Below are 50,638 nucleotides of genomic sequence, written 5' to 3'. Positions count from 1 at the left end.
AGCCATTGAAAGTTATCTGTGCAGGGGAAGACCTTTTCTCTCAGGTGGGAATAGGTCTTTCCCCATCAGAAAGAGAGGTCCTATGGAATTTGGGAGTTCAAATTTCTCAGCTTCACTTATTTCCCCCATCCCAAATCTCAGGGTCCCATTCCTTCCCCCATAGGTGAGCTAATCTTATCATTAGAGACTGGTGGTGCTCAGTCACTCAGTCATGTCTGACTCTTTGTGGCCCCATGGACTGTAGCCCACCAAACTCCTCTGTCCATGGATACTCCTCTGTCCATGGATTCTTGTCCAGGCAAGAATACTGGAGTAGGTTGCCATTTCCTACTCCAGGGGATCTTCCTGATCTGGGGGGTCAAACCTGGGTCTCCTGTATTGGCAGGTAGATTCTTTACACTGAGCCACCTGGGGAAACCCCCAGAGACTGGTAGGCCAGGCATTTAATTGGCCCTGCTCTTCTATGACCCAGCCAGTACAGCACTGGGTTCTTAGCCATATTGGCCCTGCAACAATAAAAAATGAAGAATTCTTCTAAGTGGTATAAAGACTTTTGAAAGAACTTGACACTAAAACCTTCCCTGAGCTTCTGATAGTTTTCTAAGACTACTGACCACTGACTCTGACTAACCTTGACCTTTCCCCAGGAACACTCCTGTCATGTCAATGAACTATTCTAACCTGCACTCTATGCATCACTCAGCATAACATTGTCTAAGTAATGTATAAGTTGTGTATTTCCTGTGCATGTCTGAGTGTACTATATTTTTAACTATATCGGAAGCTTTCTGAGGTCAAGATTTAGTAAATTCATATTTACTGAACTTCTGAAGGCATTGTGGCTCATTCAGGTATTTCATGCCAGACAAATGGCAGTGGCTGTGCCTTGGGGCCCCTTGAGAACATGGGGTGGGGGCTAGGGGAGGCAGGTCTGAGGCTGAATCTCACCATGGAACAGCCAGACCATGAAGGACTTCCGTGGGCTCCTGTGGTCAACCTGAATTTTCCTCCTGAAACTTCTTCCAGGTACTCAGTGTCCACAGACCCTGGAGCTGTCTGCCAGCTCTGCTAATCATTCACTACCTCTGACTTCCTTCTTGGCTACTCATGGGCCCTGTCTGGTTTGGGGTGGGCGATTCCTATCTTCAAAGTCTTGATCAGGATGTTCGTGTTTTAATGAACATCATGCAGCTTGGTGCCTGGCCAAGGTGGGGGCCTGAGAAACCTGGACGGGACCTGAAGTGGGGCTCCTTGTCCTCATACGTGCCACTTTCAACCTCACATTGCTGCTGGGTCAGTGTAACTGGTTCTCTCTCATCCTCTGGCCACTGACTCACAGTTTCCAGAAATGGCTAAGAGGTGGAGATAAATATGGTGGTCAGGAGATGAGTGGTATCTGCTTGTCCCTCAATGTCCACTATGTCACTTAGACCTACAGCTCTGATGTGCTGGAGATCTCATTATGAGTGATCTAAAAAAGGTTTTTTTTGACATCTGCCGTCCCAACTAGGTAGAATGGGACTACTCAGAAAAGTACACTGGCTCTTTGCTAATAAATACTTGGTGGAGCAATGGCCTTTGCTGCACAGAAGGCCACTTCTGCTCCGAGCAGCTCAACTCCCTAGAGCAAAGGCAAGAACCAAAGAGGATACCGGAGATTTCTCCCCTCTTGTTTGCTCATCACAGTGTCACGTGCATGTCACTGTACCCCCTCTGCCCTGAGAGTTCAGCTCTTCGAAGTTGTCTGAGTGTTTTGATCATGAGCTAAGAAGGAAAAATTGTGGGGTGACAAAATCACTCCCTTCTAGGCTACAACTGCATGTTTCCCTCCCTCTTTCTCTCTCTTTCCCTCCCTTTTCTCTTCCATTTCCATCCCTACACTTCCCTTCCCTGCATCCTTCCTCCCTTCCTTAAATAACACAGAGGACAAAGGTCTTTCCTTTTTCTAAAGAGAAACTAAAGCTCTGGTATTTAGGAGGAAAATAAGACTGGATTCCTGATTTACTTCCAGTCATTTCTGCCCCCACCCACCAATTCACCATACTGCCTTCTTAAAAGCTAGTATTCTATAGTAAAATATAAATTAACAGTGGCTATCATTAGGCTTGGAATTACTTATTTTTTCTCTCATCTTTGCTTATTGATTTTTTTACAATTTTCCTATAAAGACTACATATAAGTTTTGCATTAGTTCAGGTAAACTAGCTGCTATAACAAACAATGTGAAAATTTTCCATTTCTTAATCAAAAAAAGGTTTATTCCTGACCACATATAGTCTAAAATGAGTATTCCTGAACAATGTACAGGCTTGCTAAAAGGAGTATCCCAGGAAACCTGTTCCTTTTATCATGTGGCTCCTCCAACCTCAACACCATAAGACTTTCAAATAAGCTGTGATATTCTGTATAAATCCAGAGGAAAGGAAAATAGCATGGAAGAGTATGTGAAAAAGGATTTTATGGATGTGACCAGAAAGTAATATATGTCATTTCCATTCAAACTCCATTGGCCCAACTGCAAGGCTGCATCCACCTTTAAGACAGGTGGAAAATGTAGTTTATCAGCAAAGAAAACGGAAATGAATGTGACGAATTGTTAGCCAATGTATGCCACACTTGCATAAGAAAAAGAAAACAGTTTGAAGTTAAAACGGAATAAGGCAGGCAAGCACTTCGTAAAGCAATCTTAAACTCTACCGCAGCATTTTCACACTCACTATCCCCTTACAAGACGACTCTTACCTTGAACACAATTCTATGTGATTTCACACTCAAATCACACTCAAAGTGGGATTTGTGTGTGAAATTTCTTAACTCTCCCTCAGTTAAGAAATGACCTTCATCCTCAAGAGCATGGACAGATTGGATTCTCTGATATTAAAGAGATGCAGGAAAGGGAGAAGCTGAAAGATAAGACTGAAGGCTCTCAGGCAGTGCTGTGACCTGGGTGTAAAATCTCCTCTCCACTAGGAGTGCTATCGGATATGAGTGCTGCCTCTCTGCGCACAGCATTGCTTACACAGTAAGGAGAGAGAATCGATTATGCAGAAGACTGTTTGATGTCACCATCATTCACATTGAATGATGGACTTCTCCTCTCAGAGCACCTACCCCTCCGAGAGAAACTCCTATTCCACGTACCTCTTACAACAAACCTAAAACCTTTGGTGTGCCCAGGGCATGCCTCACATTCCCTGTACCTTGATCTTCACTATCCCCCTTATAAGAAGACTCTTACCTCGAACACAATTCTATAAATGCAGATGAATTCACCTAGTGCTTAGAACTCTTTCTACCTATATATGTATAAGACACACAGCAGATGAGAATAAGGTTGATGAGCTAATTCATATTAAATATAAGTTGTTCAATGAATCTACTTGTCTCAACACATTTGCATGTTAATAAGAAATAACTCATATCCAAAATTAATCTCAAAGGTAGTTTTTCTATTCATCTATTGTCCAGTGGAGATTTAGGGGCAAGTGAAGGGCTTTTTTGGTGGTCCCGTAAATCTGTCTTTTATAGAAAAATGAAGAGGCTGGACAGATACTCAATATGTATAATGTGAGCACACTCCCAAATGTTTATAAAGTTTTATGCTTTCAATATGATCAGAGAATAAGTAAGGGATCTTAAATGATGTGCAAATGTTTTAGTATAACCCAGGGCTTTTCTGGATAGTCTCTGTGTTCATGTACCTGTCCACTGCTCCTCTAAGTACTGGACAGTAGCAGAAGAAAGCAAGCCATGAGAGAGAAAGACAAGCACAACCAGAAACATCTCAAAGACCCAAACAGACCTCATGAGAGCATATATTCTCACAGGTGCATACTGGGAAATATTCAGCTTCCTCCTTTGGCAGAAGTCAATTAGTTCTCAGTGTACTAGAGTGGAATGGAACAGTGAGAACCAGCTCACTAAAAGTATAGACTCCTGTCAAGAACTTTCCATTCTGTCAGGGAGCAGTGACCAGAAGGAGATGATAAAAGTAGGTAGAAGTTAGTTAGCTATATATATATATATCCCAAAACTTGAAGATCACTCAAGCAAGAGGGCAGAAGGAGAGGGCATCAGAGGATGAGTTGGCTGGATGGCATCACTGATGCAATGGACATGACCTTGGGCAAACTTCAGGGGATGATGAGGGACAGGGAGGCCTGGTGTGCTGCAGTCCATGGGGTTGCAAAGAGTTGGACACAACCGGGTGACTGAACAACAAGAGCAAGAGAGAGGAGAGTAGACAGCCTGAGTTTTGCTCTTCTCTCCTTTGTTACAGATACATTGTGCTTTGTCCTATGTCTCTGGTGAGGCAGTTTTGCCTCAACGACTAAAAGGAATTATCATATAATGTAGGTAGAAATATGAATTGGTCCACATTTTCTTAAAGTCACTTTGACAGACATTTGGTGTGCCAGAATTTAAAATGCATTGATCTTTCAAGCAAACAATTCCACTTCCTGCTACCTGCAGTGGACATTTGTCATGTGAACCTAACAACATCTTTGAAATAGCCTCCTAACATTTTGATTATTTCCATTTTTTCAGGACTGCCTTCCTGATAGATATCTGCTTTTAACCCCTCACCTCCTTTGTAGTCAGCTAGGGTCCAGGTTTTAGAAAAGCCAGTGGAACCAGAGATCAAATTGCCAACATCCATTGGATCATCAAAAAAGCAAGAGAGTTCCAGAAAAAACATCTATTTCTGCTTTATTGACTATGCCAAAGCCTTTGACTGTGTGTATTACAATAAACTGTGGAAAATTCTGAAAGAGATGGGAATACCAGACCACCTAACCTGCCTCTTGAGAAATCTGTATGCAGGTCAAGAAGCAACAGTTAGAACTGGACATGGCACAACAGACTGGTTCCAAATAGGAAAAAGAGTATGTCAAGGCTGTATATTGTCACCCTGCTTATTTAACTTATATGCAGACTACATCATGAGAAATTCTGGGCTGGATGAAGCACAAGCTGAAATCCAGATTGACGGGAGAAATATCAATAACCTCAGATATGCAGATGACACCACTGTTATGGCAGAAAGTGAAGAACTAAAGAGCCTCTTAATGAAAGTGAAAGAGGAGAGTGAAAAAGATGACTTAAAACTCAACTTAAAACTCAAAATTCAGAAAACTAAGATCACGGCATCTGGTCCCATTGCTTCATGGCAAATAGATGGGGAAACAGTGGCAGACTTTACTTTTTTGAGCTCCAAAATCACTGCAGATGATGACTGCATCCATGGAATTAAAAGACACTTACTCGTTGGAAGGAAAGTTATGACCAACCTACACAGCATATTAAAAAGCAAAGACATTGCCAAGAAAAGTCCATCTAGTCAAGGCTATGGTTTTCCAGTAGTCATGTATGGATGTGAGAGTTGGACTCTCACATATAAAGAAAGCTGAGCACCAAAGAATTGATGCTTTTGAACTGTGGTGTTGGAGAAGACTCTTGAGAGTCCCTTGGACTGCAAGGAGATCCAACCAGTCAATCCTAAAGGAGATCAGTCCTGAGTGTTCATTGGAAGGACTGATGTTGAAGCTGAAACTCCAGTGCTTTGGCCACCTGATGCAAAGAGTTGACTCCTTTGAAAAGACCCTGATGCTGGGAAAGATTGAGGCGGGAGGGGAAGGGGATGACAATGGATGAGATGGTTGGATGGCATCACCGACTCAATGGACATGAGTTTGAGTAAACTATGGGAGTTGGTGATAGACAGGGAGGCCTGGCGTGCTGCAGTCCATGGGGTTACAAAGAGTCAGACACGACTGAGTGACTGAACCGACCTGAACTGAGGGTCCAGGTATATGACCAATTAGACACACCCACTTAATACTTCAACTCAGAATTGAGCAATGTAAGGAAACTGAATCCATATGAGGTCTCTGTTCGGTAACAAGAGTACTGGCAAAGATGGAAACCTCTGTCCATCACCAAACTGATTTGCCTGTAGTTCTGAGGTCAGTGCCAGAAGCAACAACTTAAGCCCATCTAACAGTGAAATTCTGGGCATTAGTCCTTCAAACTTAACCTGGAGTCTTTTTCCAGCCTTCCTAATGATTCTATAATGAATTCCTTTCCTTTAAACTAGCCAGAATGGATTCTGTTGTCTGTAGCTAAGAACTCTGATACAGTGTATATTCTAGAAATACTCACACATCTACACAAAAAGCATGTACAAGAACAGGTACTGAAGCACTGTGTCCATAGATAACTTTAAATAATAAATGTTGACCAATAGAGGGATGGGTAAATAAATTATGGGGTACAATGTAGAAGTTAAAAGGAATAGGGGAGACCTGTGTCCTGACATGAAAAGATCTCCAAGATGAAGTGAAAAAAGTTAAATGCAAGAAATACAGGGCATATGATGCAGGTTTTGGAGACAGATGTATTCTTGTTAACTTCAGAAAGTCTTAAAAGTTCTTACAGCTGTCAAGAATGGTTAGGACCATAGGGTAGTCAAGAGAAAAAACATATTGATAGGTGTGACTTGCTTAACATATATACACTACAGCTGATTTTATCTCCATTTGAATAATGAACCAATTGGATTTTAACCTATAATTAGTGTGACTATATAATTTATCACTCAACCTTGGACGCTTGAGGAGAAAAAATACAAAACTAATTTTTCCACTGAAACAACAGGTAAAAATCAAACTACTCCAGACAAATCAGAATCTATGGTTAGTCTGCTGCTGCTGCTAAGTCGCTTCAGTCATGTCCGACTCTGTGTGAACCCAGAGACGACAGCCCACCAGGCTCCCCCGTCCCTGGGATTCTCCAGGCAAGAACACTGGAGTGGGCTGCCGTTTCCTTCTCCAATGCATGAAAGTGAAAAAAGAGGTGTGCCATATACTTTTAATTTGCCCCTTCAAATTCATTTTTCTCCTCTATCCTGCTTCCTCTCCCAGGAGACTGGCTTTGTATATTACACATCACTGAGCTCACTTATCCTCTGGCTTTTGGCCAATGACTAGCCCCAGTAGGAGGATGGAAATAAGAGTGAGATTGGGGTATTATTCTCCTAGCTTCTACCTCTGGGGTCACTTCAGGGTGGCCGTACCCCTCCACCACAACACAATCAGTATTAGTTTCCTAAGCTGCCATAACAAGTGACCACACACTTGGTGGCTTAAAACAACATGAATTTATGCTCTCACAGTTATGGTTGCCAGAAGTCCAACATCAAGGTGCAGTCAGCACTGCTCCTGTCTGGAGGCTCTCAGAGAACATCTGTCCCATGCTTCTGTCCTAACTTCTGATGGCTGCTGGAAATCCTTGGTGTTCCTTAGCTTATAGATACATCACTCCACTGTCTGCCTCCACCTTCACGTTGCTCCTCTGTGTGCCTCTGTGTTTCAAACCTCCCTCTGCCTTTCTCTTATAAGCTCATCTGTCATTGGTTTAGAACACACTCTAAATCTAGGATAATCTTACCTCAAGATCTTTAATTATGTCTGCAAACAGCCCTTTGCCAAATAAGGTCACGTTCACAGGTTCTGGGGTTAACACTTGAAAATATCTTCTTGGAGGCCATCATTCAACCCATGATGCTGTCCTTGCACACACCGAGGAACTTCTCTCATTTCATGTCCCTTGGGCCCGAGAGGTTGTAATAGCTCCAGTGGTTACTCAGCTATCCTTTTTGGGCTTCCCTGGTGGCTCAGATGGTAAAGAATCTGCCTGCAATGCCAGAGACAGGAATTTGATCCCTGGGTTGGGAAGATCCCCTGGAGAAGGGAATGGCTACCCACTCCAGTATTCTTGCCTGGGGAATTCCATGGACAGAGGAAACCAGTGAGCTACAGTCCGTGGGGTCGCAAAGAGTCAGACATGACTGATCCGACTTTCACTTCACTTCACATACCCTATCCACATCTATAAGAGAAGTACCTTTATTGAATCTTCCTTTGGGATTTTCCTGGTGATCCACTAGTTAAGAGGCTGTGCCTCCACTGCAGTGGGTGCAGGTTCCATCCCTACTCAGGGAGCTAAGATCCCTCAGGCCACACAATTCAGAAAAAATAAAAATTAAAGCCTTCCTTGAACTATCCCTGCTTGGGTTGCCATCTATTTCCTGCTGGCACTCTATCTGAAACACCAGTGAAGTAATTGCACTGGAGGCCAAAAGCCTTAAACAGAATTTACTCCCAGATATTTGAAACAATGAAAAGAGAAACATTTTTACAAATGAATTTCACAAAAGTAAACATACAATGCAGGAGATTAATTTTGTAATCTTGCAGGTAACACATTAAGCGGGTCATCCAAATTCAATCAAGACCAAAGGATTAATTAATTCAATGAAAAAATCCTCAACGAGTTGCTATTTTCCAGGTACTAAAAGGCTCAGATGGTAAAGTACCTGCCTGCAATGCAGGAGACTCAAGTTCAGTCGCTGGGTCGGGAAAATTCCCTGGTTGGACACGATTGAGTGACTAACACTACTACTACTATGAAGGTATTAGCAATATAATAATATAATAATGAGAATGACACAAAGATATGCAATTATATTGCAACTTATAATAATGAACAAAAAGGAGGATTGGATGGTGTGGTAAGCAGAATTCTAGATGGCTCCCAAGATTCCTGCCCCAGGTATACATGTTCTGTATAATCTCCTCCCCTTGAGTGTGAGTGGGACTACAGAATATAACGGAATATCACTTCCATGATACTAATCAGTTGAATTGTAAGTTACTGAAAAGGAAGTGTCCTGAATAGGTCTGACTTAGTCAGGTGAGGTCATTACAAGGTGAATCATCAAGGAGATACACTCCTGTTGGCCTGGACAAAAGCAAGCTGTGAACTTCCAATGAGGGTCACATGGCAAGGAAGTGTGGGCAAACCTTTAGTCACTTACAGCCAGCAAGATAGAACAGCAAGGAGCTGAATTCTGCCAACAGCCAGTGAGCTTGCAAGAGGATCCTGAGCCAGCTAACACCTTAATTTCAGCTTGATGAGATTTTGAGCAAAGGACTCAACTAACCCATATTAGATTCCTGACCCATGGAAAATGTGAGATAATAAATTCATGTTGGTTAAACTCCTAATTATATGCTAATTTGTGGCACAGCAATAAAAAAACTAATTACTGGTAGCATTAGTTTCAGGTAAAGTGGGTTTTTGCTTGTTTGTTTTAAAAATATTTATTTATTTGCCTGTGCTGGGTTGGCACTGGGGATCTTCGATCTTCATCGTAGTATGCAACAAACAAACTCTTAATTGTGGGACCTAGTTTCCTGCATACATGCATGTTAAGCCACTTCAATCATGTCTGACTCTTGGCGACTCTAAGCCCACAAGGCTCCTCTGTCCATGGGATTCTCCAGGTATGACTACTGGAGTGGGTTGCTATGCCCTCCTCCAGGGGATCTTCCTGACCCAGGGATTGAACCTAGGTCTCTTACATCTCTTGCATTGGCAGGGGGATCCTTTACCACTAGCACCACTGGGGAAGCCCCTAGTTCCCTGACCATGAATCCAGGCCCCCTGCATTGGCAGCACAGAGTCTCAGTCATTGGGCCACCAGGGAAGTCCTTGGGGTGAAGGTTTATCCAACACTGGTCAATGATGAGAAACACTGTACTTCATTAAGATGTGTGGCCCTATTATTGGAAGATTGTGTCCAAAATGAAGCAAAGGTCATAATGAGAATGAGAAGCTTTGGGACCATCAAGTTCTTGTGCTCTCTATCCGTAGTTCCAAGGCAACTTTGAGAATTCACCTTCCTGGCCTCAGAAACTGTGGCATGGACAGGGTACATGAGAATTCTAGACTTCGGGATACTGAAGGCCAGGAGGGAGTTGGGTGGGAGCAACCAACTTCACCCTTCAGGTAGTCTGCACATCAAAGTTGATGGCCAAGAGATACATTTATATCAACTCCCAGTGGGCCTGTTGGAGGCTTGGTAGACAATGTAGATTAATTGATTTAAAACAGATAAACCCTTAAATCACATCAGCTTACCACTACAGAAGGTTATTTCTCCCACACTCATAAAATTAAATGCCAGCATTTCTAGTTAGTAGATCAACTTCCCAGATGGCATTAGAGGTAAAGAACCCATCTGCCAATGCAGGAGATAAGAGACCTGGGTTTGAGTCCTGGGTTGGAAAGATCCCCTGGAAGGAAATACAACCCACTTCAGTATTCCTGCCTGGAGAACCCCATGGACAGAGGACCCTGGCGGGCTACCGTCCATGGCGTCACAAAGAGTCGGACATGACTGAGTGACTAAGCACACAGTAGCACAGGCAGCCTTTCACCTAGCCTCTCAGAAGTCAGACTCTTCCTATCTTGTGACTCTGTTCTTCTCTAGTGCCTCACAATCTTCTGTATTCAGCCAGCAGATATGGAAAAAGAAAGGATGAAAAATAGGAGAGAGGTTTCTATGGGCCATGTCTTGAAGCGGTGTATATCAATTTCATACACGTCCCACTGGCCCAGACTCAGTCACAGAATTGTCGAATAACATGGTCCCTGGCTGGGTAGCAACTTCCCCAGCAACACCCTATATTGTGGGAGGAGAACAAGAATATTCAGTGGTGAGACAGACGCATCTCTCACAGGGAATTTTGAAGTTTACAGTGGGGTTCCCAAATTGCAGAATTAAGAATCCTTCACAAGACAGCACAAAGGTTAACTCTTAATTTGGGGATGCATATTCTGGGGTGGAAAAGGATTGATCTATGGAGGAACAGACTCAGGGTCCTTGAGTTCTGTCCTCAGCCATGGGTGAGAGTTAATACCATAGCCGTAAAGGAAGAAATAGGTATAACAGAGATAACATGAGTACGTGGTCCCACCTTGCCAAAAGTTTTCAGGAAAAAAAAGCAGCTGTTGAAATGTGATCACCCTGAAATCTATTATCAGTGCAGTTCAGTTCAGTTCAGTTGCTCAGTCGTGTCTGACTCTTTGCGACCCCATGAATCGCAGCACGCCAGGCCTCCCTGTCTATCACCAACTCCTGGAGTTCACCCAGACTCACATCCATCGAGTCAGTGATGCCATCCAGCCATCTCATCCTCTGTCGTCCTCTTCTCCTCCTGCCCTCAATCCCTCCCAGCATCAGAGTCTTTTCCAATGAGTCAACTCTTCGCGTGAGGTGGCCAAAGTACTGGAGTTTCAGCTTTAGCATCATTCCTTCCAAAGAAATCCCAGGGCTGATCTCCTTCAGAATGGACTGGTTGGATCTCCTGACAGTCCAAGGGACTCTCAAGAGTCTTCTCCAACACCACAGTTCAAAACCATTAATTCTTTGGCACTCAGCCTTCTTCACAGTCCAACTCTCACATCCATACATGACTACTGGAAAAACCATAGCCTTGACTAGACGAAACTTTGTTGGCAAAGTAATATTTCTGCTTTTGAATATGCTATCTAGGTTGGTCATAACTTTCCTTCCAAGGAGTAAGTGTCTTTTAATTTCATGGTTGCAGTCACCATCTGCAGTGATTTTGGAGCCCCCAAAAATGAAGTCTGACACTGTTTCCACTGTTTCCCCATCTATTTCCCATGAAGTGATGGGACCGGATGCCATGATCTTCATTTTCTGAATGTTGAGCTTTAAGCCACCTTTTTCACTCTCCACTTTCACTTTCATCAAGAGGCTTTTTAGTTCCTCTTGACTTTCTGCCATAAGGGTGGTGTCATCTGCATATCTGAGGTTATTGATATTTCCCCCGGCAATGTTGATTCCAGCTTGTGCTTCTTCCAGTCCAGCGTTTCTCATGATGTACTCTGCATAAAAGTCAAATAAGTTACAGCCTTGATGTACTCCTTTTCCTATTTGGAACCAGTCTGTTGTTCCATGTTCAGTTCTAACTGTTGCTTCCTGACCTGCACACAAATTGTCTGGGGAGGCCTTACAAATAGCTGTGAAAAGAAGAGAAGCGAAAAGCAAAGGAGAAAAGGAAAGATACAAGCATCTGAATGCAGAGTCCAAAGAATAGCAAGAAGAGATAAGAAAGCCTTCCTCAGCGATCAATGCAAAGAAATAGAGGAAAACAACAGAATGAGAAAGACTAGAGATCTCTTCAAGAAAATTAGAGATACCAAGGGAACATTTCATGCAAAGATGAGCTCAATAAAGGACAGAAATGGTATGGACCTAACAGAAGCAGAAGATATTAAGAAGAGATGGCAAGAATACACAGAATTGTACAAAAATGATGTTCATGACCCAGATAATCATGATGGTGTGATCACTGACCTAGAGCCAGACATCCTGGAATGTGAAGTCAAGTGGGCCTTAGAAAGCATCACTACGAACAAAGCTAGTGGAGGTGATGGAATTCGAGTTGAGCTCTTTCAAATCCTGAAAGATGATGCTGTGAAAGTGCTGCACTCAATATGCCAGCAAATTTGGAAAACTCAGCAGTGGCCACAGGACTGGAAAAGGTCAGTTTTCATCCCAATCCCAAAGAAAGGCAATGACAAAGAATGCTCAAACTACCACACAATTGTACTCATCTCACATGCTAGTAAAGTAATGCTCAAAATTCTTCAACCAGGCTTCAGCAATATGTGAACTGTGAACTTCAAGCTGGTTTTAGAAAAGGCAGAAGAACCAGAGATCAAATTGCCAACATCTGCTGGATTATGGAAAAAGCAAGAGAGTTCCAGAAATCTATTATACCAACTGTGAAACCTAAGCCATGGTTATGCAATGAGGTATGAAGCTCCTATTATAGGAAATTTCAAAGAGGAGAATTATGAATTGGTGTGCCAGGATAAATAAACCAAATATGTCCTTTCAAACTAAGAAATAAGAATCTTGTTTCCATCTCTCATGGCTTTGTTTTGGTAAGTTAGTGACAAACCCCAAGGCTTAGTAATGCTTATTTGAAATTAAGATGAAAATCTGGCACATAAACAGATGGGCTCTGACCTTATTCTGATTTCCACAGACCCACTCCCAGTGTGGTTTTGCTCAAGGCCCCACCTCTGGCTTGCTCTCCTCCTGCGGTGGGTTTCTGCCTAGCAGCAAGGTGAGTTGTAGTCATTTTTTGATGCTGATGATAATGATAGTGCCCCTTGCAAACAGAAAGTAAACCAGAAGATGTTCAGCACCATACTAAAATCCTACAACCATTGAGTTTATAGTGTAGCTGTCTAGATACTGTTTCTGAACAAACTTCTACCCCCACCAGGAACTGTTCTTTTCACTAAAACTTTAAAATTCACTCAACTTGTCATTCTATAGTGTCTGAATCTACATAATACAATATGGTGGGCACCAACCACGTGTAGCTATTGAGCATGTAACACGGCTTGTCTGAAATGAAATGTGCTGTTATGTGTAAAATATAACATGAGTTTGTACACTTAGTATGAGATATGGAATCAAATACTTCATTTATTAAAAATAATTTTTATAACTTTTATATTACATGTTGAAATGATATTGTGGACATATTGAGTTACATATATCTTATTAAAACTAATTTCATCTTTTTAATGTTGCTGTTAGAAGATATTTTTTACTTCTAAATTTTTTATGGAAGTATAGTTGATTTACAAAGTTGTGTCAGTTTCTGGTATATAGTAAAGTGCTTCAGTTATATATATATCATATAATGTATATGCATTATATGTGTTACATAATATGTATGTCCTTTTTCATGTTCTTTCCCATTATGGTGTATTATAGGATATTGAATCTAGTTCCAGGAGTTATGTGGGAATTTGTTGTTTATCTGTTTTATATATGGCAGTGTGTATCTGCTAATCCCAAACTCCTAATTTATCCCTCTTCCACCCCTTCTCCCCTTTGGTAGCCATAAGTTTGTTTTCCATGTCTCTGAGTCTGTTTCTGCTTTGTAAATAAGTTCATTTTTATCATATTTCAGATTCCATTTATAAAGGGTATCATATGGTATTTGTTTTACCAACTTACTTCACTTAGTATGATAGTCTTGAGTTAAATCCATGTTGCTGCAAATGGCAATAATTCTTCTTTATGGCTGAGCAGTATTCCATTGTATGTATATATCACATCTTCTTTATCCATTCATCTATCAATGGACATTTAAGTGGCTTCCATATCTTGACTATTGTAAATAGTGCTGCTATGAACATTGGGTTACAAGTATGCTTTCAAATTATAGCTCTCTCCAAATATATGCCCAGGAGTGGGGTTGCTGGATCATATGGCAACTCTATTTTTAGCTTTTAAAAGAGCCTCTGTACTCCAGCTGCACAAATTTACATTCCCACCAACAGTGTAGGAGGGTTGCCTTTTCTCCACACCCTCTCCAGCATTTGTTAAGTGCAGACTTTTTAATAATGGTCATTCTGATTGGTGTGAGGTGAAATCTTGTAATTCTGATTGCATTCCTCTAATAATTAGTGATATTGAGCATCTTTTCATATGCCTACTGGTTATTTGTATGTCTTCTTTTGGAGAAATGCCCTTTTACAAAAAAATAGACTGTTTAATTCTTTTGTTACTGACTTGTATGAGCTGTTTGTATATTCTGAAAAACTAAGCCCTTGTTGGTCATATTATTTGCAAATATTTTCCCCCAGTCCATAGGTTGTCTTTTTGCTTTGTTTATGGTTTCCTTTGCTGTGCAAAAGCTTTTAAGTTTAATTAGGTCTCATTCGTTTATTTTTGGTTTTATTTCTATTGCTGTGGGAGACCTAAGAAAACATTACTAATAATATTTGGCCTATGTTCTCTTCTAGGAGTTTTATTGTGTCATGTCTTATATTTGAGTCTTTAAGCCATTTTATTTTTGTGTATGGCGTGAGGGAGTGTTCTAACTTCATAGATTTACATGCAGTTGTCCAGACTTTCCCAACTTGCTAAGAGACTGTCTTTTCTCCATTGTATATTATTGCTTCCTTTGTGGAAGGTTAATTGATCATGGGTGTTTTGGGCCGTCTTTCTTGTCCATTAACCCATACGTCTGTTTTTCTGCCAAGACCACAGTGTTTTGGTTATTGTAGCTTTGTAGTCTTGTCTGAAGTCTGGGAGGGTTATGCCTCCAGGTTTGTTCTTTTTCCTCAGGATTTCTTCGGTAATTCTGGGTCTTTTGTGGTTTGATATAAATTTTAGGATTATTTGTTCTAGTTCTGTGAAAAAAGTCATGGGTAATTTGATAAAGATCACATTAAATATGTAGATTAATTTACACAGTATGGCCATTTTAACAATATGAATTCTTCCAAGAGCATGGGACATTTTTCCATTTTTTGGTATCATCTTCAGTTTCCTTTGGAGAAGGCAACGGAAACCCACTCCAGTACTCTTGCCTGGAAAATCCCATGGATGGAGGAACCTGGTAGGCTGCAGTCCATGGGGCTGCTAAGTCAGGCACGACTGAGCGATTTCACTTTCACTTTCACTTTCATGCATTGGAGAAGGAAATGGCAACCCATTCCAGTGTTCTTGCCTGGAGAATCCAGGGACAGAGGAGCCTAGTGGGCTGCCGTCTATGGGGTCACACAGAGTTGGACACGACTGAAGCGACTTAGCAGCAGCAGCAGTTTCCTTTATCAATGTTTTATATTTCTCAGCATATAGGTCTTTCACCTCCTTGGTCAGGTTTATTTCTAAGTTTTTTTGAAGTGATTTTAAAAGGGATTTTTTTTTTTTATTCTCCCTTTCTGATATTTCATTGTTAGTGCAAAGAAATGCAATGGATTTCTGCATGTTAATGTTTATCCTATACTGTTACCTTGCTGAATTCATTTATCAGTTCTAGTAATTTTGGAGTCTTTATGGTTTTCTATTTATAGTATCATGTCATCTGCATATAGTGACAATTTTACCTATTCCCTTCTACTTTGCGTAACTTTTCTTTTTCTTACCTGATTACTGTGACTAGGACCTCCAACACTATGTTAAATAGAAGTGGTGAGAGTGGGCATCTTTATTTTGTTCTAGATTTTAGCAGAAAAGCTTTCAGCTTTTCACTGTTGAGTAATATGTAAGCTGTGGGTTTGTCATAAATACCTTATATTATGTTGAGATATGTTCCCTTCTGTACCCACTTTGGTAAGAGTTTATCATCAATGTGTTGAATTTTATCAAATGCTTTAGAAAATTTAAAATTACCTATGTGACATTTGATTATTATAGAATCAAGGTAGTCTAAATACTTCCCTAATGTTTTGTTTGAGAGTATGTGTGTGTGTGTGTAGAGATGTGTGCCTTCAAATGGTAAGCCCTTTGAGGATAACTAACATCATATACTTTTTTATATGCCTGCTGTACTCAGTAGAATCCACAGCAGTTAGTAAATTCATATTTACTGAATTTCTGAAGGCATTCTGGCTTATTCTGGTATTTCATGCCAGACAAATGGCAGTGGCTGTGCCTAGGGGCCTTCAATTACATGGGGTGGTGGCTGGGGGGCGCAGATCTAAGGGAAGTCTCACCATGGAGCAACCTGGCTGAGAAGGACTTCTATGGGTTCCTGTGGTCAACCTGAGTTTTCCTCACAAAACTCTTCAGGCACTCAGTGTCCACAGATCCTGGAACTGTCTGCCAGCTCTGCTAATCATTCACTACCTTTGGCTTCCTTCTCGGCTACTCATTGGCAGTGTCTGGTTTGGGGTGGGCGATTCTTATCTTTAAAGTCTTGATCAGGATGTTCATGTTGTAATGAACAACATGGAGATTTGGTGCCGGAGCAACCCGGACGGGACCTGAAGTGGGGCTTCTTGTCCTCATATGTGCCACTTTCAACCTCACATTGCTATTGGGTCAGTGCTGCTGTTTTCTCTCCTCCTCTGCCCTCTGGCTCACAGTTGCCAGGAACAACTGTCAAGGAGAGTGATGGAGCTGGAGGAAGCTCTGCTGCTCCCAACTCACTAGGATCACAGCCTCAAAGTAGTAGAAGCAACAGTAAGAATGAGCAAATGTGGCTCCCCTTGAGGCCTACAGACCACGTACTTGCTGTCCCAGCCCTGCTGATATGCAGAAGAGCAATACATCTTGTGCTTCTCCCAGATCAAATCCAAAACCCAAGACAATCCCTGGGGTTCTTGCCTCCTGACTTGCTTCAGAAGTGTCACTCAGATTTTCCCCTTGAATCTCCTTCCTCTGATCATTGAGCCCCATGGTGCTCTCACAGGGTTTAGATAATTCACCAATAGGGAAACGGAGACAGGAGACAAATATTCTCCCTTCTGTGCAACAATATTCATGGCATTTATTTTCACTTTAATAGAAGGTTAAGTTCAACACAATTTTTCTTTTCAGGTGAAAGGTATGACAGGCAGCAAGTCAAAGGAGAACTCAGATTTCTGACTTCCAGTTTATGGATTTTTCACTTCTTCATGCTGCCTTCTTAGAACGGTGTTTCCATATCTCAAAGAAAAGTTGTCACTTCCAGATTATGGAATTATAGATGACTTGTAGTGCTTTTTGTGAATGTGTATTACCTCATTTTTCTACAATGACTACACACTGAATAAAAAATACCTAATGTTAAAAATTTAAAAGACCAAACTCCCTCAGAAAGCTGAATTAAGCTCTTCCTAATTTACTTTCACACTCAAATCCCTAGCCCCACCAAATCTCTCAATAGCAAGAAGAAATCTGAATTGCTGTCATCCTCAAGGGCAGAAAGATTTAACTTTTTTTCTGGTATTGCTTAGACTTGAGAATGTACAGATAGTTGGGTAGGAGTGAGGTCTCAGAGACAGTGCTGTGAGCTGCATGTAAATTCTCCTCCTCTTCACTAGGGGCACTGTCAGCATCCAGGTGCTGCCTTTCTGCCCCACAGCATTGTTTGTACCTTAAAGAAGGATGGTTATGCAGACTGTGAGGTCAGTACTGTTCATGTTGAGGGGTGAACTTCCTCTTCCCTCAGCATAATTATCACCCCCAGAGAAACTCCTATTGCTTGTACCTCCTACAATAAACCCAAAGCCATCGTAGGCGTCACATTCCCTGTACTTTGTTCTTCATCATTCTCTCTTCCTTATACTCAGCTGGCTGTTACCCAATACCTAGGACTCTGTCTTCTGAGATGCATTAGACACTAGAGGAGTCATAGATAAATGAAACTGATGGGCTAATTCATGTTAAAATCCGAATGGCCAACATCAGCTCACTGGAGTCACTCCTCTTGACAGAACCAGCACTTTAGGGATTACACCTTAATTCCTTGTATCAGTTAGAGATAGATCATGGGAATATGAATTTCTCAAGGACATTAGACTTTACACATTTGGAGTGAAGAAGTCTATGGAAGGCTTTTGGCTCTCTTCTGTATGGTGGGCTGGCAGTCCTTTCATCCCTGTGTGGCAACAGTCAGGAAGAAGTATATTACCAAAAAAAAACCTGGGAAAGAGCAAGGACAAATTGCAACCTGTGAAGACAGGCTATAGCTTGTCTTCCTCTTGTCACCTCACAGTTCAGTGGCAGGTGGCTTGCAGAAGCTTGTGTCCTTTACACAAAGAGAAGCTGAGGGAGCGATAGGCCTGGCTGCCCATACCAAGGTGAGCAGATCAATAACTGAATGTGTGAGCTGTAGGGGCACCTGGTACCCTACACCTTCAGAGTTTATTAGGTTGCTGCTTTACTTTCATCTTCAGATTCTTATGTAAATTTCTCTTGCAGTCAACTCAATCTCAAACCATATAGGAAAGGTAACTCTGGGAAACATGGCTCAGGCTTAGTCAGGTTGACACAGTACAAAATCCTCCAGTCCCTAAAATCAGTATAAAAAGGTAGCTTTTCAGATCCATTTACTGGCTATTAGAGATGCTGATGTGGGGAGATAAATGTGGGAATGTAAAGAGATAAAGGGTGGAGAGGAAGCGAGCTTTCTTGGTGATCCTCAAAGCAAGTCTATAAAAGATCAATAGAAAACCCAGATAGGTGCGAAATATGATCATGTATCCAAATGTTTTTAAATATATGTGTCCAGAAAGAAAACCCTGTGATTGGGCCAGAGTTATGTCTGAGGGGTGCCGAAGGACACCCAAGGATTTGTAAGTGCTCAGGCTTCCTCTCGAGACCATGGCAACCCCTAATCCCATTCCATCTTCCTCTCTCCTCTGAGTGCTGGGTAGGCAGTCCCAGGGGGAGGAAGCCATGGGAGAAAGGGACAAGTATAACCAGAAGCACCCCAAGGGCCCTAGAGGGGGCCCCCTAAAGGCACATTCACCAGCTTTCTTCTTTGGCAGAAGCCAGTTAGTTCCCAGTGTTCTAGAATGGAATGGAACAATGAGGCTTTATGCCACTAAAGCCGTAGGCTTGTTTCAAGAGGCATTTCCTCTCTGTGGGGGAGCAGTGGGTGGGGTGAAACGATAAAAGTTGGTGGAAGGCAACTCTATCCAAAGTCCAGACCTTGAGGTGGCCCTAGAAGGACGTGCCTGTGTTTTACTCTTCTCACTTTCATTAGATCGATTTGTGACTCAATGGGAACCTTTATCGGTCACGTGTATCCAGGGTTGTTCCTACTCGCATACGGACTGTATCGAGCGGTAGTGGTCTCCAAAGCTGTGATACTCAGCGACTCTTTCCCGGATCCTTCTTTGCCTCCCAAGAATAAGGGGAGATGGGCCAGGCTGTGGAAAATGTCCCACAGAGGTTTGCTGAAGATGCTGGCCGGCTTTGGCTTGATGGCGTATGAGATCAGCTGTGTTGAGAGAGGATTGACGCTGATGAACAGGGACCTGCCACCAAGATTCATGTACGCCAAACAGTGGCAGCACCTCACCATGTTCATCCTCCTCACCCTCAATGGCTGTATAGACATCATGAGCAAAAACTTGCTGCCCCAACGCTGTGTGCCCCTAGAGAAAGGGATCTTGGTGCTGACCTTTTATGTGCTCCTGCTGCTATTGGTGTCGCATGTCCAGGACTCTGTGGGGGTGGAGATGCATGTTCACTCTCTGCTCATCTTGGTGGTGTTGCTGCTGATGCTGGTGTTCACCGCCAAGCTGTGGGCTCCCGACACGTTTCAACTCGCTGTGATCGAGACCTTTCTGTTTCAGATGATGGGTTCCTGGCTGGTACAGGCAGGCTTCATTCTGTACAAACCAGTCTCTGGCTACCCGTGGGAGGATGATAACATTAGTGACATCATGTTTGTTACCACCTTCTTCTGTTGGCATGTGATGATCAATGCTTTGTGCCTGCTGGGTATCTATGGAGTGTCTTCCTTTTGGCATCGTTGCTACCATCCTAGCTGGAAGCTGACGGGGTCCAGAGAAGCTCCAGGTTACATATACTCCAGGAGACCCCTCTACCAATTGCTACAGGAAGTGGAGCAGTCAGAGAAAGATGACCAGGCTCTGCTTTCAAAGAGTTCACCCTGAGACAGGGCCTGGAACGCCTGGCTCACCGTCAACCCCATCTACCCCCTTGTGGGTTCTCCCAGACATGCACTGTGCCCTTTGGTCCCTGGTGAAGACATAGTGGCCATGAAGGAAAGCCACTGGTCTCCATCTGCCAGCGCACCGCCTGTCCCTGAACATCTAATCATTGAGGAGACGAGAAGGGGAAACTGATAAGATTGATGGGGTTGGGGATGGGAGTAAGAGGAAGTGTGCAAGGAGAGTCATAGGGGGAGAGAATGCAATAGAAGGGGGGGCTATGAAGGGGTGAGAGGAGAGTCTGTTATTCACCACCAGATGTTTCTCCAGGCACAAGTGACTGCCTGCCTTTTACCTGATGGAATATTGATTTCTCACAGCTCAAAACTAGAATCATTCAAGTCTCATCCTGACAAAGAAAGTGGGTACTTCTACATGCTTAGCAAAGTGGCACCACCATGTGGAAGTAAGATACACAGAATTTATAATTTATATTGGTTGAAATGACACTTTTGCCAACTCTACTCTCCCCCACCCCCAACCTCAACACTTTGTAATGACTGGCTTCATTTCAAATTCAAATTAATAAAGTAAAACTTTGTTAACGCCTTGCCATGGTGACATTTCAAATTTGCAGGCTTAAAGTTTGTATAGAATTCAAATGTTCAATCTGTCTCCAACTTCCTCCTTTAGTACTCGTATCCCAGTCACCATCACTACCACGGTGCATATAATTTACTAGATCCTGTCCCCCTTGGGTTGTGGCAAATTTCACTGTCTCGCATCTCACAGAAAGCCATTCCACAATCACATCTTTGCCATGTTCTTTGGTACCCAGCAAAAAAGCCACCTTCATCCCAATCCCACTGAGCACCTCCAAGGAGGCCTTCTCCAAAAATTCCTACTGACTCCCTTGTTCTGGAACTCCTAAGCACTTACGTTACACCTGCCTTGTTAATTTGCTCACACGGCTGACACTTTGCTTTGCTCTGTTTCTGCAATCATTTTCCCTGGGTAGGTTTTTCCTCACCACCTTGAGTGTAATCTCCTAAGAGGTAAGGACTTTGTCATAGCCAAGTTACATAACTTCCTATGTATGCACCAAATATGTACCATAGGTGATGCTTAATAAAGGCTTATTTGCTTCCAGAATTTCCACATTCCTGTTCCTTCAAAATGTGTTACTGGACAGACCCAAGGTTCTGGGAACCTCTGCAACACACCAACCATCCTAAAGCCTGAGTCACCTCCTTAGCAATGGGCCCACTTTCTTCCTCATTCTTGGGATAAGGAAATCCACTAAGCTGTTTCTGAAATGTTTACTGTTATTATTTTTTTAATCCTCCCATGTGTTTCTATAAGGAACCTCTAGAAAGCTGAGACTCAGCAGGTTGAGTTGCCCAAGTCTTGTAATTGGTACAAGGCAAAACAGGAATTCAAGTGCAGGTGTGTCTGACTGAAGCCAGTGACTGTGTCCTCTGGGCCACGAGGACTTTGCCCATGGCAATGGAAAAGGGAGTGACCCTCAAAATGAAATTGTTGAGGGACTTGCCTGGTGGCCCAGTGGTAACCAATATGCTTTGCAATGCAGGGGACACAGGTTTGATCCCTATTTGAGGAACTAAGATCCTACATGCCTTGGAGCAACTAAGCCTGCATGCTGAAGCCCGTGTGCTCCGCAGCCTGTGTGCCACAACTAGAGAGCCCGCATGCTGCAACTAAAGAGCCTGTGGTGCCAGCAATGAAAGATCTGCATGAGGCAATGAAGATCCCGCATGCTGCAACTAAGACCCTTCACAGTCAGATAAACTGTTGAAAGGAAATAAAGGAAGAAAGTCAGCCAGAAAGCCCAGCTGGAGCAAGAGGCATAATACAAATACTCTACAGACCCCCCAAAGAGTACGTCTGTCACTTTCTGTCCATGACCACCCCCAAGTCTCCCCTGGGAGTGGAAGTCTGGCAGGCTCTCAACCTCTAGTTAGGCCTTAAACGTCTGGGCTCAGATCCGAGTGAGAGCTGAGAATAAGAATTGTTTGTGACCAAGTTTTCTGATCCTTGCTATTTCTGCTTAACTCTTGGTTCCTAGACTCTTTTCAATTACCTTTTGTGGGGGAACTCCTTTTCTCTTTACCTCTCATACACACTGATGGGAGATGACGAAAAAGCACAGATTCTGCCGGTGGCCTGTTTCTAGTCACTTGAGGTCAAATTTTATAATGATAAACAAACCAAGTAATCAGTTGATATCCCCAACATATTATCTCTTAAATATCCAGTGTAGATAATAAACTTGAATGTTATTAATTTACTATATAGTATTTGAGACGTAACAGAGAAGCCTTGAAGGCCAGCTAAGACTTCCCAAACACTTCTAAGGTTATGTGGAGAAATTTGCAATTCTCACAAAATTCCACCAGAGGGCACTACATCCGCATCACCCCAAGCCAAGCCTCTCACTCTCCAACCCAGTAAACAAGTCTCCCAAGTACCGGTTCAAACGAACTGGGGGGAGGGGAAAGGAGGTCAGGAAAAATACAGAACCAAGTATCCAGAAAACATACCCAAGGGCTGTTTGTTTCCTGTTAAAATTTGGCATGCGAATGTGAAATAAACGGACTCAAATCAACTAATGGGATGGGGGTGAGGGAGGAAAGGCTGTGGACCCAGCTGAGGGCATCTTCGAGAAGAACACCAACTAAAGGACATACTCTGATCCAAGTTGTTTTTGACCATAATGCTAATTTCCTAAACTTTTAAATAAGCTTCAATAATGTTCCAATTAATCTAGAGAACAAAGATAAATCCATACAAATCTCAATACATTGAGAAAAGGAACAACACTTATCTGTGAAAATCCCAGATTCACAAAACCATGAAACAGGTTATTAAACACACAAAATTATCTCCAAAGATTCCTTTTAAAAAGAACCTGTCATACAGCAATTCCCCCACTTCACCCCCCACCCTGGAATATACTGAATGTCTACTATGTGAGGCACACAGGGGAAGCCACAATGAAGGACTCAGAGGTAACCCGGTTGGTTCCTGCACTGTGGATACAGTAGGGATTTCAGAGATTAGAGGTGGTGCCCAGGAATGCATCAGCCCAGCCTGAGAAGGCTGAAGGAAGGGAAACAGAAAAAGGCTCTCAAGGGAGCTGTACCTTGGAAGCATGTAAGGCTGTGAAATACTGCACTAAGGTGATTCGAGCAGGAGGCTGCAAATGAGCAAGGCCTCAGCTTTCTCACCGTTAAGCTAAAATGATGTAAAGATTAATTCTAGGATGGCATGGCTGTAGTTTTCTCGGTAGGACTTCTTTTACCATGTCATTAGTAAGATGAACTTACTTCCTCCCAATTCTCCAAGCAGTTTCCTTTTAGAAGTAAGATTTGGGGTAAGGCTCAAGACCTAAACCTTCAAGCGTAATGTGTAGGCTGGGAAACTAAGCGTTCTTTACATTTGAATGGTTTCAAGGGGCCTTCAACAAAACTCAATTCAGACTAAACAAAAATAGCTAAGACTTGAACTTATCATTTCCTAACCTGAGCTTAAGAGTATATAACGATCAGAAAGGATATAAAGAACAGTTCCTATGGGTTCAGTATTTGATAATACCGAATTGAGGTGAAACCTGGTCTTTCCTTCTTTACTTATGTAGCTTCAAGTCTGAAAGCTCGGTTGATTGCAGCTTCTCCCCCAAATTTGCTTTAAGAGTAATGACATCAGCTTCCAAGGCTGTTTCTTTTCCTTTTATTTTTATTTTGCTTTTAGATTTTACAATGGTCTATTCTTTTGGAAAGAACTGGTGTTGGTTTATTAAAAAGAGAAAAAGTTTATAATGCTGGGTTGGGTTTCCAGGGTGTTCCTCAAGCCTGAGTCTCAGCAGTCTCTTCAGCATGAGTTAAGGTTTTGTTCACTGCCTACTGAAATCATCCAAATGTTAGAAAAACTCCCATTTCCCAAACTACATGTTCTGCTTAAAGATTTGAGTATGTTTGAGCCTTACCCCAAATCTTGTCTCTGAGTGCAAAGCCACCAACTACACAGGCCCTAGGAAGGCACGCTCAGGTCACTAGATTAAGGGTTTACAATCTGCAAAGTGAGACTGGGTCCTTTAAAAGAGAAAGAAATTGAGAGAAGAACTCATAGGTAAAGTCCACCCCAAACAAGGCCTTTATTTCAAGCAGCAGAACACTGAAGAAGTCCTTTTTTTCAGTCCCCAGCCATTTCTGCAGATTTGGAACCAAATTTTGACCTGTGATGTTTCTCTCCCACTCCACCCACCCCTTGGACATAGCTACTCTAAAAGAAAAAAGCCTGACTTCAAAGCCCATGAAACAGAATCCCCTGTCTGCTTTGATATTGAGTGTACCAGGAGACAGAAGAGTCCACGGTTCAAATGCTCTAATGCTTTTTAGGGAGCAGGAGGAGACTGGGGGTGGCTGGCAATTTAGGGAAGGAGAAAGAGAACAAAGGGCAGCAGACACAGCAAAGTTGAACTGGATGAAACAGGCCATTCTCCTTATAACTTCTCTAAAAGTCCAGTCTGGGTTTCTGGGGGCAAACCAGTTAGTTGAAGCTCTTTTCTTCTGCTTTTTCTTCCTTCATACTCTTTTAAGCTTCCTTGAATAGTTCTTGAACTCATTTGGGCCCTAATTCAGTTTGGTTAAGTAAGTAGGGGGCTGACTAAGGAGGACAAGGCCTCTTGTTCTGCCTGAAAAACTAAGTGGTCATGTATTACCTTGCTAACCCTCACAAAGTATGCCCCCGGTCACATGAATGGATCAAAGCAAATCCATTTCCACTCTTGGAAAAGCAGCTCAAAGCACATGTTCTCTTGATGGTGCCGCTGTCAGTTCTGTGTAGTCAACAAACATCAGTTATTGACCAGTTATTGACCCCCCTGGACACTCCTGGGGGACACACAGATGAATAAGGAAGGTTTAGACACCAGCCAGGGCAGCAGGCTGACTCACATACTAGAAGCTTTAAGAACTGAGCTTTTCTATTTTCTATTCCGTGTGCCATCCCTACCTCTGGTGCAGGCGGTGACCAGTACAATAGAAGGCTCTGGCTCACTTCTGGCAGCCTGGCAACTGAAAATTAACGTTTTTTAAAACAAGAACATGGCCTTTCCCCTCCCAACACCCCCTCCTCAACCATTTAAACTCAAGACTTCACAGAAATAAATGGAATGAAGACAGCCCACTTTGTTATCAGATCTAAACCCACTCTCATAAAACTGATGGTGGCGCATTAATCAGAGTTAGAAGGTTGTACTTCATGGGTTACGGCAGGGAAAGAAATAATTGAATCCCTTCAGATTATCTTGGCCTACAATAATTAAAATTATTGCTTTCTAGCATTGCTGTCTGTGCCATCACAATTAATCCTTACAATATACAAGGTAGCTGTTATGCCTAATTTGTAGGCAAGGAAACTGAGGCTTCAGAAGTCAAGCCCAGATTTGAACCTACATTGCCTGACCTGAAGCCCAGCCTTTCGTCATCATTTGAAGGATCACAAGTTTAAGTGCAAGTGTAAGGACGGAATACCTTACACTTGCAAGGCGACTTACCTGGTCCAGAATGTCACCTGTCTGAAACACACCAAAAGCCTCTGTTTGAGATGAATCTTGAGTCTGTCATCTTAAAGCACCGCAGTGTTAGCCACACTCTCACAGGGGAGGGATGTGGACCAAAGAAGCCAAGTTATGTGTGTGGTCACAAACAACATTTCTTTTCCATATTTGTGGTACAAAAAATAACCAGAAGAGCAAACTTCTTCCCTTCCTCTTCCAAAGAAACATGATTTCTTAGTTTTCAAACAGAAAATCTCATTACTGGGGCTCTTGAAAGGTGCGATAAAGGCTAGACACCATCAGGAGGATTCAGGCAATAAAAACAGTATGATTAAATCTTATCACTGGTAGCAATGAAGACATTATATTTATGTGTGTTGTATACATATATATATAATTGTATATCTGTTGACAAACATCCCTTTCAAGACTTTGTTCACACACGCATTTTCTCAACTATCCTAATAAAGCTCTGAGGAGAGAAGAGGAAGGGGTACTGATTCTCATTTTCCAGACTTCAAAGATGTTCAATAAACTACATAAAAAGCAACACCAGACAGAACTTAAATTTTTGACGTACCCAAGGTTTCAAAGGGGGAGATGCCAAGACCTCAATCCCCTGTCAGCTGCCCTTCTTGGGAAATAGTTCGCACAGAGGATTTCAAATCTGTTGCGCGGCTCTAAAGGTCCTCTCTTGAACCACTTTATTTGATTTGCAGATGAGGGAACTTGGGTCCAGAGAGGATGCAGAGTTGCCTCAGGTGTGGCAGAGGCCGGCTCTGGGTCTCCGCCCGCCGGGATCCTCTCTACGCAACGAGACAAAACACAGCGCGTGCACCACGAACGGGAGATGGAAGACTTCAGGTCACATCCCCAAACCCGCCGAGGAGGCAGGCCAAGGGGCTCTTTCCGGCCTACCTCCGGCAGCCCCCTGTCTGCGCCGCCCCGTCCGAGGCCGGCCCAGGCACCGGGGAGCCCGGGGCTACTGCAGCCCGCACACCCCCGAACTCCCTCACAAGCAGGACCTGAGGGCCGGGCAAGGGAGTGGGGATACTCTAACAACGAAAGGCAAAAGCTGGTGCCTGTGGGTTGGAATTTCCTCTGGGCCGTGCAGTGGGACCTGGGAAAAGAACCCTCCCTCAGAATATCTGACCTGGGGGCGCCGGGGGGGCGAGCACGCGGGGACCGCCCGGGGCCAGGCGGGCGGGGGCGCGGCAGCCCGCCCGGTGGGGTCCTTCCCGGCAGGCCCCGGGCCCTCCGCCCGCCGCCGGCTCGCCCTGCCTCGCGCCCCTCCCCCATGTCCCCTCCCCCACCGCCCTTTCCCTTTCTTTCTTTCCCGGGTCCGCTCGCCCCCACCCGGCTGCGCCCGCTCGGCGGCTCGCCCAATGGCCGCGGTGCCGGGACGGTGCATCAGCTGATCCGCCCGGGCTCGGGGCCTCTGGGAACCAATCAGGGCGCCGGGGGCGGCCCCGGCCGCCGATAAAGCGTGCTGGGCGGCGGGCCGCCCTGCAGAGCTGAGAATGGGAGAAGAGCAGGCTGTCTAAGCAGCACCTCCCCGTCCTCTTCGCCTCTCTTCTCCTCACCTCGCTCTCGCCGCCTGCTCGCCCCGCCGCTTTGCTCGGCGCCCAAGTAAGCACCTGGCCGGCCCGGGGAGGAGGGCGCGGGGAGGTGGGGGGGGCGGGTCTCGGGAGTGTGCCGCGCCGGCCTCGCCGCCTCCCGAGCCGCCGCTCCCTGACCGATCGTCTCGGCCCCTTCCCACCTCCTGGCTCTACTCTGCGTCCCGGCCTGGAGGGAGGTGGGACGGGGGGTTCCCGCTTGCTTTCGCTGCCCGCGGCTCCGGGCGGGTCTGGGTCGGCGATGGTGGGGCGCCAGGCTTCGCGGAGGGCGGGGAGTTGTTTTGATCTTTCTTCAGCTGCTGGCGGCCCGAAGCGCCGCCCCTGGAGGTCGCTGGGCAGGACGAGCCGAGGAGCCCGCTCGCTGCCCGGGCCCGGCGCCCCGCGCTTGGCCGTGTGGCGTGCGTGGTGGATGGAGCGGTCCCCTTGCGGGAGCCTCGCCCTCTTTCTCCGCGGCTGCGGGCGTCGGGGCACGGTTAGCTGCCTACGCCGAGGCTAGGCGCTGGGAGAGTCGGTGGTGCGGCCTGCTCCCGCCGCGGGGTGTACCCCTGTGACTGAACAATGGGGAGCCCGGGAGCGCGGCGTGGCCGGCGGGCGCGGCGGGTGGAGAGGCCTGGCTGGCCGGACAGGGGCAGCAGCGGCGCGCTGTCCCTCCGGCGGACTCCCCAGCTCCCCACCCCCTCCCCGCCCCGGCCTTGGAGGGGTATGGCCCCCTCGGCGACGCCCTGAGATCCAGTCGGGGGCCCAAGGGGAGGGGCGCCGACTTCTGGGACGTTTCAGTGGGAAAGGGCTGCTCTCAAAGTGGATTTTCCCAACTACCCTGGGGGCGGGAAGCGGGGATGCTCCCCCGGCCGCAAATCCGCGAAGAAGAACACGAACGAAGATGAAGACGACCTGGAATCTCGGTCCTCGGGGTCCCCCTCCAACTGCTTCGGCTTCGTCGCCTACTCGGTGAACGCCGGAGAGAAACCGCGAGTCAAGATCAAGTCGACTCAGGAGCCTTCGTATTCCTGCTCCACCCGGTGCGATTCCGACCGCACTCCGACTCCCTCTCCCTCTCCGTCTCCCTCGCCCAGAAAGCTCCGGTGCGTGGACCAGCGAGAGCCCGAGACCCACGAGAGGCGCGAACGCCACTCCAAAAGGAGAAGGGCCAAGGAGGGCATCATCGATACCTTTGATCTTACGTGGCTGGGGTGAGTGAGGAGCAGGGATCCAGGACCCTGCTCCCACCGCAGCTGCAAGAAACCGCTAAGGACCGCAGAATCCCAGCCCTCCATCCCCCCCACCACGTAAAATCTCGGCATCTCGGCGGAACTAGTTGATAGAGCAGGCGGCTGTTGGCATCCAACCTGTCACGGAACCGAGTTGGCATCACCGAAAAGAGCAGGCCGCGAGGCTTAAGGGAGAAAGTGTGACTTGAAATTGGAGGTGGTAACCGGTGGGAGAGGAAAGAAAGCCAGAGACGGGGTTATAGCTGGGAGCTGAAAGGGTCTGGGATTTCTCCTACTGGCTTTTAAAGGCAGGATGGGCGATGGGCATAAGGAGTGGGATTTGGATTTGACTGACCAAGTCTAGAGGGAGTCGGCAAAGATTGTCTGCTAACACAACTTGACAGACAGCTTCTCTTCCCGGAGGGGAAGGGTGAGGCTGTTGCAGGGAGAAGCAGTTGTTTTCAGCTGGGCAAACATGGACGGTTGCCCATAGAAACATTGCCACTGTACTTCACAAAGTTGCCCAAGTCATTGGAGGAGAACAATATGTTCCTTCTCCAGCCACCCTGGGCGATCAATGGGGGAGGGAGGAGGTAGAACGTTTCCTTTTTGTGTTGGGGTTTGGTTTTGTGGCTTCAGTGTCTCTTCTTTGAGAGGTTTTGCGGTGGTGGCTCGCAGATTTTAGCATGCCTCAGCTTTTGAAACCCCAGATCTTTTTGATTTAGAAGTGGGAATTTCTTAATTAACTTAAAGTTCTCTGGTGGAATCTGGTCACTCAAACTTAAGTCTACTCTTTGAAATGAGAACTTTGCCTCAAACTGATGGAAGTCATGCCAGTGTGTGTCTTAATCCAGGTTGGATCAAATGTACCAAAGTACACATTAGTCGTTAGGAAGCCACCAGCTCTTAAATCTTATAGCTAGCCCCGGTTTCATCCTTCCAGCTAAATGGGGATGGGGTGGGTTGTTTATTTGGAAGGGTGGAGGAATCTTCAAAAGAACTTTTTATTGAGGCATCCTCTGGGGTGTAAAGAAAAGGGAAAACTTAACCAAGAGATCTAGCAACCAAGCCTTTCTGTGGCCGGATTTTACTTGGAGACAGATGTCTGTTCTGCAGACTGTTTCTGAACTTTTGTATTTTGTTTTGGGTTCACCACCCCCCACCCCCCTGCCCCCCAGTATCTTAGTATGAAAAATGAAACAATTCCTCTACCTCTGACATACTGCAAAAATAGAACGTAGTGCTCAAAAGTTTAGATTCTGGCTTGAGGAAGCGAATAAGGAGACTTTTGTTCAGTATAAAACTTTAATCTCCCTGAAAGCAAGTTAAATAAATGTACTGTACTTTTGAGTGTGTGACTTCCAAAGGGAGGGGCCGCCACTCCCACTGTGACTTCTTGATTTAATTGTCCTTATTGCGTTATTCCTGCAGAGGATCTGTTTGGAGTTGGTGTTCTTATTTTATTTTTTTCTCTCTCTCTTCAGAACACCTTCCACCATGGCCACCTCGGCGAGCTCCCACTTGAACAAAGGCATCAAGCAGGTGTACATGGCCCTACCTCAGGGTGATAAAGTCCAAGCTATGTACATCTGGATCGACGGTACTGGAGAAGGACTGCGCTGCAAGACCCGAACCTTGGATTCTGAACCCAAGTGTATAGAAGGTGAGAGGCTGGGCAGAATTGGGGGTGGGTGGCAGCCTGAGACCAAGCCACTAGATCTGGCCTTTTTATTCTGATGTAAAGCTTTTCTAAGGCAGGACTTTACAGACTTTATTCAGTCAACATTAAGCTCCTACACTGCCTCCAAGCATTAACAATGGACCCCTTTATTTAAATTGAGTCTTGCATATCGAAAGAAAAAAGATGAAGTCTGGGGGAGGGGGATTGGGAACTTTGTTGACTTGGGCATCCCATCTCAGGCTGATCTAAGGTACCCCCAGGAACCCAGTTTGAAAACCACAGCTCTAACCTGACTATTCCATCTGCTATACAAACTCTTTTGAATGTCATTTAGGTTCTAGATGTAAAGCAAACACCCTAAAAGTGGTATCTAAGTAGAGCTAGCCATCATTTGTTTTTCACTGATGCACTTTTAGAATTCTTAAACTGGCTGATTGCTTATCCTACAGAAGCTATTATATGAATTGGGATGACTTTTGTCTTTTTTTATTCTTTGGTCTAGAACAAACCATAGCTGCCCTCCTTCTGGAAAGGGACTGAGGTCCATCATCTTTTACCTGATTTAGGATAGCTTACTCTTCTGATAATGCTCACATTTGAGTGAATGAATGAATGGCTATAATACAATACATATAGCATGTACCTGCTATGTGGCAGGTATTGCACAGGCCCTGGAAATATAAGAGTCTAGTCTCTGCTTTCAGAGAACTCATAGTCAACTGGAGAGAGATGAAGGAACTCGCCTTTAAAACATAGTGTGGATAAGTTACGTGGGAGCACCCTTGAATAAGTCATCCTGCTAGTGTCTGTTTATCTGTTAAAATAAGGACACCACATGAACTGGGACTGTCCATTACACAGTGTGGGGTGGGGGTGGGAAGTGAAAGAAATAAGCAACACAGATGGCCTATCAGAGAGTATTTCTCTTGTATTTCAACTCTTTAAATGATGACTGACTGACTAGAAATGTCCACTTTGTCTCCTGGGTGTCCAGTAGACTTATTTACAGAGGAAACATTATTCTTAGGTTGTTTCTGTGATTGGCACTTCTTTTAAGAAAGTGATACAATGGTCTTACTTGGAACACAGAGAGAAAGGACTGTAGGGCAACCTGCAAACATCAGGGTTTGCCTGTTATTAGCAGCAGTCATGCATCACTGACTTTCTGGACAAGACAGTGTAGATCCTTAGAGAGAAAAAGGTAAGTGAGAGGCTGTACTCCTCCCTGAAAAGTTCTTGTGCTTGCAACTTTAATTTCCCCCTCTCTTTTTATCACAGAGTTGCCCGAGTGGAATTTTGATGGCTCTAGTACTTTTCAGTCTGAAGGCTCCAACAGTGACATGTATCTTGTCCCCGCTGCCATGTTTCGGGACCCTTTCCGCAAGGACCCCAACAAGCTGGTGTTCTGTGAAGTCTTCAAGTACAACCGAAAGCCTGCAGGTTTGTATAGGATAGACTTAATCCTAATCCATGAATTGTAAAGTTGTGGGGGGAGGATATTCCAAAATTGGTATTGGGAAGACGAGCTTATCCCAGAACTGTTAGAAGTTAGAACTAACTTCTAACTAGAAATCTGAAGGACTAGACATGCATCTCCCCATCCTGAACTTCCTTGTTGAGAGAGGTTGTGTGGTCCGTCCTCCCATTGTTGGCTGCAGAAAACCACACTGGATTCTTCTAAATCTTTGCTGGAGGAGTGCCCCATGTCACAGTCCTCCTGCCTGTAGATTTTAAGAACTTGGATTCTAAAGTTAGAATGCTGGGTTTGAGTTTTACTTGTCACTTCCCCCATTTTAAAATGGGGGGAAATAGAAGGAGGGTGCTATAAGTATACTTACAGCTATAGGAAGTATAGCTGTATGATTCTGGGTTCGATCCTTGGGTCGGGAAGATCCCCTGGAGAAGGAAAAGGCAACCCACTCCAGTATTCTTGCCTGGAAAATCCCCGTGGACAGAGGACCCTGGCAGGCTATTAGTCCATGGGGTTGCAGAGACTCGGACATGACTGAGCGATTAAGCACAGCACACAGCTGATTCACATTGTTGTACAGCAGAAACCAACACAACACTGTAAAGCAGTTATCCTCCAATTAAAAAATAAATTAAAAAAAATGGAGCAACTAATAAAATCCGTCTCATAAAATTGTTTATAGAGGATTGAGTTATGTGCAAATGATTGAGTAGAATTTTATGTCAAATACCGGTTGCCTTTTTGTTCCACAGAGCTTGTCTTCTTTCTCTGTCTACTGACTAAAACAAGAGCATCTTGGTTCACTGATAACGTATGTTTGCCGTGAGGTTTGCTGTAACTGCACCTTTGGTTTTTTCTGGCAGACCTGGTTGTCCCAGTTCTCTGCCATTCACTTTTTTAAACTCCGCTGGAGTCTCACTTCCATGAGGTCTTGCCATACTTGGCCAGTGAGACTTTTTGGCAAGTCCTTTCTTAGTGACTCTGAGCCTTACTTGTCTTTGTTTTAAAGTGAAAAGTGAAAGTCGCTCAGTTGTGTCCAACTCTTTGTGACCCCATGTCTATACAGTCCAAGGAATTCTCTAGGCCAGAATACTGGATTGGGTAGCCTTTCCCTTCTCCAGGTGATCTTCCCAACCCAGGGATGGAACCCGGGTCTCCTGCATTGCAGGTGGATTCTTTACCATGTGAGCCACAAGGGAAGCCCCCCAAAAACTCTGTCTTAGGAGGCATTAAATTGTGGTGAAAGACCTGAGTTCTGAAGTCAAGACAGGCAGGGTTTCCTGATTCTGCCTGCCCCGGCAGTTTGCCTGCCATCTCTGAGCCTCATTTTCTCACTTGTAAAAAGGGAGACTTATAATACCCATCTTAGGGTTATTAGGAAAATGCAGCTGGCTCTGCAACCCTGTGGACTGCAGCACACCAGGCTTCCCTGTCCTTCACTGTCTCCTGGAGTTTGGTCAAACTCATGTCCATTGAGTCAGTGATGCCATCCAACCATTTCATCCTCTGTCATCCCCTTCTCCTCCTGCCCTCAATCTTTTCCAGCATCAAGGTCTTTTCCAGTGATTCAACTCCTTACATCAGGTGGCCAAAGTATTGGAGCTTCAGCTTCAGCATCAGTCCTTCCAGTGAACATTCAGGGTTGATTTCTTTTAGGATTGACTAGCTTGATCTCCTCGCAGTTCAAGGGACTTTCAAGAGTTCTCCAGCACCACAATTTGAAAGCATTGACTCTTTGGCGTTCAGACTTCTTAATGGTCCAACTCCCACATCTATACATGACTACTGGAAAAACCATAGCTTTGACCAGATAAACTTTTGTCAGAAAAGTGGTATCTCTGCTTTCTAATACACTGTCTAGGTTTGTCACAGCTTTCCTTCCAAGGAGCAAGCATCTTTTAATTTCATGGCTGCAGTCACCATCCACAGTGATTTTGGAGCCCAAGAAAATAAAGTCTGTCACTGTTTGTACTTTTTCCCCTTCTGTTTGCCACGAAGTGATGGGACCAAATGCCATGATCTGAATTTTTTTAATGTTGAGTTTTAAGCCTACTTTTCCCACTCTCCTCCTTTACCCTCATCAAGAGGCTCTTTAGTTCCTCTTTGCTTTCTGCCATTAGAGTGGTATCATTTGCATATCACAGAGGTCTGAAAATGGTTCCTGGGACATAGTGAAACAGCCAATAATAATCTGTAAAGATCTGTTACAGCATAGCAGTTTTTCCTGGTTGAGCTTGTCGCCTTTTTTGGTTGGTTGGGTTTTTTTTGGCATGAGCCGGTACTATAGAACTTAGCACTTTGTATCTTCTCACTGGGAATGTAAGGCTGTTTGACAGACTAGACAAATGATTCTCTCAATAAAAATTGTAGATTTGGCTGTAAATGCTTTAGAAACCAGGAATAGGTCTAACAGCTAGAAGAAGTTCTTCTGTGAATAGAGGGTTCAAGTGCCTGACATTTGGTACTTGGGAAGGGGCCAGCTTGCAGATAAGGTGAACCCTTGGCTGTGTCCTGTGGGTCCTCTCCCATGTGACTTTGTTATGACCCAGTTTAGTTATAAATAAAGCCTTTTGAGAGTCTCCCTACAGATACATAATTGTAGCTTCTCTTATCATCCCCTCTCACACTGACCAGGGTACCAAAAGGTTGACCCTGGGTCAGTTCAGTAAATAACATCTCAGGTACCTGGAATCTGAGGACCACTTCCCATCAACACGGGGATTCAGTGCATTTGTCCATATGTCTCTAATAGCGTGTCCACTCTCTCCTAGAGACCAATTTAAGGCACACCTGTAAACGGATAATGGACATGGTGAGCAACCAGCGCCCCTGGTTTGGAATGGAGCAGGAATATACCCTCATGGGCACTGATGGGCACCCCTTTGGTTGGCCTTCCAATGGCTTTCCTGGGCCCCAAGGTAAGTCTCCATGGTGAGAGGTGAATCTTGCTTTTCCCCAAGTGCTTAATTGCCAAGAGAAGTCTCTCTGGAGATGGGAGTGAATCCTTGTAGATCAAAAAGCTAGGAGGCTATCCCCAAGACTGGCTGAAATAATAGTGTAGAGAGTTAGCCCTTGTGTTACCTAAATCCAAATAATGGATGTTGAGATGTTAACATTGCACGGAAACCATGGGCTCTAGTCGGTGTCAACCCAGAGGAGCCCACTGCACACCACTCATCTGCCTCCCGGTAAAGGCAGGGATGGTGATTCCAGGAGAAGGTGTGAGAACTTTCTGATTTCTGACTTTGGGCCATGCATCTCACTTAGATAGGAATTTTCTTGACATCCTGCCTCCTGATCTTCCATCTTGATGCCTCTCCAGGTCCCTACTACTGTGGTGTGGGAGCGGACAAGGCCTACGGCAGGGATATTGTGGAGGCTCACTACAGGGCCTGCTTGTATGCCGGCATCAAGATCGGGGGCACGAATGCCGAGGTCATGCCTGCACAGGTAAAGGTCTCTAGCCCACCACCTGCCCCACCTAGAGGCATGTGGGGGCTTTTGCTAGGAAGGGCTATTGTGGTGCCCACTCCTTAACCCAAAGCCCTCAAGGTGGCTTGGAGTAGAGATGAGCAGGAAGCAAGTGTCGGCTTCTGGGTTGGGGTGAGCAGCTGGTTTTGCCAAGGCCCATCTTCTCGTTCTCTCTAGTGGGAATTCCAGATAGGACCCTGTGAAGGAATCGACATGGGCGATCATCTCTGGGTGGCCCGTTTCATCTTGCATCGTGTGTGTGAAGACTTCGGAGTGATCGCCACCTTTGATCCTAAGCCCATTCCTGGAAACTGGAATGGTGCTGGCTGCCACACCAACTTTAGCACCAAGGCCATGCGAGAGGAGAATGGTCTGAAGTGAGTGCCGCCTCCAGCCGGGGCCATTTCACTCTGCAAGAATACCTGCCAGGGGTTTGATATATTGGGGATGAGTAAGCTGCCTTCCCAGTTGGGGCCTTTAGCTCTTGGTTCAAAAACTGTCTTCTGATCCTGTCATTTTGTTCCTATTTGGAAAGTTCCCCCAAAATACTCTTCAAGTAGGATTCAAGGATGGTGATGGGGAAAGTTGACACAGATGAATGCTTTTGAAAATCTTTAGTAAGAATTAAATTAATAACAATACAAGCATCTGAATGAGCTTAATGCATGTGGGTGGGAGAGAGTTTCACTGGGACGTCTGCTGCCTGCCCAGCACTAAGAGACACAGGTTGTAAGGCAGGGTGCTGCCTTTGTGGAGAATTTCTTTTCCTGGGGCCTGGAAAACAGTCTTTGGTAGGTGAGTCACTCCATTCTTAGATCCACACCTGCTCCTTGAAGGGCAGGTTTCCTGATGGCAGGCCAGACCCTCATCTTGCCTGTTTCTTCCAGGTACATTGAGGAGGCCATTGAGAAGCTAAGCAAGCGCCACCAGTACCACATCCGAGCCTACGATCCCAAGGGGGGCCTGGACAACGCCCGGCGCCTAACTGGGTTCCACGAAACCTCCAACATCAACGACTTCTCTGCCGGCGTGGCCAACCGTGGTGCTAGCATCCGCATCCCCCGGACTGTTGGCCAGGAGAAGAAGGGCTACTTCGAAGACCGTCGCCCATCTGCCAACTGTGACCCCTTCGCCGTGACCGAAGCCCTCATCCGCACATGTCTTCTGAACGAAACTGGCGACGAGCCCTTCCAGTACAAGAACTAAGTGGACTAGACTTGCAGCCCTCGAAACCCCTCTTAATTCTACATCTTACTCCCACTCTCGCCCCTCTCAATGTTATAATAGCTATAACTCAAAGGGTGGAATATCAAGGTCTTTTTTTTTTTTTTTAATTCCTCACACCCAGTTAATATCTCTTGCTTTCTTTGGTCAGGATTGAAGGGGTCAAGTTCTTAATCACTTCACAACCACCTACCTACCCCTGCCCTTTTCTTTTTCCTATCACTGAAGCTTTCTAGTGCATTAGTTGGGAGGGGGGCGGGGGAACATAACCACTGCTTCCATTTAATCAGGTGTGTTTGTCCAATAGGCATAGCTCTCTGGACAGAGAGCCCAGTCATTGTGAAGGGATGGGGAGGACTTTTTCTGAGTGGTTACTGAGTCGGGGACAGGGGTGTTGGATTCTGTGGTTAGGTTAGGATTTCCCTTCTTGGTGGGAAGTTCCATTACTTACAAGGTTGTAACCAACTTTCTATCAAAAGTGAAAATTAGGGGGGAAGGAAGGGTGGGAAGTCAGGTAGGAAAATGCCCTAGATCTCCTGGTGTGGTGCTTCCCTTGCCTGGGGCTCAATGCCCTAACAGGCTCCGCATAAATGGATGGATGGCCCTACCTTAAAGAAAAAGTTCTTATTATGTGGTCCTCCATTTATAACACAAAGCAGAGTAGTATTTTTATATTTAAATGTAAAAACAAAAAAATTATATATATGGGTGTGCAGATAAATGTGTGTTTTCTCTTTAGGGAGAAAAAGCCATTCTGGTTACGGGGAACCCAAATTTGAGACTAAGTAGTCTGGTTAGAAATAAGGATCTCCTTTTGAGTGGGCGTGGGGATGGGAGAGGCTGTGCTGGAAGAGTTGGCTGTTTGGGGCTGATATTCCCTCACGACCACTTGAGGGCTTCTCTCTGCCCTGCTTGCCCTTCTGGGAGGCTGACGTTGGTTGGTTAACAGGTGGAAGCCCATGATAGCAGTAGCCATCACCTGAGCCCCAGGTTTAAAAGACACACATGTACTTGTACACACAGGGGTTTGGAAATATGAGTTGGCTGGTCAACTTGAGCATGTTACTGACAAGGGGGTATTGGGGTTTTTTTCCGGTGGGACTAGCATGTCACTAAAGCAGGCCTTTTGATAATATTAAAAAAAAAAAGATTTTTTTTTTTAAAGCAAAACAGAATTTTAGATTTTAATCATATTTGTTAGGGTTTCTAAGTCTTTGTTTTACAGAATTGCTTGTTTGCTTCAGCTGTCTCCTCCCCATCTCTGCTCTGGAGGAGATGGGACAAGTCTGGAGTCCAAACAGTTGTAATTTTGTATCTTGGTGTCTGTTCTCTGAGTGTGAAATATTCCCTTCCTTTGTTAAGATTCCTGAGGAGTTACTATTTTTTTTTCTTTTATAATAAAAACAAACCCCACCTTTGTCCTTACATTTTCCTTAGTGTTTCTGGCTGTTTTGTGTTGGTCGCAGAAAGTGGGCAGTGGTTTTTTTCTTACCATGACAATTTCTAATTGCCATGTACAGTATGTTCAGAGTTAGACAACTCTTCATTGTAAACAAACTGTGTTAACTGCCCAGAGCAGCTCTTATAAATGTTAGGTTGATTTATAAGATCGCTTCTGACTTCTGTGGTTCTTTTAAGTCCCTATGTGCCACTTCATTTCCCTTTTTCTACCAAAAAGGGAGTTTTTTTTTTTTTTTTTTAAGAGGCAAAGTAAGTTCAGGTATACCTGTTTTTGGAATTAAAGAATCTTTCCTGAGGCTTATTGCCAACGAACCCCATCCTGTGCTTTGGAATCTGGAGTGTTTGGGTTAAGGCCTATCCAGGCCCTAAAAGTTTGCAGTAGTGTACAAACCCCTGTGCTCCAGAACTTGCCTTTGGCCTATCACACTATCAGGTTTTGAACACTGGCTTGATTTTATTGCAGCCTAGTCTGTTTGCAACTTGTCTCACTGCCCCTACTCCATTTCATCTTCTGCCCAGTTGCCAGTGGTTCATCTAAATAGCAAATATTGACCACGTTGCTACGCTGTTTAAAACCTTCCAAGGCTGACCTAGCTCTGAGGGTGAACCAGCCCCAGATACGCCTTGATACGCTTTTCCTTGCACTAGTGAGCTGTTCACGAAGCCCCCAAAGGCTCTGGAGACACCTGTATGCCTCTGCTCTTTGTCCCTTTCCCTGGAAATTCTTCAACTTCCTGAGTTTATTTCCATATCAAGCTGGGTAGAAGCTCCATCTTCTGTGGTGCACACACCTCCAGCAAAAACACTCATCCAACAGTTTCACTTTGTAAGGTGCCAGGTACCGTAGGCAATAGTAAGTAATTACCTTTTAAAAAGATGGTATCCTCTATCAGTTTGGAGGTAGTTGTAGCCTGCTAACAGCAGATTTAGACATAAGTTTTCTTCGGGCAAGTGTGTATCAACTCTAGTCTTATATAATCCTGCTGCTGCTGCTGCTGCTAAGTCGCTTAAGTCGTGTCCGACTCTGTGTGACCCCATAGACGGCAGCCCACCAGGCTCCCCCGTCCCTGGGATTCTCCAGGCAAGAACACTGGAGTGGGTCGCCATTGCCTTCTCCAATGCATGAAAGTGAAAAGTGAAAGTGAAGTTGCTCAGTCATGTCCAACTCTTAGCGACCCCGTGGACTGCAGCCTACCAGGCTCCTCCATCCATGGGATTCTCCAGGCAAGAGTACTGGAGTGGGTTGTCATTGCCTAGACACTTGTTTTTTTTCTTGTTTTGGAAGGTTCACTCAGTCGTGTCCGACTCTGCAACCCCATGGACTATACAGTCCATGGAATTCTCCAGGCCAGAATACTGGAGTGGGTAGCCTTTCCCTTCTCCAGGGGATCTTCTCAACCCAGGGATTGAACCCAGGTCTCCTGCACTGCAGGTGGATTCTTTACCAGCCAAGCCACAAGGGAAGCCTAAGAATACTGGAGTGGGTAGCCTATCCCTTCAGTGGATCTTCCCGATCCAGGAATTGAGCCAGGGTCTCCTGCATTGCAGGTGGATTCTTAACCAACTGAGCTATGAAGGAAGCCTTTGAAAGGTTAGGTCCTGACCTAATTTTCAAAGTAGGATGATCTTTACCTATTTGTTTGCTGGGTGTGGTCCCAGTCGGCACCATGTTGCAGCATGATTATTAAGAGTGCCCTCTTGCTCGGCATTTTCCAGGTTTTGCTGATAAATTATTTCAACTGAAATTCTGTTTCCCTCTCCCCAGCCAAAGTCAGTTTCCCTTCCCTGGGTCACCCCCCAACATACACACACCCCACTGTTCTTGGGAGCAGTGGGAGGGTTGGCATATTCTGTACAGCGCAAGCACTACATTGAGTAAATAAGCCAAGCATGCTGTTTTTGTGCTCACTAACCAATTCTCAAAAGGACAGAAAAGGAATTCTAAATTAACGTCGTCAGGATCTAGGTGGAAACAACCAGTATATTTCCTTCTCCACCCTCTTAGGTAGAGTTAGCTTTGGCCTACACGTCACAGTGCAATCCCTTTGTATTTCTAAGGTGTTTTCTTATAGCTCATTTAGCAGACACTAGGTTACTTGATAACTTTATCAGTGATAGATTAAATGGAGACTGATGGTCAAGCCTTCAAGCCTTAAAGAGACAGGCCAGTATTCACAAAAGGATGAGTTCCCTTGATTTCATCCTGTCGGTGATTGGATAGGAGCTGAATGACAACACAAGCTAACAGAAGAATTATTATCGTTTAGTCACTAAGTTGTGTCCAACTCTTATGAACCCATGGACTGCAGCCCGCCAGGCTCCTCTGTCCAAGGGAGTTCCCAGGCAAGAATACTGGAGTGGTTGCCAATTCCTTCTCCAGGGGATCTTCCTGACCCAGGGAATCAAACTGGCGTCTCTTACGTCCAACCTGCATTGGCAGGCGGGTTCTTTTCCACTAGTGCCACCTGGGAATACCTAGTGGGTAAAAGAACTTCCTAAACAAATACTTGGTGCCAGGGTTTCAAAAATCTCACCAAAGGCTTCACTGAGGTTAATTTCATCTACTCCTTGGCACTTACACCAACAGAAGTGCAAAGTTTGAAAAGTAACTTGCTATCCCAAAGAAAGCCTGAAACTCACACAGCTTTTGTGACTGTAAACTTGAAAAAACAGGCAAGGATCCTGTTTTTCTTTCTCAGGACTGTATCCTTACCTGTCACGTTGTCTGCAGGACTTGTCTAATGAATTATTTTTTAAGTATCAGTTTTGGGAGCTCTAAGCCCATAGCTCTATTGGGTGGTGTTAAACCCATACAGTCTTGGTGGCTTGGCTATGTTTTAACTCTGATCATGGCACTAAGATGAAGTTCTGTTTTATTGAATTTTTAATGACTACTGGCTTGGTTAATTCTGGCTGGAATCAGTCTGCCAAGAGCCTCATGTTGTTTTATGAGTCATGGCAATTCATCATATCATTCCAAAGGCTTCAGGTAAATTGCTACTATAATAATCTGACTTGGCTAGAGCCCTATCATTTTATAGCCTTTGCTCAGTCACCAGCCACTCATTAAAAAAGAAAAAGTCAACTTGATTTTGTAATAGATATACACACATATACAAAATATAGACATATACCATATTGAGACATATGCATATATGTACACATTAGATACACAATAGAAGCATCCTACATAAACCTTTTGCAAAAACTATAGCACCTTACAAAGGAGACAGGAATTTATGAATATCTCTTCCAGAAGTAGTATACATTCAAGTGGGTTCACTGGTCTGAGAAGCTGTCACCAGGGAGTCAAGACATACATGCTATAATCATTCTCAAAGCACAGTTCTACTGCCAACCCTTTCTAATTCTACACTCTGCTGTGCTTAACGGACAGGAGGTTCTTGGGCACTGTCAACTAATTGATTATCTGTAATTCACTGCCTGGAGCCCCTCTGATATGAAGCGGGTAGCGTCCTACCTAGTCCCATGTTACAGAGGAAGTGTCTGTGTCGTTCCTATTGTCACTTGATGACTTGCTTTTGGGGGGTCTTGGACCTCAGCAAGCTGTCCTTTTTCTCATGGATTTCAGATTAAGTTACTTGCATCGTCTTGAGGTTGTCGCTGTCTCAGCTTCCTCTCAGCTCACCTTATGGCGTCAGCAGATCTGCAGACTTAACTCCGGTGGGTGCACACTCATCAAATCTAAACTCTGGGGCTTCCCTAGCAGTCCACTGGTTAAGACTCTGTGCTTCCAATGCAAGGGGCATGGGTCTGATCCCTGGACAAAGAACTAAGATCCCACAAGTCAAATGGTGCTGCAAAAAAAAAAAAAAAATCTAAAATCTCCATGGCAGCCTTTCTACATTTGCCTTTTTCAATGAAAGTACAGAATAACTCCTCCTTTGTCACTATTATTCTGCTCTATTGACATTAAATGGGGAGATATTCACGATACCTCCAAACTTCATGGGGACCAAATAGGCACTATTTTTTTGGTGTTTTGGTGGAAACAGGAATGAGGGGGTCAAGTGAACAGAAATTCTTCCTCTTCTTCATTCCCCTCCCTCTTACAGCTGAGTGTCACTGGCATCATGAGACTGGTATGAGACTTCTGGTATGGGCCTATTGCTATGTATACTATGATTATCTTGTATGATCCTCATGATTTTTTGAGCTATTCTGATAACTCCTCAAATAATTCTATATAATAAAGTACAGCATCATATTGGGAGAAGGAAGGAAAGAGGATACGGGACAGCGAGAGGGCGGTGAGGGTAGGGGAGAAAAGAACGCTTGTCTGGTCTCTGGAAAGGAATTTGCGATATATTAGGAGCTGAATTGAGAGGCAGTATAGTAGGAGAATCCACTTCCCCAGGGCTTTCTTTACAAGTGAGGATCATAGAATGAATGTATGATCTGGGGGTCCCATGGTTAAGAATCCACCTTGCAGTGTGGGGGATACAGGTTTGATCCCTAGTCCAGGAAGATCCCACGTGCCTGGGAGCAACTAAGCCCATGCACTGCAAGCACTGAAGCCCGTGTGCTCTGGAGCCTTCACACTGCAACTAGACAGAGTCTGTGTGCCGCAACGAAAGATCCGTAACAAGATCCTGTGTGCCACGACTAAGACTCGATGCAGGCAAATTAATACATTTTTTTAAAAATAAAAAAGTGAATGTACTGGGTTCTTCCTCCCCAAACAGCCTATCTCCAGACTCATTCCTAGGTAGGCTTAGGAATCAGAAACTCCCACCCTATTAACATCTTTACATAAGTGCATTCTGGCCTAGTCTACTTAGGGCACAAGCTTTTGGTAAATGTTTGTTGAAATAACAGAAAGGTCATTGCCAGTGTCAGTCAGTAGCTAAAAGAAGTGGGGTGGAGGGTGACTGTGGGGGTGGGAGGGCATTAAGCTTAGATGTTAATAATTTGTGTATGAGCTTCCTCACTCATGCAGTTAACCCCTAATTACCTGGTCCAGAAATATTCTCCTCTCCCTGATTCCAAAGGCAGGCCTTCAAGGATGATCATCTGTATCCTGGAAGCAGCTAAGGGTTGCAGGCTCCTCCCTTCCCTAAGAAGGGAACAGTTGGGAACATCAGATCAGATCAGATCAAATCAGTCACTCAGTAGTGTCCAACTCTTTGTGACCCCATGAATCGCAGCACGCCAGGCCTCCCTGTCCATCACCAACTCCCGGAGTTCACCCAGACTCACGTCCATCAAGTCAGTGATGCCATCCAGCCATCTCATCCTCTGTCATCCCCTTCTCCTCTTGCCCCCAATCCCTCCCAGCATCAGAGTCTTTTCCAATGAGTCTACTCTTCGCATGAGGTGGCCAAAGTATTGGAGTTTCAGCTTTAGCATCATTCCTTCCAAAGAAATCCCAGGGCTGATCTCCTTCAGAATGGACTGGTTGGATCTCCTTGCAGTCCAAAGGACTCTCCAGAGTCTTCTCCAACACCACAGTTTAAAAGCATCAATTCCATCACCTCCACTAGCTTTGTTCGTAGTTGGGAACATACCTAGACTCAGTTCAGTCACTCAGTCGTGTCCGACTCTCTGCGACCCCATGGACTGCAGCACACCAGGCCTCCCTGTCTATCACCAACTCCTGGAGTTTATCCAAACTCATGTCCATCGAGTCAGTGATGCCATCCAGCCATCTCATCCTCTGTTGTCCCCTTCTCCTCCCACCTTCAATCATTCCCAGCATCAAGATCTTTGCAAATAAGTCAGCTCTTCGCATCAGGTGGCCAAAGTATTGGAGTTTCAGCTTCAACATCAGTCCTTCCAATGAACACTTAGGACTGATCTCCTTTAGGATAGACTGGTTGGATCTCCTTGCAGTCCAAGGGACTCTCAAGAGTCTTCTCCAGCACCACAGTTTAAAAGCATCAATTCTTTGGCACTCAGCTTTCTTTATAGTCCAACTCTCACATCCATACATGACTACTGGAAAAACCATAGCCTTGACTAGATGGACCTTTGTTGGCAAAGTAATGTCTCTGCTTTTTAATATGCTGTCTAGGTTGGTCATAACTTTGCTTCCAAGGAGTAAGCGTCTTTTAATTTCATGGCTACAGTCACCATCTGCTGTGATTTTGGAGCCCAAAAAAATAAAGTCTGCCACTATTTCCACTGTTTCCCCATCTATTTGGCATGAAGTGATGGGATCGGATGCCATGATCTTAGTTTTCTGAATGTTGAGCTTTAAGCCAACTTTTTCACTCTCCTCTCTCACTTTCATCAAAAGCCTTTTTAGTTCTTCTTCACTTTCTGCCATAAGGGTGGTGTCATTTGCATATCTGAGGTTATTGATATTTCTCCTGGCAATCTTGATTCCAGCTTGTGCTTCATCCAGCCCAGTGTTTCTCATGATGTACTCTGCATAGAAGTAAGCAGGGTGACAATATACAGTTTTGACGTACTCCTTTTCCTATTTGGAACCAGTCTGTTGTTCCATGTCCAGTTCTAACTATTGTTTCCTGACCTGCATACAGATTTCTCAAGAGGCAGGTCAGGTGGTCTGTTATTCCCATCTCTTTCAGAATTTCCCACAATTTATTGTGATCCACAGAGTCAAAGGCTTTGGCATAGTCAATAAAGCAGAAATATATGTTTTTCTGGAACTTTCTTGCTTTTTCGATCATCTAATGGATGTTGGCAATTTGATCTCTAGACTATCTGGCATTAAATGATTCATTTGTACATAAATTGGCACCATCCTAATAGAATCGGCCTGAGATAAGCTATGCACAACCCTGAAATTCCTTTTGGATTTCTCACTTTGTGCAGTAAACCATGTCCAACAATGACATGAAGCAGTCAAGGGCTGAATTTGCTTTCTTGGGAGACAAGTGATTTCAACTGACAGTTATTTGTTTGTGATCAACGTTCACAGCTGAATTTAAAAAGTTAGGGATGTTGGAGAAGTCTGAAAGAAATGAACACGTCATACCTTGACATAGCATTTCTTTGGGGGGGAAATATATGACAATGTTTTAGTATGAGTAATAATAGGAATATTTAACCTATTTAAAACTCATTTCTTCTAGGTTCAAAAATTTCTCTCTGTTTGAAGACTCTGGCTTATGGGTAGGAGTCTTAAAGCAGATGACAATCTTCCCCAGGGAGATCAGCCCAGTACTCTCCACCCCTGAGGGACTCTCCACTTTGAAAGCATTGACGTGTATTACCCGTCACTGTCTCAATAGCTTCCCAGGTGGCTAAGTGGTACAGAATCCACCTGCCAAGCAGGGGATGCACGGGTTTGATCCCTGGGTTGGGAAGATCTCCTGGAAAAGGAAATGTCAACCCACTCCAGTATTCTTGCCTGGGAAATCCCATGGACAGAGGAGCCTGGCGGGCTGCAGTCCATGGGGTTGCAAAGAATAGGACATGACTTAGTGACTAAACAACAAGAAGTTTCCTGGGGTCAGAAATCTGGGAGTGACTTAGCTGGGTGGTTCTGCCTCAGAGTTTCTTGGGAGGCTAAGTCAAGCTGTCAGGGCTGCAGTATGTGAAGATCTAACTGCGCTGTAGGATCTGCTCCCAAACTCAGTCACATGACTGGGCAGGAGGCTGCAGTTCCTTCTCACATGGGCCTCTCCACAGTGCCACTCATGACATGTTGTTCTTCACAGTGAGTAAAGCAAAAAAGAAAGTGAAAGAGAGAGGGAGATGGGAGACACACTCTTTCTATAACCTAATCTTGGAAGTGACATTCCATCACTTTTGCCGTGCTCTGTATGCCAGAAGTGAATCACTACAATTGTTCCACACTTGGGACTTCCCTGGTGGTCCAGTGGCTTGGATGCCCAATGCAGGGGACCCAAGTTGGAGCCCTGGTTGGGAAACTGGATCCCACCTTCCACAGCTAAGGATTCTGTATGTAGCACCTGAGACCTGGCACAGCCAAATAAATATATAAAATAAAACATAAAATAAATTTGGTCCACACTTAGAAGGAAAAGCTCCGCCTCTTGAGGGGAGGAGTATCAGAGACTTTGTGGGCAAATCCTTAAATATATCAGGATGGGCAGCTTTGGCCCTGAGACAATAGTAAGTATTACCTGGGGAGCAAGTGTTTTATTTATGGTGTTTTGTTTCCTTCCTTTGATTCCTGTTTTTAATTATTCCCACTTGTCTGTCACAGAGTGGAATTAGGGATTTCCCATTCAGTGTCTGCACTCAATTGGGCGTGAAGGGTGATATGGTCACTTCCTTCCCTTTCTCCATCCCCAACAGCACACAGGTACTCTGGGAGCCATACAGGGAACCCGGAGCAGGCAAGAAGATAGAAGCAACATTTCCAGGGACCAAAAAAGCCCCAGAGTGTGTATGTGCATATAAAATGAATTCCCAGACTGGGCTCCTATAGGCTTTCTAAAGCCAAGTGCAACCCCTGCATTCATATTAGCTCCACTACAAGTCCAAATCTTCATGCTCCTCTGTGAGAGGTTTCCTTCCTGTCAAAGATGCCCTTGATGGTCATTGTAATCCATATTTCACCTGGGTTAAAATGTTTGGAGAAGATATATACACAATAAGATGGGTTCCCACTAAACCTAGTTCCTGTCTAATCCTAAAAATTGATATTATAGATCATCCCTTCTCCCGATCGATACTTAGGGAAAAAAAAGCAAATCCTAAGCAGAACAAATACAGACTGAGAACCCCCCCCAAAACCTCTATGTTCTTACCACAGCATTTCCAGGAGAGACCCCTGTGGTGTTGCATTAATATTTCTGCCTGAATAATCAAGATCTGGGAGCCAGGGACATCTCCCAGGGGATAAGGTTAACGTCAGTTGCTTCTGGGAGCTTGAAACTATTGATATGGTCCTGCTGTTTGTCTACACAACTATTGAGAAACCAATAAATGCTTCTAGGGGCTACTAAGCTAGTGTGGATTGTGCAGTTTTCAGTAGAAATTATTCCAGACGTGACTTATTCTGGAGGTGGTGACAGAGCATGGAAAGAATGGAAGGTTCTCATCTCAGATCTCACATGTATCTAATCACCGAGTCTCTCTTTGCCACCACTCACTCCACCCCCACTGTCCCTGGTCTCTGACCTGTTCTTCTCTGCCTTTAAACAGACTGGAAAGCTCCAAGACCTGACTGAGTTCATCTCAAGAGACAGATGTCTGGTGCCCTCAGAACATGTCAGCCCTTTTCTACTTAAGTGCAAGTGAAAGTCGCTCAGTTGCGTCCTACTCTTTGTGACCCCAGGGACTGTACAGTCCATGGAATTCTCCAGGTCAGAATACTGGAGTGGGTAGCCTTTCCCTTCTCCAGGGGATCTTCCTGACCCAGGGATCAAACCCAGGTGTCCCACATTACAGGCGGATTCTTTACTAGCTGAGCCACAAGGGAAGCCCAGGAATACTGGAGTGAGTAGCCTATCCCTTCTCCAGCTGATCTTCCTGACCCAGGAATCAAACTGGGGTCTCCTGCTTTGCAGGCAGATTCTTGTAGGAGACCCCAGGTCGATTTCTGGGTCGGGAAGATACCGTGGAGAAAGGAAAGACTCCAGTATTCTTGCCTGGAGTATTCCATGGACAGTCCATGGGGTTGCCAAAAGTCGGGCACGACTCAGCGACTTGCATTTCCCTCTCTCTCTAGTGATTTCTGCTTATCCTCCTGGCAAAGATTCCAAGAAAGCTCAGAAGCACTGAGCACCGGCTGTTTTCCTTCCATCTGAGTTTCACCCAGCACAGCGTGGCAGGCAGCAGGGTTATTTTGCTTTCATGAGCCATATTATGTAACTAAAATTTTGAACAGCAATGCTGAGCTAACTGAGACATCACAACAGAAGGGTAAGGGAAGAGCAATCAAAAACATGGAGAGATGAGACCTCCCCAGTGGTCCAGTGGTTAAGACTCCACACTCCCAAAGCAGGGTGCAGGCATTCAACCCTTGGTTGGGGAATTAGGGTCCTGCTTGGTGCCAAAGAAAAGAGAAGAAGAAGTAGAGCAAGAATATAGAAAGAGGGCAAGAAGGAAGGAGGGGAAAAGTGGGAGGAAAAATGGAGTGTCAAGTGGAGGTGATGTTGTTTAGTCGCTAAGTCTTGTCCAATGTGGAGATAGGGAGACTATTTATTTCTCTTGCTTGTTCATATATTCTTGATCTCCAGAGATGAGATATGCTACCTACAAAGTTCTCTTCCCCTCCTTTGAGCTGGGTTGGAGGCTTCCTTCGGGTCACCATTTTTGGAGGAGCCTGCTGAGTGCCAGCTGCCTGCAGGCATCACCCAGGACCCACTGGTGTCCTAAGAGGCTGCAGTGGTGTAGCACAGAGTGCTCTCAGTGGCATACAAACCGGCATGACACTGCCTCCATTCACTCGGCCTCCAACACAATTCCACGCTGACCGCATGGGTCAGGGGCTGGTGAGTGGGAAAGCCCCAGAGGGCTCTAGAGACCTGAGGCCTTCTCTTCTGCTGTATTTCAGAAGATTAGAGCCCAGTCTTACCTACTTCCTCACCCACTTGCAGGAACTTGAGTAGTCATCAGGGACAGGTGCCAAAGACAGGGGGAAGGGTTCTGAGTTTGTACCCACAAAGTGTCACTTGGTTTCATTTACTTCAGTCGAATGAAAGCTGAAGCCAAAAGCAGTGGTACTGAAGCAGGGATGACCCCTCTATGTCCCAGGCCAGATGTTGCACTGACCTTCGGTATCAAAGATGTTGGTGCAGGAATGTGAATCCTAGAATATCTGAACTTGGAAGTCAGCCTAGGGCAGTCACCTAAACTTTCTTTTGGGTTATTCCTCTCTTGGACACTCTGGTTAAAACATACAAACAGAAGGAGTTATGGACAGTTACGGATACCCTTCTCAAATATGCTTTATTTATCATTTCAGTGTGTTCAAAGTCTTCCTGAAGCCCAACCAGGGAATCAGGTTTAAAAATTCCTTCCCAACAGGTCGTTTTGTGCAGAATTCCAAGTTCAGGAACTGTTTTTAGAGCATCCATTAAAGGCGATCATGCAATTTATGCTCAAGCTCTATAAGGCAGGGAGGTCATTCTATCATAAGAAAGCCCTTTCTGTTTATGAAATGCTTTATGCTTTTCTTCATGATGAGGAAAAATTTGCTTCTTTGCAGTTGTTATCTTTTCTTTTCTCTTTTCATCTTTATCCTCATTCCGCCCTCTGAAATTACACAGGACTCATGTCTACATTGAGTCATTTCTTTTTCACATTGAGCATTCCCAGTTACTTTTGTTCTATAATGACTTCTAGATCTTTCCCCAGCCTGTTCTGATTCCTCTAGATATTTTCTGGATCATTGATCCATTTCTAAAAGGTTGATTCCCTAGGACCATTCTAATAGGTGTAATTTTACAGTAGGTGCCTGCTTCTTCCTTCTTCTAGACATTAAACTTCTAATTAATGTAAGAAAAATTTTGCTGACTTTTTGAAAGTCTTATCACACCTGTTACTTTGCAGTCTATTAAAACCCTTGACAGGAGGAATGCATTGCTCTTAAACCAACATACACTGTGCTCCTGATTTTCAGGTTAGGTCTTCATAAGAATATAACATTTATCCTAAGTCAGAGAAATAGAAATATCATATGATATCGCTTACATAAAGGAATCTAAAAAATGATATAAATGAACTTTTACAAAACATAAACAGACTCTCAGACTTAGAGGACAAACTTATGGTTAACAAAGGGGAAAGACAGGTGGAGGAAGGATAAATTGGGAATTTAGGATTCACATGTACACACTGCTATATTTAAAGTAGATAACCAACAAGGACCAACTGTATAGCACAGGGACTCTGCTCAGTATTATGTAATGGCCTGAATGGAAGAAAATCTGGAAAAGAATAGATACATGTATATGAATAAATGAATCACTTTGTTATACACAGGAAACTGGCACAACATTGTAAATCAAGTATAATCCAATAGAAAATAAACTGTTAATAAATAAATAAATACAATAGATAATCAACAAGGACCCATGTACAGCACAGGGAACTCTGCTCAACATTGTATAATAACCTAACTGAGAAAAGAATTTCTATATGTATATGTATAACTGAATCATTCTATTGTATGGCTGAAACTAACACAACATTAAAATGAACTATAATCCAATATAAAATAAATTTTTTTTAAAGTTTATCCTTGTTACAAATCACCTTATTGATTTTGGTACAAATTTTTCAAGTCACTGTTACCTTTTTGAATTCATCTTGTTTCTCCTTTCTGAGTCACTAGCAAATTATATAATTGTGTTACTATAAATTCTTCAATCAAATAAATGACAAAAAACAGAATGGAGGCAGATATAAGTAGAATATTTCGCTGTAAAACTATGAAAAATCTTCCTTTCAGGTTGGAATCAATTCATCAATTAACACTGAATATTCATTGTTTCACCAGATACCAATCCATTTAACCTTCATTTATCCAGTTTACATTATTTTCGATTTGTTTAGTTTACTCACAAGAGACTTTTTTCTTACTGGAATCGAGACAAATTTTGTTCTTATCTACTAGTTTAATGACACTATTTTAAAAAAGAAGAAGAAAATAAAGGAAGGAAGAAAGAAAGAAAGAAAAGAAAAGTGGCCAGGTTGCCATGACTTGTTCTTAGTCTATTT

At 44.4% G+C, this 50,638-nt stretch overlaps 2 protein-coding genes across 3 annotated transcripts; both read left to right on the top strand.

Annotated features, from left to right (window-relative positions):
- The first annotated feature begins 17,393 nt into the window (after positions 1–17,393).
- Positions 17,394–21,893, top strand: TEDDM1 (transmembrane epididymal protein 1). Its single transcript, XM_027565511.1, has one exon. The coding sequence runs from the start codon at positions 19,399–19,401 to the stop codon at positions 20,299–20,301; it is 903 nt and encodes a 300-aa protein (XP_027421312.1). The 5' UTR covers positions 17,394–19,398; the 3' UTR covers positions 20,302–21,893.
- Positions 21,894–27,379: 5,486 nt separating this feature from the next.
- On the top strand, positions 27,380–38,157 carry GLUL (glutamate-ammonia ligase). 2 transcript variants are annotated; one of them, XM_027565510.1, is made up of 8 exons: positions 27,380–27,508; positions 28,569–28,685; positions 30,188–30,366; positions 31,663–31,824; positions 34,627–34,773; positions 35,178–35,305; positions 35,504–35,703; positions 36,214–37,977. In XM_027565510.1, exons 3-8 carry the CDS (start codon positions 30,201–30,203, stop codon positions 36,530–36,532), a joined length of 1,122 nt encoding a protein of 373 aa, XP_027421311.1. In that variant the 5' UTR covers positions 27,380–27,508; positions 28,569–28,685; positions 30,188–30,200; the 3' UTR covers positions 36,533–37,977. The 2 variants fall into 2 exon arrangements, with proteins under 2 accessions (XP_027421311.1, XP_027421310.1); XM_027565509.1 differs by lacking the exon at positions 28,569–28,685 and having other exon boundaries at positions 27,394–27,508; positions 36,214–38,157.
- The last annotated feature ends 12,481 nt before the right edge of the window (positions 38,158–50,638 follow it).

The sequence above is a fragment of the Bos indicus x Bos taurus genome, chromosome 16 (genome assembly GCF_003369695.1).
Source record: "Bos indicus x Bos taurus breed Angus x Brahman F1 hybrid chromosome 16, Bos_hybrid_MaternalHap_v2.0, whole genome shotgun sequence".
NCBI classification, from domain to species: Eukaryota; Metazoa; Chordata; class Mammalia; order Artiodactyla; family Bovidae; genus Bos; species Bos indicus x Bos taurus.
The sequence above is the reverse complement of the archived record's forward strand: the minus strand, read 5'-3'. Positions and strand labels throughout refer to the sequence as shown.

Excerpts from the sequence above, each read along its gene's own strand:
- TEDDM1 (XM_027565511.1), top strand. The coding sequence starts at position 19,399 with ATGGGAACCTTTATCGGTCACGTGTATCCAGGGTTGTTCCTACTCGCA.
- GLUL (XM_027565509.1), top strand. The coding sequence starts at position 30,201 with ATGGCCACCTCGGCGAGCTCCCACTTGAACAAAGGCATCAAGCAGGTG. Across the intron at positions 30,367-31,662 it reads TGAACCCAAGTGTATAGAAG|AGTTGCCCGAGTGGAATTTT; the intron begins GTGAGAGGCTGG and ends TTTTTATCACAG. Across the intron at positions 35,306-35,503 it reads CCGAGGTCATGCCTGCACAG|TGGGAATTCCAGATAGGACC; the intron begins GTAAAGGTCTCT and ends CGTTCTCTCTAG.